The sequence below is a fragment of the Mustela nivalis genome, assembly GCF_964662115.1.
Source record: "Mustela nivalis genome assembly, chromosome: 11".
Classification (NCBI taxonomy): Eukaryota; Metazoa; Chordata; class Mammalia; order Carnivora; family Mustelidae; genus Mustela; species Mustela nivalis.
In genome coordinates this window covers 7,311,921-7,384,009 of record NC_139030.1, presented here as the reverse complement: position 1 = coordinate 7,384,009, position 72,089 = coordinate 7,311,921, and the positions used below count along the sequence as shown (strand labels likewise).

Sequence of the window (72,089 nt, the reverse complement as noted above, 5' to 3'; positions counted from 1 at the left end):
ATATTTTTCATTCTTTAAAATTTTGGGAGGTAGTTTCTTCTAAGAGACGAAAATACTCCCAAAATTAAGTGGATGACCCTGTTCAAGTCACCAGCCTAATACATAAATATTTTCTTTTTTATATTTTTTCTTTACTTGTTTTCTTTTTTGAATTTTTTTTTTGTGGCTTTTTATCCCCTTTCCTGCCCCTCCCCCAACGATTTGGGGTCTCTTCTGATTTGTTTAAGGCACATTTTTCTGGGGTCTTTGCCACCCTTTTAGTATTTTATTTCCTCCTTCATATATTCTTATCTGGACAAAATGACAAGGTGGAAAAACTCACCACAAAAATAAAGAATAAGAGGCAGTACCGAAGACTAGGGACCTAATCAATATAGACATTGGTAATATGTCAGATCTAGAGTTCAGACTGACAATTCCCAAGGTTCTAGCTGGGCTCGAAAAAGGCTTGGAAGATATTAGAGAAACCCTTTCTGGAGAGATAAAAATCCCTTTTTGGAGAAATAAAAGAACTAAAATCTAACCAACTTGAAATCAAAAAAGCTATTAATGAGGTGCAATAAAAAATGGAGGCTTTTATTGCTAGGATAAATGAGGCAGAAGAAAGAATTAGTGATATAGAATACCAAATGACAGAGAAGAAAGAAGCTGAGCAAAAGAGGGACAAACAAATACTGGACCATGAGGGGGGAATTCAAGAGATAAGTGACACCATAAGATGAAACAACATTAAAATAATTGGGATTCCAGAAGAAGAATAAAGAGAGGGGAGCAGAAGGTATATTGGAGAGAATTATTGGAGAGAATTTCCCTAATATGGCAAAGGGAACAAGCATCAAAATCCAGGAGGTGCAGAGAATGCCCCTCAAAATCAATAAGAATAGGTCCACACCCTGTAACCTAATAGTAAAATTTACAAGTCTTAGCAACAAAGAGAAAATCCTGAAAGCAGGCTGGGAAAAGAAGCCTGTAACATACAATGGTAAAAATATTAGATTGGCTGCAGACTTATCCACAGAGACCTGGCAGGCCAGGAAGAACTGTCATGATATATTTGGAGCAATAACCAGAAAAACATGCAGCCAAGAATACTATATCCAGCTAGGCTATCATTGAAAATAGAAGGAGAGATAAAACACTTCCAGGACAAACAAAAACTGAAAGAATTTGCAAACACTAAACCGGCTCTACAGTAAATATTGAAAGGGGTCCTCTAAGCAAAGAGAGACCCTAAAAGTAGTATATCAGAAAGGAACAGAGACAATAAACAGTAACAGTCACCTTACTGGCAATACAATGGCACTAAATTCATATCTCTCAATAGTTACCCTGAATAAAAATGGGCTAAATGCCCCAATAAAAAGACAAAGGATATCAAAATGGAAAAAGAAATGATATGCTGTCTACAAGAAACACATTTTATACCCAAAGACACTTCCAGATTTAAAGTGAGGGGGTAGAAAACAATTTACCATGCTAATGGACATCAGAAGAAAGCTGGGTGGCAATCCTTATATCAGATAATTAGATTTTAAGCCCAAGACTGTAATAAAAGTTGAGGAAAGACATTATATCATACTTAAAGGGTCTGTCCAAGAAGAAGACCTAACAGTTTTAAATATCTATGCCCCTAACATCGGAGCAGCCAACTATATAAACCAATTAATAACAAAATAAAAAATCACACTGACCATAATACAATAATAGTAGGGAACTTTAACACTCCCCTCACTGAAATGGACAGATAATACAAGCTAAAGATCAAATAGGAAATAAAGGCTTTTAATGACACACTGGGCCAGATGGACATCACAGGTATATTCAGAACATTCCATTCCAAAGCAAGAGAACACATGTTCTTCTCTAGTGCACATGGAAAATTCCCCAGAATAGATCATATCCTGGGTCACAAATCATGTCTTAACCCAGTACCAGAACATTGGGATCATTCCCTACATATTTTCAGACCACAATGTTCTGAAGCTAGAACTCAATCACACGAGGAAAGTTAGAAAGAACTCAAATATATGGACGCTAAAGAGCATTCTGATAAAGAATGAATGGGTCAACCAGGAAATTAAAGAAGAATTAAAACAATTCATGGAAACAATTGAAAATGAAAACACAACTCTTCAAAATCTGTGGGACACAGCAATGGCAGTCCAGAGAGGAATGTATATAGTGATACAAGCCTTTCTCAAGAAACAAGAAAGTTTCAAGTATACAACCTAACCCTAAACCTAAAGGAGTTGGAGAAAGAACAGCAAAGAAAGCCTAAACTCAGCAAGAGAAGAGAAATAATAAAGATCAGAGAAGAAACCAATGAAATAGAAACCAAAAGAACAGTAGAACAAATCAACAAAACTAGGAACTGGTTCTCTGAAAGAATTAATAAGATTGATAAAACCCTGGCCAGATATATCAAAAAGAAAAGAGAAAGGACCCAAATTAATAAAATTATGAATGAAAGAGGAGAGATCACAACCAACACTAAAGAAATACAAACAATAATAAGAACATATTATGAACAATAATATGCCAGCAAATTTGTCAATCCAGAAGAAATGATGCATTCCTAGAGGCATATAAATAACCTAAACAGAACCAGGAAGAAATAGAAAACCTGAACAGACCCATAGCCAGTAAGGAGATTGAAGCAGTCATCAAACACCTCCCAACAAACAAGAGCCCAGGGCCAGACGGCTTCCCAGGGGAATTCTACCAAACATATAAAGAAGAATTAATACCTATTCTTCTGAAGCTGTTCCAAAAAATAGAAATGGAAGGAAAACCTCAAATTCACTTTATGAGGCCAGCATTACCTTGATCCCCAAACCAGACAAAGGCCCCATCAAAAAGGAGAATTATAGACCAATATCCCTGATAAACATGGGTTCAAAATTCTCACCAATATACTAGCAAATAGGATCCAACAATACATTAAAAGGATTATTCACCACAACCAAGTGGGATTTATTCCTGGGCTGCAAGGCTGGTTCAACATCCACTAATCAATCAAAATGATTCAATATATTAACAAAATAAAGGGCAAGTACCATATGATACTCTCAACAGATGCAGAAAAAGCATTTGACAAAGTACAGCATCCTTTCTTGATCAAATCTTTTCAAAGTGTAGGGATAGAGGGCTCATACGTCAATATCCTCAAAGCCATCTATGAAAAACCCACAGCGAATAACATTCTCAATGGGGAAAACTTAGAACTTTTCTCCTAAGTTTAGGAACATGTCAGGGCTGTCCACTCTCACCACTGCTATTCAACATAGTACTAGAAGTCCTAGCCTCAGCAATCAGACATCAAAAAGAAATAAAAGACATCCAAATTGGCAAAGAAGTCAAACTCTCACTCTTTGCAGATGATATGATACTTTATGTGGAAAACCCAAAAGATTCCACTCCAAAACTGCTAGAACTTGTACAGGAATTCAGTAAAGTGTCAGGATATAAAATTAATGCACAAAAATCAGTTTCATTTCTACACACCAATAACAAGACAGAAAAAAAGAGAAATTAAAGAGTAAATCCCACTTACAATTGCACCCCAAAACCATAAGATACCTAAGAATAAACCTAACCAAAGAGACAAAGAATTTGTACTCAGAAAACTATAAAGTACTCATGAAAGAAATTGAGGAAGACACAAAGAAAGGAAAAATGTTCCATGTTCATGGATTAGAAGAACAAATATTGTGCAAATGTCTATGCTACTTAAAGCAATTTATACATTTAATGCATTCCCTATCAAAATACCATCAATTGTTTTTCAAAGAAATGGGACAAATAATTCTAAAATTTCTATGGGACCAGAGAAGATCCTGAATAGCCAGAGGAATGTTGAAAAAGAAAGCCAAAGTTGGTGACATGACAATTCCAGACTTTAAGCTCTATTACAGATATGTAATCATCACAACATATGGTACTGGAACAAACACAGACACATAGATCAATGGAACAAAATAGAGAGCCCAGAAATGGACTCTCATCTCTCAACTAATCTTCAACAAAACAGGAAAGAATGTCCAATGTAAAAAAATTCTCTTCAGCAAATGGTGTTGGGAAAATTGGACGGCCACATAAAGAAAAATGAAACCAGACCATTTCCTTACACCACACACAAAAATGGACTCAAAATGAATGAAAGACCTCAATGTGAGACAATAATCCATCAAAATCCTTTAGAAGAACACAGGAAACAAACGTCACAGTCAATAAAACCAAAAGACAACTGACAGAATGGAAGAAGATATTCACAAGTGACATATTAGATAAAGGGCTAGTATCCAAAATCTATAAAGAACTTATCAATCTCAACACCCAAAGAACAAATAATCCAATCACTAAATTAGTAGAAGATATGAACAGACTTTCTGCAAAGACATCCAGATGGGCAATAGGCACAGGAAAAAGTACTCAACATCACTCAGTATCAGGGAAATATAAATCAAAACCACAATGAGATACCACCTCACAACAGTCAGAATGGCTAAAATTAACAAGTCAGGAAACAACAGGTGTTGGTGAGGTTGTGGAGAAAGGGGAATCCTCCTACACTGTTGGTGGGAAAGCAAGTTGGTGTAGCCACTCTGGAAAACAGCATGGAGGTTCCTCAAAAAGTTGAAAATAGGGCTACCTTATGACCCAGCAATCACACTACTGTATGTTTACCCTAAAGATAAAAATATAGTGATCCAAAAGGGCACATGCACCCAAATGTTTATAGCAACAATGTCCACAGTAGCCAAACAATGGAAAGTACCTAGATGTCCATCAACAGATGAATAGATAAGGAAGAAGTGGTATACATATACAATGGAATACTATGCAGCCATCAAAAGAAATGAAATCTTGTCATTTGCAATGCTATGAATGGAACGAGAGGGTATTATGCCGATCAACATAAGTCAATCAGAGAAAAGTAATTATCATATGATTTCTCTGATATGAGGAAGTTGAGAGGCAGGGCAAGGGGCTTGGGGAGTAGGGAAGGAATAAAAATGAAACAGGATGGGATCAGGAGGGAGACAAACCATAAGAATCTCTTAATCTCAGAAAACAGACTGAGGGTTGCTGGGCAGTGGGTGGGTAGGGAGAGGGTGGTTGGGTTATGGACATTGGGGAGGTTATGTGCCATGGTGAGTGCTATGAAATGTGTAAGCCTGACAATTCACAAACCTGTATCCCTGGAGCAAATAATACATTCTATGTTAAATAAAATAATTAAAAAAAATAAAACATCAAAAAAAAAAGAATAGTATGTAGCCATTAGTAATACTGTTTACTGAGAATTTTTAGATTCATGCAAAAAATTCATGATATTAATTAGAAAAAAAGAGTGTTAAATTTTATCAGCAATATGATCTTGATTCTGATTTTTACTTTACTGAAGTTGTTAAATTGGAAGTAACTTGTACATCTATTTTTGTAACAAAATCACAGAAACTTTATCATCATAGGAGATTTGGCATTAGAAAGTTATACTGAGCTTGGGGAACCAGGTGATGCATCATTTCTGTGCCTCTCCAATTTTTCTATGCATTACTATAGAAGGAGTCACCTGAAGCAGTCTGAGAACACTTGAAACACTATATTAATATTTTTATTGTAATACATATGTAAAATATTCCGTTCATTCAATAATGTATTTATGCTTATTTTAATTTAAAAAAGTCAAATTACTTACCTCCAGGAAAACAATTACAACAGAAAAGATCACAACATAAATTTTCCAATTATTTATTGTGCATACAAGTTTTTTGCCACCCAACTTTCATAAAATCTATGAGATTCACCAACATGGAATTTTCATTCAAATAGGTGGTACATGCATAACACCAACTTCTTAAAATAAAAAATTAAAAAATTAAAAAGTCTTTACTTGGCATTTAGTTCAAATGAAAGCATTATTCTGGAAAGATTACTCATGTTTATCCTGTACCTTTGGGTGTCCTTTACCATTTTGGGACATACCCCTGGTGTAGGGACACATACCCCATTTTGAGGAACCTGATCATCATTAAAGTCCACATGTTGAAGGTGACTAATAGGAGAGTGAACATATTCTTCATTTTAATTTCATATATATATATATTTTTCCCCCAAAAGTAGAGAAGACAGCTTGTCATCTGGTACACAGTAACTGTAACAATATTTTAGATTAGGGTAAGGACATAAAATAACACAACTCACCAAAATTTCTCCTTAAAAATTAAAGAACTGGACTTCCTGTGCCCTGGGATGTTTAACAGGAAGTGGATTATATTTCTGAGAGAGGTGCTCAGCACTGGAAAGTATGTGGCTAAGATGACTTCTAAGTCTCCTTCTGAACCTGAAATTATGTATAAGATGCCCCATAGTCATTGAATGATGGTTGACATTACCAGCACATGTGTGCACCACCATATTTTTTGTCACATCCACAGTTTCAGCTCCACTACATTTTTCACCTTCAAATAATTCCTCTTTCTCAGATGATGCACCTCTTAATACTGTGTTCAATTTCCCAGTATGCCACCCTACACTCCCCCATACTCTTTTCACTGACAATTAATTTGGACACTTCCTGGTAGGAACACTGTTCATTCTGCTCCTGATATTCACACACAGTGGCTCTCCCTTGTACCAGAGTTAAGCTGTACTTGTCTGGTTTCCATCATCCACAGCACCTTGACATGCCCTTTCCAGTGCTTTTCTTCCCCCCACCTGCAACTCATTAAGATAATTGACTTTTTTTTTTTTATTTTTATTTCAGCTATAGCATATATTGTACTCCTTTAAAGAATGTGATGACCTGAATGGTTTTTAATGATATTAAGGTGATTGTAATGACAAGTGCTTTTACTAGAAGATTATGTGGGGTGAATGGTGGGGAGTAGAAATTTCTACTTCAGTGAACAAGATAAAATAGATTTGCCTTGAAGGAGTGACTTAGGAAATACACTCCCAGGTTCCTTCTGTGAGTAAAAGGTTGGGACACAGAAGTGAGAGAGAAGTTCCTGGGATACAATTCCTGGGGAATGAGACAACTCAACAGCAAAATTTCCAGTAATTAGGAAGCAAGTAAAGGAACCGATAAGGCATTCTGAAGTCATCAGAACCAGTTTGTGCCTTAGCTCTACACCTCATTTGCTGTGTGTAACACTGAACAAGTTTATGGACTGAAATTCTGGGTTTGGTAGGGACAAATGGTTAGGGAGTGGGGAAAGCAAGAATGCAGGAGATGATTCTATAGTCTTATGAAAAACTCTGTGGGTTAAAATGCAACTTTGATTTCATTGATGGCAAAAAAAAAGGTCACTTTTTTTGGTCCCAGAGAATGTGTAAAACAATAACAACAAAATAAAGCAGGAAGTGACAAATTAAAATTCAGTGCAAATTAAAATTCAGTGCAACAACCTAGGGCTTGAATAAGATAATGACAGTGGTAGTAGCCAAGAGACAGATATAACAACTAGTAATGGAGATCAAGTAGATTAGTTCAATTAGATTAGCTGTTTTGGACAAAGTTTACTCTTTGTTTTCTGGTTTAGCAACTGGAAGTATCAAGAAGATGAAAGAAGACGAGACTTTATGGGAAAAAAATAAGAAATTCTCTTGAGGTCATTTTAACTCAAAGAACTTGTGCATATCATGTAGGTGGAAATGATTTGCTGATGATCTTATTAAATTAACAGACTCAGTGTCTTTCTGCTACCATGATCCTGAGTTATCTAACCATAAAGTCAGTAGAAGACTATAATTAACTACCAGAACATCTGAATACCTGGGAATCAAGAACACTCTTTGATGCTGTGAATTATGGCTCCATTCCTTTATTCATATTCATACTTGAGGTCCTATAGCTATCCTATAGCTATGCTTTCTTGAATATAAGCTCCTCTTCAATTAAGGAGATAATTTTATTGATCTTATCTTATAAATATTGCATTCCTTACATTTGGCAAAAATGATTACCATCACTTTGGTGGCATCACTTGGGCACAACTCATATCACATATCTCACCTAGTTTCCTAAGCAAAGAATGGAAGAATCTACCAGTTTTTTTCCCCTCAAAAAGAAAATTTCACTTTGTTCAAAATGTTTTTTATAGACTCTGAAAACATTCTAGTTACAACGGTGCTTGGCTCCTTCACCCAGGAGAGCCAACATGTCACCATATTCCTGTTTTGTGGATAAGAGGTGTAGATGAAAATTTCCTGATCAAGCCTACTGGCCTTTTGATTGAACCAACTCAAGTCAGATATAGACCCATTGACTGGTCAACTGTGACTTGAATGGGGAAGATGACATTGAACAAGCATGATGACCAGGCACTCCAACAATCTAACTAAAAGATAAAAGAGAAGAAAAGTAAGTTAGCATTATAAGATTGTACCCTCACTATTTCCAAAAGACCATTAACATTTTTAACCTCAGGAAATTATTTAATGTAATAAACATTTATAAGACACCTACCATGTAGTAGGAATTCCATGCAACATCTACTCTGTGTTAAATCTCTTAGGAAATCTTAGTGATACAAATATCAACAAAAGCCAACACTAAGCAAAAGCTTTTAGGTAGGGATAAAGGAGAATGAGGAAGGCCAGAAATAACTACCATAACCTTTTTCCAGTCTACATTTCTTCATTTCTTTCAAGGCCTGAATTTTTTGTTGTTGTTGTTAAGCTACTTTCTGGAGAGTACGAGAGAAACTTCAAACTTTAAACTGTAGAAATCTACAGTTTAAGGAAAGACAACACAGGTTAGAAGAATAAAATAATGGACCTATCCACTGTACTTTGAGAAATAAATGCACAGATGATCAGGAATATCTGAGACAGAAAGTGCCCCTGGGAATGAGGAGGAGGAGGAGGAGGAGGAGAACATACATTGTTGGACAGTCATGACTGCACTTTGTTCTTTATTTCACCTCTCTCCCTGACTTCCATATTATACTTTGTGGTGTTTCCTATTAGAGCTGCATCTATATTTCTCTTGGGATGAATTGTTTATAGTAACTTTGCTTTTAAAATAGCGTGACACTGTGCTTTTGGTACTGTTTGAGTTACTATTTGAGTTTTATTAGCCCATTCTGAAAGTTAACCCTGATTTATATAACCCTTCTATGGGAAAATGTGTTCAGAGTGCCAAATGTAGACCCTGTCTTAATTTGAGGAAGCATTGGAAACCTTCTGCAAAATCTATCCATGTCTAGCAATCACGGGATGATTTCCAGCCTTCATTGACAAAGGCACCAATTTCTTCTCATTTCTTTCAGGTTTTGTTAGTGTTCTGGAAACTACATTTCTGGGGCACCTGGGTTGCTCAGTTGGTTGGGCATTTCCCTTTGACTCAGGTCCTGAGCCCAGGGTCCTGGGATTGAGCCCCAAATTGGGCTCCAGCCCCACAATGGTCTCCCTAATGATCAGGGAATCTGCTTCTCTCTCTCCTGCCACTTACCCTGTTTGTGCTCTCTCATTCTCTCTCTCTCTCTCTCTCTCAAATAAACAAATATAGTCTTAAAAATAAAAAAAAAGATAAACTACCTTTCCATGTGGATGTATACTTAAATAAATAAATAAATAAATAAATAAAAGATTAAAAGTGATGTTGCCCAGATATATTCTAAGAAAAAGGAAAATCCCATTCTGTATTCTATGGAGACAAATGGAAAGTGTTTAAAGCAGGTTGCCTGATGTCTAATTCACAGAGTCATTAAGTTTTGGGCACCAAGGCTGCAGGTGATACAATTTTTTTTTTCAATTTACAGTTAATTAAACTTTCTCATTTTTAAACCACTGCAATAATTATTGTCTGGACCCTGAATCTGTCACTCCCCATACGGTGAACTACAGGAATCTGTGCACAAGTCTCCTTTCAATTGGCTGTAACCTTCTGGAAGGCAGAGCTGAAACTTGGACCATGTTTCCTTACCTGTGGAGCCCAGTTCAGTGTCTGGCACACATGTTCAGGAAGTGAATGCAGCATGAATGAATGCTTTTGCCAGAAGCTACTACATTTCTGGGATATTTCATTTAGTCTTCCAGCTATTTCAGGAGTAATTTCCAAATTCCACAACTTTCACCAAAATTGCATGCCTGATACAACTAACCAGTTGGTGAAAATTGCTATTACTGTGAATCAACAAACAGATGGGACGCTCTTGTAGTTGGGAAGGCATGAATAAACTAGCTCCATATCAGAAAAGACTTCCCTTTACTTTTTTTTTTTTTAATGGCCAAGAACTGTGCCATACAGAAATAAATCTTTGAAAGACCAATAGGAAAATAGACTTCCAAGGAAGAGTGAGGGAGATATTTTGGGGAGATGTATAAAAGATACTTATGAAGCTGGGGAAGGGTCAACATCATTTTATTTCTTTAAGAATTAAATGAAGCTGAGATAAAGCTAAAGGCATCATCATTGGCTTTAGTTACTTGATAAGCAGAGTGATTACAGCAGAAGAATTCAGAAATGGGGAGTAGAGATAGCATACTTATTTTCAAGTGGAGCCACTCCCTTATGAGGACAAAAATCAGAGCAGCAAAAAGAGGAACAGGAGACCTTCCACCTTTGTGCCAGCCTCTGCAATACCATGAATTATATGTTGTGTTGATTAAACATGTTAGTTTAATCTGTGACACTAACAAGATGGTTTCTTCAAATATGACCACCAATTGGATCATAAAACTTGCATACCCATATATAGTACACACTAAACCATGCAGAATCAGTTTTTACCAATGCTTTAACACAACTGGGCATAAATGTTTGTAAGGATGTGTGATTTTACTCACTCCATACTAGATATTCTCAATCAGTAAAGAAACCTGCTTCCTCAAGGGAGATTAACATTCCAGAGGTAGTGTGGCAGTGAGGTGGTATCAAATAATATAGTCAATATTTTCCTATGACTTCATATTTAGAAAACAAATATTTATTGTTTCATACTACAAATTGTAGAATTTGGAGGAAAAAAAGGGATGAAAGAGTTGTAAAGCACTTGAAGTCCTGTGTGGCTCAGTTGGTTAAGTGATCTACTTAGGATTTTGGTTTATGATCTCAGGGTCATGCATGGAACCCTGTGTTGGGTTCCATGAGCAATGGGGAGTCTGCTTGAGTTTATCTCCCTCTGGCTATGCCCCCTCAAATAAATAAAATTTTCAAAAAAATTTAATTGAGAAGCACTGAAATAGGCTCTGAGTTTCTTGCAAGCAGAAGGTATGTCTCCTACTTATTTTTATCTTTTGTCCTTATTTTCCTTCTCATGGTTTCTGCACAGTAAACTTTCTGTAGTTGCGGTTTATTAAACCTGGGCTCTCCCTTGCTTCATTCCCAGGCTCTCGGCAAGATACTGAGGACACAAAGGTAACAAATGCAGACTCTGGCCTCTTGATATTCACACTGTAGTGAAGAAGACAGTTAAACATACAGGCTGTTGAAACAAAGTAACAAAATTTCACATCACAGGGTGCTGTGGGGGACATAAGAAAACTCAACCCATGATTCAGTTAAACAGAAACATAAAAGGCTGAAAAATGCCTTTATAGGTATTCAGTAGGACAATTATTTAAGCAAACTTTTATTGGTAAAGACTACCTATCCTCAGAGATTATCTCACAAAGAGATTAATTTTATATGGCTTCTTTTTCTTCCACTGGAAACAGCACTTTGCTCCCAATCCACATATTGAGTGTCTATGAAATTTATTGTTGGAAATTTGGCAGAATAATTTATAACTAAGATGTTTTCAAGTGTTTAATTGGAAATATCTCCCCTCTGCCTTCATTACATAGAATATGGGGTATTATTCAGAACCCTTTCAAAGAAAAAGATTTCTAAATGAAATTACTTCAATGCTGTATTTGTGTGTGTGAGTGTGTGTTCCTGGTGGCTTTTTTCCACATGAATAAATATCTCAATTGAGATGTAGAAAACCATTTAGGTCTCTGTTTCTCTTTGCTTTGCAACTGGGTACAGACTTCTCAGCATGAGGGCTGAGAACCAGTGTGTTGTGCATGTGATGGGATACCTCCTCACAATAAGGAGGGAAAGGCACTTTCACTTTCACTTCCAGTCCCCAGCAGAGCTGCCAATGGTCCCAATAGTCAGAGAAACTGCTTTATGTTGAAAAACAATAGTGTTTCATCAGAAAATGATTTCCAAGGATGAGTCATTTTCTTTTCCTTTCTTTGATTTGTTAAGCTCAAGTAAGTAAGTAAGTAAGTAAGTAAGTAAGTAAATAAGACAGTAGGGAATGCTGACTCTCTGTCCTGTACTCAGACTGCTTCACTGTTATGAACCAAGAGGCTGTGTGCAAATTACTTAACTTTTCTGAAATGTCATCCTCACCTCTTTGAGATGTTAGTTAGCCATAATATACCTCAGCCTAAGGTGCAATGATCTACGGTCTTTGAGCAAGTAGTGTCAGCCCTCTGTATAGACCAATAGCTATAAAATGAAGATAATGATAGTTCTTATTTGAAAGGAAATGGCAATTGAATGTGTTACTATGTCCAAAGAGCTCAGAGCAGTACCTAGTATATCACAAGCATTAGATAAGTGTTTTGTTTTGTTTTTTTAATGTTTACACTATTATATTTATTACATGTCTTGAATTACAAGCATGGGCCATATAGTTTACATTGGTTGTCTTCATTTAATTCTATTTTCACAGTGACTTTATGAAGTACTCACATTCATCTCACAAATGTCAAAACTAAGACTGAAGCTCAGCGGAAACCAGTTACATAGCATCATTTCATAAGTGGCTGAGATTGGATTTACCGGGAGTTGACTGACATCTGATTAAGGTTTTGTTATGTTTTGAATACCAACTGGAATAATTCCAGAAAATTCCATTTCCAGTAGTAAAAAATAAATAAAACTCTTATGCATTGCAGAGAAATCATTCCTTTACTTTAAATAGGATTGATCATGTACTTCGTTCACTTGAACATGATATTGCCAACAGAAACCATATTTACGAGTCAGCACTTTGACCAGTCCTAAAACTGATACCAAGCCAACAGGAACATTTCTTACCCAGAATAATTCACATTCTTTGAAGATCCGGGTCCATCTCATATGTGTAAAAGTGATCTTTATTTGTGTAGAAACACGTGTGTGTACATGTGACAAAATGTGTGTGGTTTCCATGTGGTGCCATTTATAAACAGGACCTTGAAGCTAAGCCATGATGGTTCCATTTAGTGAGTAATGAATAATAAATGAAGAGGGATACTTGAAAGGAAAAAAAATGTGTGAATTTATATAGCACCAATTACATTTAAAAAAGTAAGTCTCAATTTAAGTAAACTCATCCTACAGAATTTAATACATATCAAATCAACAAAGTAATAATAAAAAAGATAAACCCTATCATATATTGATCTCCTACTATCAGTCACCTTCCATATATCTCACAGATCCCCTAGAACAATCATATGGGACAGATAATTCATTTTGAAGACACCAAATTAGAAAATCACAGTGAGTGATTAAATAAAGCCACAGAACAAGTAATAAAAGTAACAAAGTAACAAAGATTACAATTTTTGAGCTCTTAGCATGTGTCAGGTAGTATTCTAAGTGGGTGGGTTTTAGGTATTATTCATGATCAATTTATTAAATAGATATTTATAGCATGCCTACTATGTACCAGCAACTTTGCTAACCTATAGGGACATAGCAGGATGCAAAACATGAAGCCCTTGTAGATCTCATGCACTTGTTGTGGGACTGTAAACAAATGACTACATTTATGACACAACGTTATAGTTATAAATGCTATGTAGAGTAGTAAGTGGGATAGAGAGGGCTGGAAAGTTTGGGCTCAAAATAGGATGGAAAAGATCCCTGGGAAAGTGAGGAGAATATGCATTCATTTTTTAAATTTATTTTTTATTTTCAGCATAACAGTATTCATTATTTTTTGCACCACACCCTTCATTTTAGTAGTTCATTCATTTATGCCGAGATGACTCACTGTTGGGTTGCACTTACATAAATCTAGTTGATGCCCATCACTACAGCAGAGACCTAAATGAGGAACTGGGGTCCAGAGTAGGAGAGGTAGTGCATAATGTCTTCAGAGACACTCCATGGGCTTACACAGAACCAGACTGCGAAGATGCTTTTCATTATTCACTGCAACAGCTTAGTTGTTAGTTGTTGGGAACACATGTTTTAGGGATAGTCTTCCTTTGTTTGAATATTGTATTTAGGGGACTCCCCTTACATAAGCTACTTAAACTTAAAAGTTTCCTTAAATTGTGTGTTGAAGAACACGATAGATTATGTCTCATAAGGTTCTTGTGCGGAGAAGTGATTCCCTGATCATACTGCTTACCACTCTTCCTCACAGACATCTCCATGCACACTTAGCTGTCCCTATGAGTTCATCCAATTCTGTCAGCTATACTTCCATTCTTCTGCTTTGACCTTCAGGTAGTCTTTACCTTTCACTCTTTTTTTTTTTCTTTCCCCAAATCCTTCTCAAAGTCCTTTAATTAATCCCTTAAGGTGTTCTTATTTATTTGTTTGTTTACCTTTCACTCTTACTCCAAATTTCATTATGGTTTTTTGTCACCCTTTTTATGTAGTTATTCAAGTACCATATTCTTGTCTAGGCACTTAAGTACCTTACTTGAGCAAGTGCCTTTCAAAATGATTCTGTCCTTCCGAAGATTCTCCTTCACCATCCCTTATCATCTCCAGGCTGATTAGCAGGGTCATGCCTCAGCACAGTGCAAATTGGGACATACAGTCCAATATCCAGAAGGATGTAACTCAAAGACAAAACAAAACAAAAACAAACCATCAAGACCTACATAATGAAATTATAGCAGGAATTTGGGAAGATGGGTTTAAATGGATCCTGAGGGGTTGGAGCAAGAGATATAATGAATAAATGGACTATAAATGGAGACTCTTATGTTGACATAAGAGTCGTGAACTCTGCCTGTGTGTTAGCAGGCTGGCAAGGTCAGTTAAAAGTAGCCTCAAAGAGTTTCAAAACTATCCCTAAAACAGCCTCAAAGTGTTGGGCTCCGTGAAGCTCTTAGATCATGATGGTTAGCAGTAAATGCCATGGAGATGGTAGGACTGCAGGAACAGAGTATTGTGGTAAGGGCCAGAAGGTTTTGGGAAAGTTGGGATGTTTAATAAATTTCATATGTGAAACCAGAGAAACTACCACTTGACTATTTATTCTACACAGGCCAACAGAACACACCTTCAACTAAGATAAAGAGATATGTATTGGAGAGGAGACCTGAGCTGGCTCTCCTCTGTAGGCTGGAGCTGACATCCGGAGTTGCCACCACGGAGGTGGGCTCCGCTGTAACAATGTAGATGTAGATAGTACCAGTAAGAGAACTCTATAATGGCAGAGGCCAGGTAAAGACATGTAATCATCAAAGACAAGATGGAATTACCAAAATATACAGAGATGGTAAAGTGACAATGAAAATATCTTATCCCCTGGGACCTGAGATGATGACCAATAAATTATGGTATGCAAGGAGACAAGAGGTCAACATCCCATTGAGAGGAAGTTGCTTCCCAGAAGCCACCTGATAGCCCTCATGGAAAACTGTGGCCCTCAGTGGAAGACAGGCCCAGGAATTATCCACTAAAGTGGAGACCAGAAGGAAGAATTTGCAATACCACTATAAGTGTTTATACTAAATACTACCAAAGTTCTCTCTGAAAGAAACACGTGGTAATGTATCTGACTAAAATTGTACTAAAGAAAAAGGGATGCCAAAATTTTCTTTTTTTCTTTTTTTTTTTTTTTAATAATTGTTGCTATAGGTTCTGACATATATCATTGGTATCAGAGACCCAAATTGCCATCAGGATCCTCCAGCTAGTAATAGCCCTATTGAGGCCACTTATAAGTGGAATTCTAGGCCAAGTCAACTCCCAATGGATTCAGTCTTTCTTTATACACCCTCTGTTATCATTTTCCTATTCTCCATGTGTATAACTGGGGAAATATATTTAGTAGCTGGCAGAACCTCATTTTAGTTTCAGGATAATATAGAATAAGAGCCATGATTATAGTAAAGATCAAGTCCCTGAAATGGCCCTTTGTGACACCCTCTTCCCTCAGCAGTGGTAGTTAATCAGAAGTAATAATATATTCCAAAGGAATTGTGGAGATTAAAGCCACCATTAAAGATTTAAAGCTTTAAGGGATGTTACAGTAGGGCTGTCCATTACATTCACATTCAATTAGTTTGTATGACTTCTGCAAACAAAGACCACTCTTGGAAAATGACAGTGGTCTACCATAAATTTAGCCAAATGATAGCCACAATTGCAGCTGCATGTATGTGATATTTCTGCCCAAACATATTAACACAGCCTCCAGTACTTAGTGCGTGGCTATTAATCTAGTGAACAGACTCTCTTCAAAACACATCAGTAAGAAGGAGCTGAAGAAGCTTCCCCATCCTCTTTATTGAGATATAATTGATGAATGACACTGTGTAAGTTTCAGATGTACAATATGAGAGTCTGATACATGTATATATTGCTGAAAATTTGGCACAATAAGGACAATTAACACATACTTCACCTCACATGATTACCATATCTTTGTTGTTGTTATGGTGATAACATTAAAGCTCTGCTCTTATAGGAACTTTTGAGTATAAAATACAGCTTTGTTACCTATAGTGACCATGCTGTACCTTAAATCCCTGGAGTTTAAATTCAACTTGTAACTGCAAGTTTATATTCCTTGACCAATATCTCCCCATCTTTACACCCCTCAACTTTTGGCAACCACTATCTTACATTCTGCTTCTTTGAGTTCAGTGGTTTTATATCCTACATGCAAATTAGAATATGAAGTATTTTTCTTTGTCTGACTTATTTCATTTAGTGTAATGCCTTCAAGATCCAGTAATTTGTCACAAATGGCAGGATTCCCATCCATTTGTTGCTGAATAATATTCCATTGTATATATATAGAAGATTTTATTTATCCATTCATCCATTGATAGACACTGAGATAGTTTCTATGTCTTGATTATTGTGACTAATGGGGCTACAAACATGGAAGTATAAATATTTATTTGTGATTTTTATTTCATATTATTTAAGTATATATCTACAAGCTCAAGTGCCAGGTTGTATGGTAGTTCTATTTCAATTCTTGAGGACCTACATATTGTTTCTCATCGTGACCATACTAATTGACAATCCCACAAAGAGAGCACTATGGATCACTTTTCTTCACATCTTCACCAATATTTGTTGGTTTTTGTCTTTGATGATACTTATTTTAACAGTATGAGGTGGTATTTTACTGTGGTTTTGACTTGGTTTTACCTGATGATTAGTGATATTGAGCATTTTTCCCACAAATCTATTGTCCATTTATATGTCTTTTATGAGAAAATGTCTATTTAATTCCTCTGTCCATTTTTAAATTGTGTATTTTGCTACTGAGTTGTATAAGTTCCTTAAAGATTTTAGATATTAACCCATCATCAGATATAGTGTGTGAGTATTTTGTTCATTCAATAGGTTGCCTTCTTTTTTGTTGATTATTATTATTTTTAAAGATTTTATTTATTTATTTGACAGAGATCACAAGTACACAGAGAGGCAGGCAGAGAGAGGGGAAGGGAAGAAGGCTCCCCACTGAGCAGAGAGCCTGATGAGGGGCTCGATCCCAGGACCCTGGGATCATGACCTGAGTCGAAGGAAGAGGCTTTAACCCACTGAGCCACCCAGGAGCCCCTGTTGATTATTTATTCTATCGTACAAAAGCTTTTTTAGTTTGATTTAGCCCCACATGCTTACTTTTGGTTTCATTGTTTTTGTTTTGGTGTCATATTAAAAAAAAAAAAAATCATTGCCAAGACAAAGGTCAAGGATAATTTTCCCTATGCTTTCTTCTAGGATTTTTATGATTTCATGTCTTATATTTAGTTTGTTATTCCATTTCAATTTAAATCTTCTAAATGGTACAGGAAAAGAAGTAATTCCTCATAAATTTTCAAATTTTTTTTCCTATTTCTATAAAAATGTCATTGGAGTTTTGGTAGAGATTATACTGACTGTATAGATAATTTTGGATACCAAGGACATTTTAACAATATTAACTATCCTAATCCGTGACCACATAATATGTTTCCATTTGTTTCTGTCTCCATTAATTTCCTTCATAAGTATCTTGTCGTTTTAAGCATATATATCTTTCACTCCTCTGTTAAACTTATTTTAGGTATTTTATTGTTTTGATGCCCACTGTAGGGATAACTATTTTATTTCTTTTTCAGAGATTTCCTGTCATATAGAAATGGAACTAATTTTTGAATATTGATTTTGTATCCAACAACTTTATGGATTTTGTTTATTAGCTCAGCTTTTGGAGGAGTCTTTTTTTTTAAGACTTTATTTATTTGAGAGAGAGAAAGACAGAGCATGAGTGATTTGGATGGGAAGAAGAGGGAGATATTGACTCCGTGCTGAGCCTGCAGTGCTGGATCCCAGGATCCTGAGATCATGATTCTATAACCCTGAAATCATGAGGTCATAAGATCCTTAACTGAATGACCTGCCCAGACACCAGTGGGGGAGTCTTTAGTCATACTTTAAATATATAAGATCATGTCATCAGCCAAAGAAGATAATTTTACTACTTCTTCTTAGATTTATATGTTCTTTTCTTTCTTTTTCTTGCCTAATTGCTCTACTTAGGAATTTCAGTATTATGTTAAATAGGAGTAGTAAGAGTGGGCGGACTTGTCTTGTTTCCAAACTTTGAAAGCTTTCAGCTTTCACATTGAACGTGATGTTAAGTGAAGGTCATATATGACCTTCATTTTATTAAGGTATATTTCTTCTATACTCAATTTGTTGTGAGTTATTATCATGAGTTTTATAAAATCATATTTCTGCTACTATTGACATGTTTATTTAATTTTGCCTGCCAGTCTCTTAAAGTGGTGTATCACATTTATTGATTTGCTTATGTTGAAGCATCTTTGAATCAAAATGGTAAAGTTCACTTGATTGTTGTATAAGATCCTTTCAAAGTGCTGTTGAACTCTGTTAGTATTTTGTTGAGAATTTTTTCATGTATGTTTATCAATGGTATTGGGTTTTAGTTTTCCTTGTTGTTGTTGTTGTTATTTTTGTTGTATACTTAACTGGCTTTAGAATTAGGATTATGCTGACCTCATAAAATATATTTGGGAGTTCCCCCTCCTATTCAATTTTTTGAAAAGTTTTGTAAAGAATTGACATTAATTCTTCCTTAAATGCTTGTAGGATTCCCACATGGAAACATCTGGTCCTGGGTTTTCCTTGTTGGGAGTTTTTTGATTACTGACTCAATTTTATTTGTTACTGGTTTGTTTAATTTTTATTTCTTCTATTTCTTCATGATTCAAACTTAGTAGTTGTGTGTTTCCAAGAATTTAATCATTTCTTATAGCTTCTTTAATTTGTTGTTATGGAATTGTTCATAGTTGTCTTTTATGGTCCTTTGTATTTGTGTGGTTATCATCTGTAATATATTTTATTTATAATATTATTTATTTGAGTTATCTGTATCTCTCTGTTTCTCTGTCTTTTTGGGGGGGCATTAAGTAAATATTAACAGATCTGTAGGAAGAAATAGATAATAATAAAATAATAGCAGAAATCAACATCTTACTTGCAAGGAATGTTTTACTTGAACTATATTTTAGACCAATGCACCCAGTTGACAGCTACAGAATATTCCATCTGACAGCAATAGAACACACATTCTTAACTACATATAGAATGTCATCCAAGATAGATCAGAGGTTAAAACATCTTAAAATATTTAAAAACACACACACAAAAATTAAATTAAATTTAAAAAATCAGAATAATACCAAATGTCTATTGGTATGAATGGTATGAAATGGTATGAAATAATAAATTATTAACAGGATGGAAACTAAAAATTCACAAGTATGTGGAAATTAAACAACAAAATTCCAAACAACCAATGGGTCAAAGATGAAATCAAAAGAGTAATAAAAAAAACTGGAAACAAACAGAAATAGAAACATAGCATTCTAAAATTTACAGGATGCAACACAAATCATGCAGAAAAAAATTTATAGTGATAAATGCCTATGAAGAAGAAGTAGAAGGAGGAGGAGGATGAGGAGGAGGAAGGGGAGAAGGGGGAGGAGGAAGAGGAGGAAGGAGAAGAAGAAGAACAACAACAGCAGCAGCAGCAGCAGCAGCATTAACAACAACAACAACAAAAGAGTTTAAATAAACAACCTAATGGTTCACGTCAAGGACCAGTGAAAGATGAAAAAACTAATTCCAAAGTGAGTAGAAGGAAGGAGATAACAAATAGAGCAGAAAGAAATGAAATAAAGAAAATAAATAACCAGATAAAAGCAAGAAGTGGAGACTTACTTTTTTTAAAATTTTTTATTTTTTATAAACATATAATATATTTTTCCCCAGGGGTACATATCTGTGAATTGCCAGGTTTACACACTTCACAGCACTCACCAAAGCACATACCCTCCCCAATGTCCATAACCCCACCCCCTTCTTCCAACACCCCTCCCCCCAGCAACCCTCAGTTTGTTTTGTGAGATTAAGAGTCACTTATGGTTTGTCTCCCTTCCAATCCCATCTTCTTTCATTTATTCTTCTCCTACCCCCTTAACCCCCCATGTTGCATCACCACTTCCTCATATCAGGGAGATCATATGATAGTCATCTTTCTCCAATTGATGTATTTCACTAAGCATGATACCCTCTAGTTCCATCCACGTCATTGCAAATGGCAAGATTTCATTTCTTTTGATGGCTGCATAGTATTCCATTGTGTATATATACCACTTCTTTATCCATTCATCTGTTGATGGACATCTAGGTTCCTTCCATAGTTTGGCTATTGTGGACATTGCTGCTATAAACATTTGGGAGCATGTGCCCCTTTGGATCACTACGTTTGTATCTTTAGGGTAAAGACCCAGTAGTGCAATTGCTGGGTCATAGGGTAGTTCTATTTTCAACATTTTGAGGAACCTCCATGCTGTTTTCCAGAGTGTTGCACCAGCTTGCATTCCCACCAACAGTGTAGGAGGGTTCCCCTTTCTCCGCATGAACAGACATTTCTGCAAAGAAGACATCCAGATGGCCAACAGACACATGAAAAAATGCTCCCTATCACTCGGCATCAGGGAAATACAAATCAAAACCACAATGAGATTTTACCTCACACCAGTCAGAATGGCTAAAATTAACAAGTCAGGACTTACTTTTTTGAAAAGATAAGTACAATTTACAAAAAGAAGCTCTAACTTATGTAGGGAGGACATCACTATTCTTTCTACTCTCTTTCACAATAGAGTCTTAAGGGATTTTGATCATTTCAATGATCTCTAGAACATCTTGCTAATGCACTATGCTGATGACTTAATGTTAATCAGATCTAGTGATAGCAATTATTATTATTACAACATAGTTGTAGTAGTAGTAGTATTCTGACTGCATATGTACTTGTGTTGAGAAACAAACTGAGGAGAAGCACTCCATGCTTGACTGGTGAAATGGAGTTAATCAGAGTTAATACAATTAATCAAGTGTAAGAACTCAAAAGCCATTTATCATGTGAAATAGTTTAAGGAATAGTTTGAAGAACAGTCTTAACACCTGAAAACAAAGTAGAAGTCAGGAAGCAAGAATAGAAGCACAGATCCCTGAAGCATTCTGGCTAAGCCAAGTTAGGAGCCTACTGAGCTCTACATCAGTGACTGCCTCCTTAATGGGAAGAGGCCAGAGCTCCATTAGTGAAAGTGTGGAGGGATTAATGTCTGGAAGCATCAAACATCATCCTTAGCTACCAAGTGCTTTTTAATTTCTGTGACTTCTTGATGAATGATGTTATTCAGGGATAAGCAGTTCCCGCAGTTCCCCATATATATGATGCTATTTCCTCTTCCTCCTGTCAAGGTAGTCTTCAGTAATCAGCCCTGACACCCTTTCTAAGAGTTTAGATGTGGCATCAGAATCATTCTTACCACAATGATCTGGGCAGCCACAGCAAATGAAGGAACATAAAATTGTGTACCAAGTAGGAGAATCATCACAATCTTGTAGTTAGGAATATAACAGATACTCTGACAGTATTTCTGGTTTATATTGAAGCACCTATAGGAAAAATACAATGTCTAGCCTAGCACTGTGATTGTTGTTTTTAATTTATAAATGTTATTAAATATCAGATAAAAAGGGACTTACAGAAATACAGTTTTAAAGGGTATCTATCAGTCACAAGTTCTGGATTTGTAGGAAGATGCTATTAGAATTTTAGGCAAAAAATGATGAGGAGGATGTTATTAGAAAATCTGTGCCAGACATTGTGCTAAATGCCTTAATATGCCAATCATCAAAAAACTCTAAATGGAAACGATTTTCCTAAGAATTGGAAATCACTATGCTTAATCAAAAAGTAAAAAAAGTAAAATAGAGTTCAAATGACTTGTTGAAGGTGAATATTCAGATAAAGGAAGACCATGAATTCATTCACAAAGCAAGATACATTATCTTTAGAGAACAAAATTAATAGGAAGAGGTGGAAGTTTATAACATGGGATTTATTAATTATTTTTTCAATTATGTTTTCAATTCAGTTTTCTTTTACAATATGAATAAATGTATTCAATAAACAATTATGAATGATCCTATCTAGCCATGAAGATATGGACATGATTATCCTGACTCTCCCTTTTGGAAATAAGTCTATCTGGAGAAAATACAGGAATAAAACTATTACAATACAGTAACTAATATAGTTTGAACAATTTTATACTATTGGTTACTTTAGAAATCAAGAGATATTGAGGGGTCATTCTATGATGGAGTGAGGTTAGAGAATGATGCTTTAATGGAATGGTGAAGAAAACAAAATGGAAAAGGAATTAGAAGTGCTGTGTAGAAAAAAACATATGGTATCCTGGAAACAAGAGGACTTTGGTAGTGGGCCATGTGGGCTTTAATCCCCTCCTCCACTTACTGGCTATATAACTACTGACATATTGCCAAATGTCTTCTTGCTTCACATTTCTAACAATAAAATGGACATAATAATAACTAAGAGAAGTAACCTTTTTTTTTCTTTTTAAAAAGCTTTTTATATTCTGGGAATGTTGTTTAAGGCTTCAAATCATTATCTGATATAATCTTCTCAATTTTCATACAATTAAAGAAACAAGCTCAAAAAACTTTGGCAAGTTGCCCAGATCACAGAAATGTTAATCAGTAGAGTCAAGATTTGAACCCACAACCATCTGACTTCCAAGTTCATGCTATTCCCTCTATACCACTCCACTTCTAACTGCAAAGTTTTCTTTGGGAATTTCAAAATATAATACATGAAAAATGAATACGGCCACCTGGATGGCTCAGTTGGTTAAGTGTAAGCCTTTGGCTCAAATCATGATCCCAGGGTCCTGGGATGGAGTCCTGAACCGGGCTTCCTGCTCAGTGCGGATCCTGCTACTCCCTTTCCCTCTGCCTGCCACTCTGCCTACTTGTGCTCCCTATCTCTGTCAAATAAACAAATAAAATCTTTCAAAAAATGGGTAAACAAACCAGCTATCAACTTAGCTGGGCGACTGGCATAAAACGTATTAAACAAATGCTGATCATTAAACTGGCATTGTTACCAGTCTCCTCCATATTAAACTCAGGAATTTGCCTTGCATACACAGTGGTAGAATTACTAATTGGCATGGCAGCAACATAGGAACAGGAATCTGTATGTTCTTTGTAAGCAGGGAATGTATATTATCCATTTTGTGTCCCCACCCTTAGAAGAGTCAAATGACAAAGAAAATAATGGAAAAAATGAATAACCACATTTACACATACTACCTCAGATTCATATGCACCATCATGGCATAAAGAAAGACTATTTCCAGATTTGCCTCAAAACCTTTTGCCTGGTGACAAATGACTTTCATTGTTGAGTCTCAGGTATACCAGATATCTGCCTTCAGAGAACCAGAGCTGGCACTTCAAACCAAACATCTGGGACTAATAAGTACTGTGTTTCCTTTTAGCAGGAAAACTAAATAGGTAAAAGTAACTCATGTTTGACTAAATTATCACTTTATTGTGACCCGAGTGACTGAGAAGCTTAATAACAACAAATATTGGAGGGTAAGCCAAGTAAATTTCACAAGAAACATGTGACTTTAAATCGTGCCTTCTCAGTGACATTTTAAGCCTCTGAATTTGTGCTTTTTAAACCATTGGGAATTTATCTTTAAAAGACACCTTTGATTTCAAGGTTGGAAGCTGGCAGATAGCTAAAACTTTCTTACCCTATACCATAATTAACTAATATTATTAAAAATGCCAATCTTATTACTGCGTTTTTGAACAGAACATTTGAACTGCTTTTTTTGGCGTTTCTAGATCATTTGGAATTTGGATAAAAGTCCTCTTTACCCAGAGAAATTGTAGTGTTTGCCTCTGGCCCCATTTGTAGCCTGAAACAACAAGGGTTTCTTAAGAGAATAGAATAATATATACACCATTGACTCTGGAAATAGGAGACCTGAATCCCAACTATGGCTTTATGAATACAGAGAGAGAGAGTCTTTCATTTCTCTCTGGGACAACGTAGGAATTACTTTGTGGGGAAGGAATTCTCCTGAATGAACTCATGTCTTTCCAAAAATCAGGAGTGTGTTCAGTAGGAAAACAAAACTTTATCATAATGATCTAATTTTTTATATCCATCCAGGTGAAGAATAGCAAAAGCTTATGGCATGTGTCAAACACCCCAGGCATTTATGGTGTCATGGCATATGCGATAAGCAAGATATGTGACTGTGGGCTACAAGAGCCATTGAGAAATCACCTAGACTCTGAAAGGCATTCATGCTTCTGTAATCTACTTACTGCCTCTGTCATTTTTATCAGATTCTCCATGTTTGGGCCAAATCACATCTTAAATATCACAAGCTACTGACAACTATTACTATTCTCTAAATCTTTCCAATCAAAGTATTCTAATTTTCAATAAAAAAAATTTGTAATAGCAGTTTTTTTTCCTCTTTGGAAACACGGAAAGAGTTTTATAAATTAGAAGATGCAGATCCAGATGTGAGCACTACCCAGTTGCAGCTGTCTGATTTTAGGCAAGCCAACACTTAAGCGTCAGCTGATTGAAAGCATCCCCCTTTTTCTTCTCTTCTCTCCTCACCTCCTTTTCTTCTTCACTTCTTCATTTTCCACCTTTTCCTTTTCTTTCTCCACCTGGGTCCAAAATCAAATGTGAGGATCTTTATACATACTTTATCTGACTAGAAAACAAGGATCAAATTAAATGTTGATAAAATGGAATGGGGAAGTATCTCAGACTCGTTGGGCTTCTAAAACAAGATTCTATAGATTGGCTGGCTTAAACAACAGAAATTTATTTTTGGTAAGAATCCTCTTCCTGGCTTGCAGATGATCATCTTCTTATTGTGTCGTCATATGGAAGAAACAGAGAGGGACAGAAAGATTCTACGTTTCTTCTTCTAAGGGCACGAATTCCATCACGAAGACTCCACTCTCAAGGTATCCCAAATTCTCCACCTCCAAATAGTACCACATTAAGGATTAAAGATTCTACATATGACTTCTTGGGGGACAAAGTTATTCAGTCCATAACAGGAAATGGGAATCTCCTCCATGAAAACAGCAAAAACACTAGAAAAAAAATATATCAAAATCAAGTCATTGAGGACATTAATCAATTAATTAATTAAAGGCTTGCAACAATATGAGGATTATTTATTCACACACACACACAAAAAAGCTGAATCTTGGTAAGAACAGAAGCTTTGTTTCTTGTTACTTGCTCCAGTCCCACCTTCTTTTCTTCAGTTCTGCAGCCTCCTTGTAAACCAGTAGCCTAGTAGACTCTGGAGGAATAGGAGTTTGGGAGACTAGATTTAGTTTGGTTCTGTTCATTTATGAAACACTTCCTTTAAGCACTTCTAAGACCTGGCAAGGAGCCAATGATTTTAGTAGTTGAAATCATATATCTAATGTCCTAGCGAGACATAGGCTGAGCAGGGGAGTATTTCTATGTTAAAAAAAAAATACATATTAAGAATGCCTCTCTGCTCTAAGGAGTTAAAAAATGTTCTCAGATAATTCAGATGTGGATATGTCCACATTTTGAAAATAGAAATGGTAAAAAGTTTTCTCAAGAGGTGAAGGCCCCCAGTAATGCTGGCATCTTGGCTGTGCAGATGTATAAGCAAAGTCATAGAACAGAGATATGGAGAGAGAATGCTTACAGACTAATACATAGTCCAATTGGGCTCATGATCTCCTCATGGATTTTTCTTTTTAAATTTTATACATTTTGGGTTTCACCACATTTTGGTGCTAAAAGCCAATTCCACCTGGTACCCCAACCTCCCACTCCCCGCCCCTTCAAAACCCTCAGATTGTGTTTCAGAGTCCATAGTCTCTCATGGTTCACCTCCCCTTCCAATTTCCCTCAACTCCCTTCTCCTCTATATCTCCCCATGTCCTCCATGCTATTTGTTATGCTCCACAAATAAGTGAAACCATACAATAATTGACTCTCTCTGCTTGACTTATTTCACTCAGCATAATCTCTTCCAGTCCCGTCCATGTTGCTACAAAAGTTGGGTATTTGTCCTTTCTGATGGAGGCATAATAGTCCATAGTGTATATGGACCACATCTTCCTTATCCATTCATCCATTAAGTCTGTTGGTTCTTTCCACAGGAGCACTGGGTGTGGTGCAAAAATAATGAATACTGTTATGCTGAAAATAAAAAATAAATTAAAAAAAAGCCAATTCCACTAACTATATCACAATTATCACTTCTCTATGCACTTTTGAGCAATTTCTAAGTTGAATATGGGTATTTGCCATACTTCTGGAAATGTAAATTCAATTATTCTTACGTTTATTCTCTTTGCTATGCTATGGAGATTTTAGATTTTTTTCCTACAATAATCCTTCATTTTATGCAATGTAGCAGAACCTATTGTCTGCTCTTGGAACTTAGTTTTCTTTTCTTTTCTTTTTTTTTTTTTTAAGATTTTATTTGACAGAGAGAGACAAAGTGAGAATGGAAATATAAGCAGGGGGAGTGGGACAGGAAGAAGCAGGCTCCTTGGAGAGCAGGGATCTTGATGCAGGGCTAGATCCCAACACTCTGTGAAGACTACCTGAGCTGAAGGCAGATCAACTGAGCTTATCAACTGAGCCACCCAAGAGTCACATATCTTAGTTTCCTTTGATGACTTTATCTGGTGTAAGAATTTAACTCAGTCCTCCCTCAGAAATTCTGACCCATCCAATGGGGAATAGGTTCTGCAGGTAACTCAGTTGTTGATCCCCCATAACTCATGGGACCTCTCAATCTGCTACTCAATGCCAACTGCTTTTGACTTCCCCAGTATGTAATCTTTTTAAGTCATAGTCTTCCATTCATCCTTGAATCTTTATTTTTTTCTGAGTCTGCACTCTGGACACCCCTCCAGACTCAAAACCTGATCCCATATTTTTTTCTACTCTTATGTACACACCGATAGGTTCAGCTATTAGCTGGGTGTCACCTTTCACCCACTGTTGTTCTTGTCCTTTACTTTATGCATGTTTACATAGGGACTAGTTATCTACTGTTCTAAACCAATAAAAAACATAGTCAAAAGCACTTTGTTTACCTAATTTTGTCTTTTACCTCATTTTACTGAAACAAAATCAGATACAAAAATTCTCTTGTAGAAGACATACTATTTATCCCCAATAGCTGTCTCATTCCAAAGTACCCTTTGCTTTTACACCTTTTATGAATAAATACACAATATGCCCATATAGTTCCCAACATTATTGATAATATCAGTTTTTCCCCCTCTGTCGTTGGTTTGCTGATGGTACTTGATCGATTGACTTTGCCATGGTCCTTACGGCTACTATTGCTAATCACAGTCATTGTGCATTGTTGTTGTTGGTGGTAACATTTTACTTTTAATTGGGCCAGGTCATACTTCACAGAGGCAGAAACTCTTGCTAATAGTGTTGTCTTTCTTCAAAAGAAGTTGACTAGCAAGTATTATATTCTGTTTATGAGAATCACGGTTTAAATGAAAATGGCTAAAAACTGTGGTTCAAAGTACAGAGGGAGGCAGTGTGAAAAGGTATCTCTTGTGAGTTCCCTCTGATTTCCCACCTCTGTTGCCTTTGTTCAGACCTTTTTGCCAAAGAACATTACCCAAGTTATCTACATGGTCTCCCCATGTCTTATCTAATCCATTCTGATCTATCTTCCCAGTTATGGCAAAATAGTACTTAAAGTATTTCTTCTGTTTTTATTTTCTTTCAGGAAAAGTAACTGATGAATTTTTGGATTCTATTCCATGTGGGAGAGCATACTTTGTATTATTCTCATACTTTTTAATCTACAGAAGCTTATTTTATGGCCTAAGACATGACTTAACCTCATAAATGTTCCTTGTTCAATTGAAAAGTATGTTTTTTCTATTATGTTGGGTGGGATATTGTATAGATATCTGTTAGGACTAGGAGGTTTATAATCTTTTTTAAGTTTTCTACTCTTATTAATCTTAAATCTAGTTGTTCTAGCCAATTTAAGGGTCAGGTATCAAATGATCTAATTATTATTGTTGAATTATCTATTTCTGCCTTCATTTATGTTAGTTTTACTTTGTGCGTTTTGGTGTTCTGTCTTAGGTGCATATATGTGTTTATAAATAGCATTTCTTCCTAATGCATTTGACCTTTCTTTGTCATTATAAGAGGTCTCTTTTTATCATATTTTTAACCAAAATCTGTTTTAAATTTTATTTTTATTTATTTTTATATTTTTTAAAGATTTATTTGACAGAGAGAGTGAGAGTGAGCACAAGTAGGGGGAAGCAGCCGAGGCAGAGGGAGAAACAGGCTCCCCAGTAAGCAAGGAGCCAGATGTCAGATTTGGGGCTTGATCCCAGGACCCTGGGATCATGACTTCAGCCAAATGTAGACAATTAATTGAATGAGCCACTCAGACCCCCTATTAACAAACCTTCAAAAATTGTCTTAAAAATTTCTTTCTTCATTTGTTGTCATCCTGAAGACCATTTCTGAAGGCTCTGTTTTTTATTTGCTTGATTTTTGTTTTTGTTTTTAATGATTTTAAATAATTTCTCTTGGAATCACCAGAGTTCCCCATCTTCTCATGCCTAAAGCTATCTCCTGATGAATTTCAATACCTTTAATACTTGTATAATTCTTCTCTATCCCCAACCTCTCTACATACATATACATGCAAGTATAAATGCTCATATACAGAGTAACTGTTTTTCTATATCTGAACTAGATTTCCATCTATATCCTTTATTCTATTAGAGAGCAGAGAACACAATCTAGTCAGTTTTAATGAACTCAGTTACTTCAGAGTTTGTCAGTTATTTTAACTCAAAAGTTCCATTCAAAATGCTAGTTTATTTTCCTTCTTTCCTTCACCCTGGGATTACATTAACTTCCTAGCAGCCTATATTTTCAGGTATGGAAGACAAGTAAGAAAAAGACATGTCCACAGACATCTTGTGGAATACTCTGGGGTATTCAGTTTTGTCTGATCTCAAGTATAGCAAATCTCCTTGTCCTGACTTCTGTATCCCAGTGTTCTGATGTTGTCATAGGAGTGTTCAACACTCTCCTTCAGAAATAATTAGAATTCTCTAATAGACCAGGAAACACAGCCCTCCCCATATCCTTTTTGGGGACAATAGGAGACACGGAACACTACTTTGGGCACTTTCTTCCCCAGCAGATATCTTGATTTTTCTGTTTCCAAACCATAGTGGGGAGAAAAACCTCCTGAACATTGATATGTCTCAGAGTTATAGCCCAAAGCTGAGTATAAGGGACTACTGGTCTCAGATCTCCAAACTGTCCCTTGGAGCTCACCTAGGGAGATGTCCCCAAATCTCCCTAAGTTCCTACAGAACTCTTCCTCAGAGATCCCACCAATTTTCCTATTTTACTTTCTCTTTAATTTTTCTTTAATCTGTGGCCAAATGATTCTGTATCTTTTCTGAAGTATGAACATCACATGTGGAGGAATTTCTTTCTTAAAATCTTTCAAGTGTTAGGAATGCGTGTGTGTATGTATGTATGTAAAAGTTGAGTGTTTGAGGTCTCTGTCCCCTGATTCCTTAGTGATGATTCTACTTGGTTTAGCAGCCTGGATGTGAGACCAAAAGGTAAAAAGGGAGTATTATTTCAAGAGTGAGTATGCCTATTGGTTAACTTTTGAAAAGCCATTTTGATATGTGTACATGTTATTTCTTCTTCCTGGATTGCATCCCCTAACCTACTGGAAAAGTCCTAATGATCCTATAGGATTCCAAACCTTGTAAAACTTTCATTGCCTATCACAGAAAATCAGATTACTTCTTCATGTCCCCTCATGTGTGTTTATATACATTGTTATATTTATTCTTTTATAATATTTCATATCATTTTGCTTTCTTTTTACCTGTCTGCCTTCCATTTTAGACTCTGCATACTCTGAGTGCTAGTTTTGAGGTTTCATTACTGTATAATACATGTTTTATGAGTGAGTCAGAGTGAAGACATGAAGGAAAGACACACTAAGAAAATAGAATTCAAGAGGGAGATGTTGGAGATAGGTGTGAACTAGGGATAAGGGCATAGCTTGTAGTAAGATTCTCCCATAGTGAAAAACATTCTAGAATGCCCGATTTCTGATAGAAAAAAGTGCTTTCAGAGAAGATTAGTACTATTCTTGGTAAAAATTCAGGTTAGTAAACAAGAGTAGATTTAAGTGTGTTTGGAAGTCAGGAGACAAGATTCTAGTTCTCCTCTTGCCAATATGCTTCATACACAGACTTCAGGTTCTCAACCATTAAGGAGAGGAATAAGAAGGCTTTGTTTTGTGATTAAAGTTTCTATTAGCTTAAGATATTCAGTGACACAACTTTTAGACTTTCAGTAATCAAAAGTGCACATTGAGGTATGATTCTCCAGCATATCACCTTGTATCCTACTGAATTCCTGACGAAAGGGAGACAATTTCCTTTTTTGTCCTTTTTTCCATTTTTGTCCTTCCCACCCATTTACTGAGGATTTCAAAGCAAGTGGTTCACATTGAAGGGTTGATTCTACAGATCCTTTGCAGTAGTCAAAATTTATTTCTTTCTACTCAACTTTATTTTTATCCTTAGAAGAAGACTTTCTTTGCGCATACAAAGAATATAAGAAATCAAGAGGGATTATAGATGATTGTCACAGACCAAGTTAAACAGTCTGGGTGATTTTCATGATAGCTGTTTATGCACATCTCTTGTCAACACAGTGCCTAGTGATATCATTTTGATAGCGTGAATGTTCATGATGAACACATTTATGAACACTTACATTACAGAAATCAACAAACCTATGAATCTGTTGTTTTCTCCACCCTTAATTTTACCATACACCTGAATTACTTTATATCACTCTTTGGGACAAAGAGAATTTTGGTATCTATGATAAAGAAATGGAAGTATTTCTTAGTTGTAATTCCATGATACTTTCTATCTTGAGATATTAAGAAGTATTCTGGCTAGGGCTTAGGACCCAACTTCTTACTCTTGTTCTGCTCTATCTGTCACACAATATAAGCCTTTTTTATTTTTCCTTTGGACTCTGTATTCACCAGTTTTATTTTTTTTAAGATTTTATTTATTTATTTGACAGACAGAGATCACAAGTAGGCAGAGAGGCAGGCAGAGAGAGAGGAGGGGAAGCAGGCTTCCTGCTGAGCAGAGAGCCCAATGCAGGGTTTGATCCCAGGACTCTGAGATCATGACCTGAGCTGGAGGCAGAGGCTTAACCCACTGAGCTACACAGGGACCCCCATATCACCAGTTTTAAAATGAAACGATTGTACTAAATGGTGTCCTGGAAGCTTCTAGTTCTATTGATCATGACTTTAGGCTTAGAAGAAATATATTCTGGAGTCCACTGGTGTGATAATGCATATAAAATTATTTAATAGAAAAGTGGTTGGTTAATGTTTCTTAAGAGACCAGATATTGGCCTATGTTGATATAAGCATACTCCTTTTTTTTTTTTTTTTTTTTTTTTTTTAGCATACTCCTTTTAAGGAGATATCTACATAGGCAAAAAGGAGTTCCGCCCACGCTTGGATTTTTAATCCCTTGAATATATATTTCACATTCAACATTTCACCAGCCTCTTATATGTTTATCACGCCTTTGAAAGCATTTTGATAGTCACACCCCTTTTACTATTCTTTGTATGCCACCTCTGCAGATAGCCTGAATCAATTCTGATCTACATTGCAATTAAGAGAATAATTCATCAGTTATTCTCAAATGATCATTACCTCAATTTATTTATTTTATTTATTTTTTAATTAAATTTATTTATTTTCAGCATAACAGTATTCATTATTTTTTCACCACACCCAGTGCTCCATGCAATCCATTCCCTCTATAATACCTTAATTTTTATTGACATTTGTCATTTGTATTTTCTCCATGTTTGCATTTGTGTAAAGACTTTGCAGAAATTCACTATTTATTTATTTATTTATTTACTACTGATGCTGAGCAATTTCTTCCTTGGTTTGTATGGACAGGAAGACTGGCCCTACATAGAGTTACAGAGTAGGTGAAATTGGTCTTCTTCATTTTCTCCCTCTCTTTCTTTTATTTCTGTCAATAATGGTAATGAAAATAATAGAAAACAACAGCCATCATTTTTTTGAACTCTTATTATGTGCAAGGCACTGTCTCCTGGCGTTATGATATTACCCCCTTTCTTACTCCAGCAGGCAGCATGTTCTATTCCCACCTTGATCTCCACCATTCTAGCCCATTGTACTTACCTCACTCTGGCAATGACCAGATTCCTGCCCTTGCTACTGATTTCAGGCCTTCCTTGTTTCACAGCTTCCTAGTCCCTCAAACTACCCCCATCTTGTCTCAGCCCTTCTATGCCAGAATCTCAAGCTGCCTTTCACTTAAAAAAATCACCTGACATAATAATGGGGATAAATGCTGTGAAAGACAGTTTAAATTATTATAAGAGGATTTTCTATACACTCAGAAAGATTGAATAAAACCAAATACAAAAACAATGTTATGAAATAGTAGATATTTCCAATGGGGTATCACATAGCTAGAAGGGAGCCCAACCATCACATCCTTGCTAGATTTTGGACTTTCCAGAAGCATACACTGATTGATTTTGAAGTGTAAAGTGTTCATAGGGATCAATACATGAGAAAGGAAAAGTCAAATTGTAGTGCAGACACACAGAACTTTAGCCAAACTTGTAGGAGTTCTGGAGAGAATATTGACTAATGGAGTTGTTTCACATTGTGTCAAAGAGTAGGGCCTTGGTATCCCTACGTTGCTCAGTTATCACACATGGGCTATCCTAGGTAAAGCATGTCCTCAGGTGAGGCGACTCTCTGCAGCTAAAGCATACCCCAGAATGGTGGACAGTTGGCTGTCTCCTGATAGCACCTCTATAGCTGAGCAGAAACCCTTCCCTGAACAGGGATCAGGTAGCATATCTCCATGTTCATCACACGTCATCCACATCTTTTATTGATAATTTCCTTGGTTAGATTACAGAAAAATAAAAATTGTATACATTATGATTCTATCTATCTTCAGAAGAGTGAGAAATATAAAAGTTTACAAATATCCAAAATGCTGCCATTTTATATCTCTGAGGTTTTAGAATTTCTGCTCCCTCTTTCTAGAATTTCTGAAATGCTCCCACCCATCTCTTTCAAGACCAATAGAAAACTGGGTATCCCATGGTATCTGTTTGAGGGTTGTTGATTCCTTTCACTGTATAACTCTGAAAGTGAGCTTCCTCCTACTTTGGCTTTTCTGAGACATTTAGTTGTTTGTTTATCAGTGTTATCACTAGGCTGTGAGCCCCAAAGGCTGAGGCCATGCCTAAAATGTAGGTATTCCACAGGTAACTACAGGATGAAATAAGTATCAATTAATAGAACTATAATACAACACAAACCTGAAGTCACTAAAGAAAGTAAAGAAATATCAAATAATTTGTTTATCAATTATCAGTAATATTTTCACATTTTGCAATTTTCTGCAGATGTATAGAATTGATATCATCTCCTGAGTCCTAAGGCATTATGGATTTCTACAAAGCACAACAGTTGGTGTCTTCAGGGGGTGCCAGGTGGTGCTAGGACAGCCATCACACCCTGAAGAAAGTCACACCAAGAGATCCAAGGCACCAAATTTGATCCAAATTATCCTGATATATGAGCTACTGGCATTCAGCAAATCATGTGGAGTGAAGCACATGGTTTCTCCTCCAGCAAAGACCTTTTTTTTCTCTTCTTCTTTTTTTTTTTTTTTTTTTTACTGTTGCCAATAAAATAAATTGGGGTGCTGGTGGGGGTTGCATGCAGAGATACGTTGACAGAGGCTTTGAAAAATATTGTTGACAGAAGTCTGATGGAAAGCAATAATAGCACCTTACATTTGGTAGAAAAATTGAACTGTTCAAACACAGTATTTGAGTCCCTGTAATATCATGAGCTTATGTAAAGTCACATAGGAGAACATGTGTTAGACAAGAGAGGGAGCTGGAAGCGTGGAGTACTTTAGTCCATGTCATTGTCTTTTATATTACTTTGCCTACTTTTAGCACGTAGAAGATCTCCCTTCTAATTATTGTGAAGAAAGGTCTTTGATAGCCAAGTACGCCTTATACTGGAATTTTTTTTCTTTCTCTTTTCTTTTTTTGCTTTCATTTTAATGCCTGTTTCTTTTTCTTTTTCATTTTTAAGATTTTATTTATTTGACAGAAAGACAGAGATGGCAAGATGGGATCCTGACCTGATCCAAAGGCAGAGACTTAAAACCTGAGCTACCCAAACACCACAAGGCCTGTTTCTTCTTAAAGCCTGTTTCTTTTTAAGGCCAAATCGCTAAGGTGAAACTCATCCCGTCTTGTCCATTTTTGGACAAGACTTTGCTCCTGTAATTATCCTCTCCTTTTAAATATGATCTTTTTTCTTTAGGATATTATAATAAGCTTCTAAACAGGTTGTAAGATCTTCTACTTTAAAGCAAAATTTATTTCTTGACCACACTTATCTATATTTTTAAATTATGCTTTATTTTAAAACCCCTCAAAGCCACAAAAGATAACCCCTTCTTCCTCATCTCTTATCTTCTCTAAGTCACTCCAATTAGACTATGTCTCTACCTTTCCCACAGAACTCCTTCTGCTTTTGTCATGATCACTAAAGGCTTACAGTTTTCCAAGTTCAGCGGCCAATCCTTAGTTTTTATGTTATTTGAGCTTTCAGCAACAATTAACCCAATTGATTCTTTCATCCTTCTGTAAATATAGTGTCTGGTGCATAACATACCACTTCCTTCTGTTTTCCTTTTAATTCCATCAATGACTCTTTTTTGTTTGTTTGTTTGTTTCTTTCTTTCTTTCTTTTGCTTAGTCCACTCTGTCTTTATGACTTCTAAATGTTGACACATTATGGGGCTAAGATTAATCGTACTGTCTTCTTATTCATCTTATGCTATGGTACATCACCTCCAGTCCTATGGCTTTAAAGTGCTACTTGTAGGCTGAAGAGGCTCAGTTATTTCCAGTAACAACCAGAAAGGCATTTACGTAGTGAAGGACTAACATTGCATAGCACCTAAGTGAAATCCTAACAATATGAAAAGCTGTAACTGTTTGCCCATGATCAGACAATGACAACCATATCACAATTATCACCTGATTATCAGTGACTAAAGAGAACATGAATTATGTACATTTCTATTTTACAAGGATGTTGAAGTGTGAAAGAAGAATGAGCATTGGAATCAATGAAATATGGCCTATTTCCTGTGCCTATTCTACTTCCTCACTTGCATGGCTGCTAAAATATGATTTAGATTTGCCATGCCCAAAACAGAATTTTTTTTTAAATTGTATTTATTCATCTGAGAGAGAGAGAATGAGAGAGAGTATGTGTGAGAGAAGAGGGAGGGTCAGAAGGAGAAACAGACTCCCTGCTGAGCAGGCAGTGCAATGTGGGACTGGAGCCTGGGACTAGGAAAAGACATCCCCAAAAGCTAATGGTTGAGCTTCCTGATGGAATCTGCAGAATGGTTAGAAGAATACCCATTCATTCATTTGATGCACTGGGAGAACCATGGCTGTTGTGCTTTCAGGCCCGGTACACTGCTCCCCACCTTTTCCACCCAAGTCATGCAGCTCACGTCATATTTTGGAAGGGACAAGAAAGAAGTGAGCCTTTTTGGCAACGCAAGGGGAAAGCTACATGCTCACTCACACACTGTATGCAATTATAGGCTGAGAGAGTATTCTGGCTCTGAGCTGAGCTATCTTGGAGGGAGAATGCCACTGGTACAATGTTTTTTTGTTTTTTGAAGACTTATTTATCTTAGGGGGGGATGAAGAGCAGAAGGTGAAGAGTCTCAAGCAGCCTCCATGCTCTTTGAAGAGACTGACAGGGGGGCTCATTCTCACAACCCTGAGTTCATGACCTGAGTGAAACTAAGAGTCTGATCTTTAACCAACTGTACCACCCAGGCTTCCCCTTTCTTATACTCTTGAATGCATCTAGTTTTGGATTCTTCTGGAACTTCTGGAACTTCTCTATTGGGCTCACTGACTTCTATGAAGACATTCTGGTCCTTGTCAAAAGTAGTGATATTTCTGAATACATCAGAAACTCCTATTCTGCCATGCCATGTCACTTTTCCAAGATGTCCATATTTCTAACTTCTAAATTAGTGCCTGGTACACAATTACTGGGTATATATTTATTTAATGAATAAATAAATACTGCTCTAGTATAAAATGAACTTGGGCCTAATTTTGGCAGGTTGCTTCCCATTTTATGAATTTTTAAACTTTTTCTCTACAACTGCAAAAAATGGAAAGAAATACCTAATTCACAGAGTTTAGGTAAGAATTAAAAATGGTTATTGATGCTAAGTACACATATGTAGTACAGAATAGCACATATTATTTTTTTTATCTTTATTTAACTGTAAGTGATGACCTTCTTGTTATTGCCCTGATAGGCAAGATGAAGAACATCATGCAAAAATAGCCAAGCCTCCTCTGGTTCATTTTATAATGTTTGGTTTGGCCTGCTTCTGCAGCTGGTTGACCTAGGCCTCCACATTGTAGGTGTCCTCCATTTTCACCCCATTCACTCACTATCACTGTTTCTCTGCTAAAGCAGGCTTCAAGAACCAGTTGAACCTCCTCCAACAGTGGCACAGGTCTGAGCCCCACTGTATGTTGCAAGTGGGAACGGTGGCACCTCCACCTGGGATTCCCTGCCTCCTGTGCTTGATGAGAAGGTGTACCAAGCAACAATAAAGTCACAAAGCCCAGGCTTGGGCTCAGTAACTAGTGTATTCTACTGCCTCCAGATACTTATTTACTTATGAATTATTCATTGTGGCCTGTAAACACACCTCTACCTCCAAGTTTATTTATCTTTAATCTCCTTATTTATAATATGGAAGATGTAAACTCATTCTCTTTACTGTAATACAAGTTGAAAATATGACCAAATAAAATAAAGGGAGACATTTGGATACTAGTTTATGAAGTAAAAGGTCTTTCCCCACCACAACACATACAGGAAAGGTAAATGAAGACTGGAGAGAATTATCTTTCATTCTTTTGGCAAACTTGTCTTTTGGCTGTCCTTTCTTCAAACAATCAAGGAAAAACAGAACTTTGCCTTGTTATTGTTTTTTTTTCTCTCTCTCTTTCTTTTTAACTAGCTGATCAGAAAGGACAAATTTCAAGTAGTATGATAGAAATTGTTTCCTACTAAAGCTAGAAAAATAGGCAGTCAGAGTGTATAATTGAGGACATTGTCATATCTTATTGTTTCCCCATTGCTTAGCCTTTAAAAATAAAGAAAGAGACTAAGGAAATAGCAGGAATTAAGGCACATGGATTAAGATTAAGAAATGGGTGGCTTTTGAGGTGCCTGGGTGGCTCAGTGGTTTAAACCTCTGCCTTCAGCTCAGGTCATGAACTCAGGGTCCTGGGATTGAGCCCTGCATCAGGCTCTCTGCTCAGCAGGGTGCCTGCTTCCTCCTCTCTCTCTCTCTCCCTGCCTCTCTGCCTACTTGTGATCTGTGTCAAATAAATAAATAAAATCTTTAAAAAAAAAAAAAATGTGTGGCTTTTCCTGAAATTGAGCCAGACAAGTTTCCAGGCTTCAAATTCAAATTCAAATTCAAATTTCCCCATTAACATCTTTGGTTGACTAAACTCTATTATTAAAAATGGATCCCTTTGGAATTTGATACATTTTGGGGGTTTAATATTGCAATTAAAATATGCCTCTTTTATCTCTATAACAAATAATTCCATATTTATTTGATCACACCCTAATACCACAGGAGTAACCTTTATTGCTTGGAGTGGGAGAAGTGAATATTAAAACTTCTGTTTATATTTATTTTTTAGCTTTTCTTGTATTTTTACTTATATTTTATGAATTTTAAATAATTTTATATTTTAAAATGCATAAATGTGCTGCTAAACAAGTAACTTCAATAGCAATTATATTTTATGATTAGTAATTATATATAGATGGTACATAGTAAAAATATTTTTTATCAGAAGAATACAATCTGAACTTTCTGTAGGATAGAATGGGATACTCAAGAGATTATTTCCTCTTTCTGCAACATCATCACTCATATTTTATTCTACTTTATACTTAAATAATACAAAACTCTTGAGTTCTTGAACACTTGAAGTGGTCTCCTATCACTCTGCATTTGTTCGCTTATATCCTTTTCCTGGAACCTCATTTTCTTCACCTGCCAAATTCTTATGTCAGAACTGTATCAGGTCTCAGATTTTCTATGTAATGTTTCCTCTCTTTTTAAACATTTTTATTGAAATATAATATAATTTAAGCATCATAAAATCTACACGTAAAGTGCATAATTAAATAGTTTTAATACAGTCACAGAGTTGTTCCCCCATTGCTAATATATAATCCAAGAACATTTTCATCACTCTGAAAAGAAATCCTGTACCTATTAGAAGTCACTCCTCACTTTTGATTTGAAAACATATATAGCTGCAGTAATCAAAACAATGTGTTACTAAGGCTAATGAAAGTATACATAGTTCAAGGAAATACAATTGAAATTCAGAAATAAACCCTTGTGTATATACTCAACTGATTTTCAATAAGGGTGTCAAGAAAATTAAATGGGAAAAGAACAGTACTTTCAACAAACAATGTAGGTGTTAACTGAATATCCATGTACAAAAGAATGAAGCTGGATCTCAACATCATATCTTACATAGGAACCAATTAAACAGATTATAGACATAAATATAATAACTAAAATTGTACATATTTTAGAAGACAACATGAGTGAATAGTAATGATATTGGATTGGGTAATAATTTCTTAGATATGACACCAAAAGCACAAACAACAAAAAGAAAAAAAAAACATTTGGACTTACTCAAAATTAAAGTTTTATTTTGTAGTATCATCAAGAAAGTGAAAAGATAACCACCAGAATAGAAGAAAATATTTGAAATTCATGTATGTGAAAGGAACTAGTGTCTAGGATACAAAAAGAACTATTTAATAAAAAAAAATAAGGATAAATAATTAAAGTGTAGAAATGATTTGATTATTTTTGTAATTTTGATAATTTGTAAAGAAGATGTAGAAATGGTTATAAACATGTGAAAAGTCATTAACCATTAAGGAAATGCAAGTTGTAACTGAGGTACCACTTTATATCCACTAATATGCTTATAATCAAGAACACAAATAATGAATATTAATGAATATGTGGAGAACCTGGGACCTTTATACATTACTGATGGGAATATAAATGGTAGGAAAAAATTATATATATATATAAAAATGGTATAAATATATGTGTGTGTGTGTCTGTGTATAAATATATATAAATGTTATATTGTTATATATGGTATATAAATATATGTATTTTTATATATAAATAAATAAAAATATAAATAAATTTATAAAATATAAATATATAAATATATTTATATATAATCAGGCTTTCCCCTGAGCAGGGAGCCCAATACAGGCCTCAATCCCAGCACCCTGGGATTATGACCTGAGCTGAATGCAGCTGCTTAATCAACTGAGCACCCAGGTACGCCTAATGATTCCATTTCTAAGCATACACCCAAGATAAATTAAAACGTGCCCTTCTCTCGCCATCTGTACCCCAATGTTTATAGCAGCAATGGCCACGTTTGCCAAACTGTAGAAAGAACCAAGATGCCCTTCAATGGACGAATGGATAAGGAAGATGTGGTCCATATACAGTATGGAGTATTATGCCTCCATCAGAAAGGATGAATACCCCACTTTTGTAGCAACATGGACGGGACTGGAAGAGATTATGCTGAGTGAAATAAGTCAAGCAGAGAGAATCAATTATCATATGGTTTCACTTATTTGTGGAGCATAATAAATAACATGGAGGACATCGGGAGATGGAGAGGAGAAGGGAGTTGAGGGAAATTGGAAGGGGAGATGAACCATGAGAGACTATGGACTCTGAAAAACAGAGGGGCAGGGGTGTGGTGCCCTTCTCTATCTTTTAAATGCATATTTTAAAAAATCAACTCATATAGTATGTTCTATATCTTAACCTGTGTCTAGCATGATAGTTCATAGACTTCTTGAGGGTAAAAACTGTTTCTTATGCATTTCTGCATAAGTAACATGTGAATAGAAATAGAAAGTCATATTAAGCAAGCAAACTTATACTTTAAGGTATAAAGTTACAAAGCAGGTATCTGGTACAAGGTAGGCATCAAAAATACCTTCAACTAGGAGGGTACCATAAAGTCCTGCCCATTAAAATTTTAATGAGGATCAGTTGGTGGTCATTTGAGACTTCCATTGCTGAATATTGGGTTGAACAGACAGTTTTAGGATTAGCAAAGAAAGAAGTCAGAAAATATAAATGTTTTTAGCTTCTCGATTTTCTTGTATACCAGTTAAAATTCACATAGTAAATTTTATATAAAAGTGTTATCATGCACTTGTTCCAACTTCCATGTATGATTGTTTGAAATTAATGATTTTTTTTTGAAATAAGTATCCTCAAATATCTCTGGATCTATGAAAAAAATCCAATTTCCAGTTTTCTCTTCATAACCCTGGCACCTACAGCACAAAAATATATGATTTTACAAAAAGGCATATGTTTGTAATCTAAAAGAATTGGTTGAATTAGAAGCAGATAGAAGGATGAAAGATAATGGAAGAGAAATTTTCAGGAAAAGAAGAGAAGCAAGTAGAGGGATGCTATAAATCATACTTTCAACACCATGATATTTTGAGCTGAGTTTCTCATGAGATGATGCACCATGAAAGAAGTGTCCATCCAGAAGTCAGGTCAACTCTGATCACAACCAACAAGTGATATGAAGAGGCATGATGTCTTCAGAAGGTCATAGAATGGCCATGCAAAAAAGCAACATATTCTTTCCTTTTTTTTTTTTTTAATTTTCACATATGCAACAATTGGGTCATGACCTAAGTACTGATCATCTTCTCATCTAAATATTTGACTTTGATATGGGGGTGGAAGATTCTCCTTGTTCTTTTGAGTGCAGTGGTGCCTGAAGGACAGTGCTCAAGGACTGACTACGATACCTCTGATAACATGAGTACAATTCAACAGATATGCTTGTGCTTTATAAGACTATTGGTCAGTCACTCTTTCACTGTAAATGTCAACTTCATCTCCATAGGAGGAAGGTAACAACCTTTGTCACTATGATCCCATGATGCAGTTACCGAACATAACTTTAGCCATATTCAGGCTTGGTTGAATGTCAGTGACTTACTGAATATCAGTTATAAGTTCTCTCTCCTATCTCTACAAAATGTATTATTCTCTGAGTTAAGAGTATGTATAACCAAAGAGTAGCTGGTGACCACTGCCATATAAAAAGAGCTTTGAATTCACTTGAAAAACAAAGTTGTGGTAAGGAAATGATCTTCAGGCTCCTACTTTGAGCAGGTCTAGTAATATCCTACTTAATTTATCTTTAAAAACTTCTCATTGTTTTTCTCCATATCATTGGACAATTTCAAGATCCTCATCGGTATCCAGAAGAAATTCTCAAGTGTTTTTCAATGTAGCTTTTCAAGATAAGGAGAGAAGGAAGCTCTGCTTTTGTGACCTTTCAGTATCCAGTACTCTTCCTGAATTAGCTAGGTAATTAGCTAGTTTTTTTTCTGGCTTCTCTTTTACCATGGCTTTTCCAAAGAGCCATATATTCCATACTCTGAAGCCCAGTAGTACCATCAGAGAAAATTAAGTATAAAAGTCAAACAAAACTTTAATGAAAAGAACATGCTTCAGGTGACTCTGTTTTCCATATTCTGAGTCTGATTTTTCTCTCATAATTCAAGGTCCTCTGGTCAAAATATAAGCTTTTTGGAGTGCCGCCATTCTTTTAAAAAAATTCGAATCAGCCTAGGGAATTCTTTTTTTTTTTTTTTTCTTTTTACTAATAAACTAGAAAAATGATCTTCAGCCATGAATGTATAGTATCTATCCTTACATTTCTTAGTGCTTCTACACAAATACATTGGCTCCTAACATCTAGTTAGGAACCATTTCCTGCTGTGAAATAATACTGAAGTATTCTCAATACTCCCTATTAACTTTGACTCTCTCAATGACATTCCTTCTTTATCTGCTATCATTTTGTTCTTGCTTCTCCTTTTTCTTTGACTTGAAGCCATTATAAGAACATTTGGTTAATAGTTACTTAGAGTGATTAATTTAGGTCATTATGTTCATTCTTCAAGGGGCTGGGGTTTGTGGTTGCCTCTGAAAAACAGAGTCTCAGAGCCCTTGGGTGGCTCAGTTAGTTAAGCGTCTGCCTTTGCTTCAGATCATGATCCCAGGGTCCTGGGATGGAGTCCACATAGGGACTCACTGACTAGGGATCCTGCTTCTCCTTCTGCCACTCCCCATTGCTCATGCAAGCATGAGTGTGCACTCTCTCTCTCTCTCTCTCTCTCCCCCTTGCAAAAATAAATAAAATCTTTAAAAAATTCCCCCAAAACAAAATCCTCCCAAAACAAAAACAGAATCTCGGACTTTATTAAAATAATGGTGGAAATCCTGAGGACCATATTTTTAGTTATTTCTGCTTAATCATAGTAGTGGCCTACACCCTTCTCACAAGATTTCTCACAATGATATCTTCAAATACCTAACATGTTAGAGCTCTTCTACATTTAGCTGACAAAATTAAATCAACAAAAATTTCAGGAAAGAAAGGTAGAAATACTAGATTTATCTGAGACATTATGCTTGATTTCCAGTAAGCACATATAATTTGAGAAATTCTAAATCTGTGGTACATGGAATATAATTTATTCTTTTTTTTTAGATTTTATTTATTTATTTGATAGACGAGATCACATGCAGGCAGAGAGGCAGGCAGAGAGAGAGGAAGGGAAGCAGGCTCCCTGCTGAGCAGAGAGCCCTATGCGGGGCTTGATCCCATGACCCCCGGGACCATGACATGATCCTAAGGCAGAGGCTTTAACCCAATCAGCCACCCAGGTGCCCTGGAATACAATTTATTCTTAAGCTTCTGTCAAAGAGTACTTGAAATTTTCTATTCGTTCTTCTGTGGAGTGTATATGTGGGTTTTTAGACTGAATCTTGGTTGAATTTGCTCCTCTGTCAGAATCCTAATTTAGCCAAGTGTAGGCTAGCATGAACACTGGCCAGCTACAAAACCAAACAAGTAAAACAATAGCAAAACATTTTTGAACTAACTTGCTTTCTTATATTTTGACTGATTACAATCATTGTTCTTGGAAGTTTGATATCAAAATCTGGCTAAGGCAAATTCACCTACTTGGGTTGAAAGCAGTATGGTCCTAACTCTTGGAATTATGCTCATGGGAAGAAATTCCTTATGAGAAGTATCTCCTTTGCATTTATCTCCAATTGCCTATACTTGGCAGTGAGCTTGCCTGGTGATAGTCAACTCCAAAACACCACACATTGTCAAAATGATGTATGGACTTTCTGGGTCAGTATAGCAGCATCTGCAGCAAACACCTGATATGCCCCCACTTACTATGGCTGTCACACAGACACCTCTTTCTTTTCACTTGACTCTTTGCTTTGTATAGACTTGTGCTGTTTGTTTTAGATAAGCCCTGTATCAATAAGGGCCCAAACACTTTGAAAGAAGAAAACAAAACAAAATAGCAGTGGGTTTATTAAAAATGAAAGATGACCTCTTAAAGAAGAGGTAATCCACTTAAGAAGCATAAACATTCAGTATAGATATGGGGATCAATTGAAGCAATGAATAAAGTTATTAGGTCTGATAATGCTTATGGAAAACATAATAATAGCTACCATTTATTAAATCACTATTGTGCGTTTAACTTGGTACCAGTAGCTTTACACGTAATATAAATCACCCCTGTTATTGGTACTGTGTACTGTGTATGAAGAGCCTCCTATGCATGTGCTCGTGACCTAGATGCCACTTGCCCCCTCTGTTTGTGGAAGAATAGTCTTAACTCATATCATGCTGTACATGCTATCACTTATTCTATCGCCCTTACATATATGGTGTTCTGTCTGATGGAATGCACTGAATACAAAAATATTCTTCACTCTTTGTTTAATAGTATCTTCACTCTTTGTTTAATATACTGGTATTATGTTAAATTTTTATGCACATTGTTGATGAGAATATCAGCCGCTATATAATAAATGCCTTCTGTTTGCTAAACAAGCTACCAGTTTCATTCAAATAGGTACAATGAATGTGTTAAAAGTTTTTACAGGTAAGGAAACTGAGGTTGAGAGACATTAAATATATCCTCCAAGGTTACACAGCTGGTAAATCCAGGGGCTTTGAACTGAATCTGGATTAGTCTGATTCTGTAGCATGGGCTTGTTCCAATCTGTCCCAGTTTGTGTGTGTGTGTGTGTGTGTGTGTGTGTGTGTATGAACACAAGTTACACATTTTATGCTAACATACATTTCTTAAGTAAAGGCTCTTGACAAAAGACTCATAACTTACAGCTGAACTATTTTTTTAAATACTGGTTTTCTCTCTCTCTCTCTCTTTTTTTAAGATTTTATTTATTTATTTGACAGCCAGAGATCACAAGTAGGCAGAGAGGCAGGCAGAGAGAGGGGAGGGAAGCAGGCTCCCTGCTGAGCAGATAGCCAGATGTGGGGCTCGATCCCAGGACCCTGAGATCATGACCTGAGCTAAAGGCAGAGGCTTAACCCACTGAGCCACCCAGAGCCCCTATAGCTGACCTTTTTAACAGCCTTTTCAGAACTAAAATTATACATTATTTATAGCAAAAAAAAAGTCCTTAAAAACTAATTCTGATTTATCAAACTATGATTAAGGTGATAGATTTGATTTGCACTTTAAAAGTATATTTTAAAAATTCTCATTCAAGGGAAGACTATTTTTCTTACCTATTTCATGTATGGGAAATGTAAATCAGCAGCCAGGAAGATAGCAATCATGTCTACTTATAAGTTAAAAAAAATACCCACAATGAAACAAAGAAGCCGAACTAAGTTTATTTAAAGCATGGCAAGTACACAGGAACCACCATTATCTACAGTCAGAAATAAAACAAAGCAAAACGAAAGACCACACACAGTTGTGGCTGCTTTAAGCACTGATGCTCTAATCACTACCCTTCTGTTTTATGGACTCAGCTCTAACCAATAACTCCATTATTTATGGTTAACATGTCTGCAATAATTATGGTGGAGGCATTTAGCTCAGCCATGCATATTATTACATTCCCAGTATTTCTAGGTCAGAAAAAAAATCTTAATGAAAAGATATAAGAAATTGAACTACCACATTGCTTTAATCATGGCCAACATCAGATACAGTTACGAGTGTTTTTTTACTATCTGTCAATCCTTCATCTCATATTAACTATGGCCCCCTGGCTAATTCCTTGATACCCATGAATATCATCTGATTGCCTTATTTTAGTCAATGCTTTGCCCCAAATCTTATGCCCTGACTCTTGTTATTATTATTCTGATTAAATTTTAAAAGTCTTTCTAAAAAAATGAGTCATTCTACCCCATTGGGACAACTTTCTTCAGCTGCCTTTAGAATGCCTGGTCCATGTCAATTAGGTATGGGTCTGTTCTGCATGGTAGATAAATACTTCAGGTTTTTCTGAGTCTTTCCCAACAGAACCAAATAGTATTTCCCCATTATCATCCATCTCATTTGCTCTGTAACTCTCGTTTACCAGGTATGCAGAAGCATCTTTCCTGAGCTGACATTCTCTGGGTGACCAGTGAGTCATACCCTCATCTCAGCGCTATCTAACTTCTTAAATTTTCTTCTACACTTCCTGGTGATTCAGCTCTCACAGAAAAGAAATGTAAAAAATTACTCACAAGGGATCAAGACAAAATGGCAGTGAGGTGGAAGGGATGCTTTTAGGCAAAACTATTTCAATTTACCCTCAAATCACAAATCTACTCCTAGGGTAAGCTTTGAATGAAGAGCAATCCAAATTATTACAGACATACCTTAGATTTAAAATTTCTTCATAAATCATATTTTAGGTATTAGGAAGAAGAGGAAGTTATAGTGCATAAATATAGAGCTCCATAGTAATAAATTGTACTTATCAACTTAGTACAAAGTTTATTTAATTCTCTTTTTAATAATTTAAAGTAAATGTTAGAATTGTCTTGATTTTATAGAGGTGGGAGTTAGTATTAGAAAAATTTTGTGATTGCTGTAAGTTCACATAACAAGTAGGTGAATGAGCATGGATTCATGGCCAGGTTAACTTGTCTTCAAAGATGGCATTTCTGTCTCATTATGCATTTCTTAGGAAAATGACTTTAGGAAAAATGTAAGTTAACAAAGTTGGGGTCTTTGTTTGTTTGTTTTTGTTTGTTTGTTTTTTAAATTACAGATGTACATTCTCCTGGCCCTCTTTCCTTCTCTATACAGAATTATTCTTAATTAGGTTCCTCATTCACCCATTAATAATCTAATAATAGCTACCTGTACCTTCAATTGATTTTCAATCATCATATGACCTCCACTAAGAGACTAAGAAATTACAGGGTTTTTGTTTTGTCTGCTTGTTTGTTTGTTTGTTTGTTTCTTAAATATTACTGAGGTACCAGTGATCTCCCAATTAGAAAAAAAGATTTGAGAGGAAAAAGGACTGAATATTCCACATAGGCAACCATATTAGACAGTAGAGGTTCTAGAAAAGCTGTTGTTGTATTTGGCAGTAGAACAAATTCAGTGTTCATCAGCTGATGGTAATGGTACTACTCTGCTTCTGATAACTAAGGAACAGTTTAGAGTAGTGACAGATTAAATCATGGATAAAATTTTTTAATAAGACCAAGATAAACTGGATAATCAGGGTAGTTAGAGGTCAAGACAGTGGTGGGTATGCAATTGAGGATGTATCAGGAGAAGAAGTGAGAAAACAACAACAAAAAAGATGGTATTTAGCCTGTGACAAAGACTTTGGTTGACACTATTGCTGTCTTCAAATACTTACTGGCTTGTATTAAGAAGAAATTGTTGGGCTTCTTTCTATTTTGTCGCCACAGAATGAAAAACTAAGATCTACAAGTGGAAATTATTAGGAGCTAGATTTGAGCTTAATGGAAGAAAGGACTTTCAAATAATTTACGTTGTCCTGAAATGGAATGAACTGCCTGATGAGGCAGTGAATTCCCGAGCACTGGAAGTGTGCAATAAGAGGATACATGACCACTTATCTGGAATTTATGCATCTAGTTAGAGGGTTAATACAGATGACCTAATCTCATTTTCCATTCTGGGAGCTCATGATTCGATACTTGGCTGTGTCTGTTCCAAGAATGTTTTAATGTGATTACTATAGCCTCAGCCAACACAATTTGGTGGATCTATGACCAACTCAACAGCCTCTTGATTTTTTTTGTTTTAGTATTTTTGTTATTTGTTATGTACCTTTCTGAAGTCTATTACAGTTTGAGTCAATAAATTGGCTCTCTTATGTTGATCAGTGGCTCTAGTTCCAGCTTAGCTCCTTCTTCCAACAGAGAGAGAAAGAGAGTAATCAGCCATAATGTGTATTGAGGTGAAGGCCAATCACTTAAGAATCTTTTTTTCCCTATACATAGTCCTTTTTTTTTTTTTTTTGTCCTGTTTCCTCATTTACTATTCAAAATATATCATGAAAATTTTTGTATAGACCAAACAGGTGAAAGATAATTAGAATCACATAGAAGGCAATTCTGAAATGGGTCTATAGCATTTTAAGGTTTTGAGCTGTGGGAAGTGACTATGGATGCATGCAATAAATCCTAATTTATTTAGTTGCAAATACAGAACTAAACAGAAATAAGACACTACAGAGCAAGAACAGATGGCATATTTTAGTAGGCATTTTACTAACCCCTCATGTCCACAAGAGGCACAACACTACCACATTTTCCATACTGGTGGGGCCCTGAAAAAAAAAAAAAAAGAAAAAAAGCCAAAACAGCTGAATTTTTGCTAAGCCATTGTCCTTTTTACTTTGGTTGATCTCCTATTTCCAGAAAAATGTACCCTATGATCTATGTATTTCCATTTATGTAGGCATCTATGATAAACATTAATACATTAACTTGACATTATAATTGCTATTAATTAAAACAAAGGATAAGTAAGTATAGTATTAAGAGATCCTTTGATGCTTGAAATATTAAAACCACATATATGATTTACTCTAAGTCAAGGCATAACTATTTTTTTTAACTTATTTTTATTTGTCCTGAATTTCAGTATTTTACTTGTTTCTATGTGCATTTTATTATTTTTTGGCTTAAATATTGTTTTGTTATCTCTTGGGTGTATTATGGATTTCCAACTTGCTTTGGGCCCCATCACTGTATTGCCTTGACATGCAACTCTGTCCAATCTTCTATTGCTTGTTCATTTAATTTATCTGCTGTTTATCTTCTGTTCCACATCATTAATAATGACAAATAAAATGCAACCAACTCTCATCCCCACAGCACCTCACAGGGAAGCCTTCTGGCTGAATAAGCTTCTATTTATCATTTTACCTTAGATCTAGACTGTTGGCCATTCTTCAATCCATTAGACAGTGCTTCAAATATAAACCAGCCTGCATTCATGATTTCTAATTATTTAATAGAACCCAGAAATTTTGGATCTTTTTGTTAATTGTTAATGTTAATCATAAGAAATCAGGGATGAAGTAGTTTGATTAGCAGCAATTTGTATTTTCTTCATCATAAATACATTATATTCTTGGAGCAAATAAATTTGATTTCATCCATATCTCTTAATTAGTCCAATGGTGGATATTAAATATTATGGTTGGTGAGGATGAGATATTGTTTCTACAATTTGAAAAAAAGTACCCCACTAGACTTCTTGTGCCATTTTTTATTGATTTTTGAATTAGAGACATTTTTGATGCAAATAGCAGAGACGTGAGGCGTGTATCAGTCACAGCTTTTCAAGATACTTAGCTTCCTGTCCCTGTCTGCCTCATAGGGAAGATTCATCTGTAATTTATTAATGTAGTTGGTCAAAGAATCTTAATTATTTATAATTGAGGGTCCAACACTCACAAGGAGGAAGGGTTGGTTTGCATAATATAGCCTTGTTGAGATATCTCCCTGAAAGACTATGTTTCATTTTCTCTTCAGTTTGATAAATCAAAATAATAGCATTACTTGACCGATTTTCTTCTTTTAAAAAATTTTGACAATTTTCCAATCATCTTAGAAAATTACCTTTTTTCCTCAAATATTAACCCCACTTATTTCCAGATTTTATACTTTTAGAGAATTTGTTTTCAGTACTTTTCAATTCTACTTGAATTTTTAAAATATAATATTTCATCAAAACAAAATTATTGAGTAATCTTTAAAAATACAAAAAGAAAATTATCTTTCAAATTGCTTGTCTTCATTCTCAGACAAAACTATTATTGACTGGGGAATGGTCTTTTTTGTTATTGCCTTGATTATATTATCAAAATTATAATCATAACATTATGTAACTCATGATACAGAATTTTGTAAAAGCTTCAAGATGACCAGAATATGTAAAAATTTTAATAAATTCAGTGTCATTAGTTCATAACTTAAGCATTTAACTGGGTGTTAAAGGGGGACCTTGTTTGAATTTTATGAAATAATGGAATAAATTTCATGATAGTTAAAAGATGTTGACAATATACATAAACCATATTGTGTGTGTGTGTGTGTATATATAAAAACTGGCCAGAAAATCAGATCATGACATCTATGAATTTCTCAATGATTTGTGATTTTATGATTCTCAATGATTCAGTAGTTCTATGGACTGGTCCTAATAGTTGTGTCTGATTTGAAAAAAAAAAAAAAAAAAAATTTGTGTCTGATTTGTTTATTCTTATAGGATATAAGAAGAATGAACCTTTGCACTGTATTTCTCAGAAAATATATCCTATTTTCTACAGAGAAATAAGTAAATTGTCCAATTCCATCTAAGTCTATCAATAACTTCCATATGATTTGGAACCCTGGAGTACAAAGAGGATTATTCTGGACAGCTAAAGTTTCCAAACAAACAAAACTTTAAAAAGCAATGATTTTAGTTAGTTTCTCACAAATTCCTATGCTTATATTTCTCTGAAATATTATATGATAGTGAAAAGTGCTCAGTAATAACATAACTTATACCCTAAACATAGCAAATTTAAAGGTCAAAGTTGAAAAGGGATCATGTATGTCGGAAGTGACAACAAAAACCCCACAATCTACAAAAGTATATGTTTAAATAAGCAGTTTTATTTTATGGAACATACAAAAGACTACTTGGGAAAATGCATTTTATATGTTAATGAAAAATGAGGTCAGTTAGGTTAATCAAGTTTACTTATTAGCATTGATAGTAAGGCTGAGATGTGGAGATTGTTTTAATAGGAAATAAGGAAACCTAGATGATTTTTGGTGAGAGACCTGGGGAAAAAAAAAAAGAGTTTAGAATAATAAATCAGCCTGGGAGAATCTAGGTGTGAGTGTGTATGAGTAGCCATACGGGTGGCTAATTTTCAGGGTGAGGTTGATGATTTCCACTGATACTTGGGTGAAACAGACATAAACCAGGACCTCATCAAATATATAAAGGCTAGAATGCCAGACAAAAAAGGAGTAGGGTGAAGTGATATTCATACAAAAAAATTGCCACATTTGGATGAGAGAAAATGGTAGTACAAAGATTATTGTAAATTTTGGCCTAAATGAGTTAAATAATTTTAAGACCTAATCAAGAGTGAAAACATTCAGATGTAGTGTTACTTTAGGTTTTGGCCAAAAGTTCAATCTTACATATGTGGAAATTATTATAATGAGGAGGCACATATATAAGAGGAATTATAATAGAGAATAGTTATAACCAACATTAACTATTTCTATTACAACTACTCTTTTAACATTTTTATTTTCATTAATTTATTCAATCTCTCTATTAGCCCTAAAAGATACATAATACCACGGGTGCCTGGGTGGCTCAGTGGGTTAAGCCGCTGCCTTCGGCTCAGGTCATGATCTCAGGGTCCTGGGATCGAGTCCCGCATCAGGCTCTCTGCTCAGCAGGAAGCCTGCTTCCTCCTCTCTCTGCCTGTGTCTCTGCCTACTTGTGATCTCTCTCTGTCAAATAAATAAATAAAATCTTAAAAAAAAATAAAAATAAAAATAAATAATAAAGTTTAAAAAAAAAAAAAGATACATAATACCACTATCCCGATTAATAGATGACAACACTAAAGTACTTAGAGTTAGAATAATCTCCATGACACAGCTTGTTAATGACAAACTTGAGATTTAAACCAGAAAGTCCAACTCATGAGCCTGTACATTTTATCACTAAATTACAGATGCAAGGCTGGTAGGATTTTAACAGGGAAATATATCTAGAGAGACATTAAGGGTCAGAGCTCAGGGCAAGTGAGGGTCCTATGGCCCAAATTTAGGGACACATGTGCATGATCCTGAAAGAAAGTATCTTTAAAATTGAGTCCTTGGAAGACTTGCTCTCAAAGAATTGTGGTCCTGAGACAAAGACCTCAAAATTTAGTGATACAAAGAATTTATTGATTGTATTGAATTTGTGGGTCAGAAGAATTGACACAAGCCATGGTGGGTTTAAATCATCTTTGTTCCATGATGTTTGCAGCCTCCTCTGGGAAGAAGCAAAATCTGAAGGAATTTAGAAGCTATAATCTGGAATCATCTGAAGCCTATTCACTCATATCTGGTAATGGAGCCTGGCAGTCAACTGGGACATTAGCTGGGCTTCTAGTCTGGAACACTAGACACAGTGTTCCAGAATTGAATTGTGGGCTCTTACAGCATGGTGGCAGGGCTTGAAGGGAAAGTATGCCAACACAAAGAGCCAGGAAAAAAAAAACTACATTCCTTTTATGACCCAGCTTTGGAGATCACATAGCATCATTTTTGTCACATTCTATTTGTCAGAGTACTCATAGTCCTGCCCAAAGGGAGGGAAATAGACTATCACTTGATGAGGAGGAAATGTTCTCAAAGAGTATGGAGGAATAGAAATGAGATTTTTGGAAAATGCAGAACCTGTATAATAATCTATAAAGTATGTCATGAAACATGCTCAAAAGAATGGCAAAGTTGGTTCATTTGGCCTTGGATTTTAATTAATTTATTTAATGATAATCATGGATAGAGGGCTCTTGCTTTAGATAATTCATGGACAACTAATATACATTGGTCACTCATTTGAGAATTCTGGTGGCTAGAGAATAGCAGTTGGAAAGAAGAGCAAGATTGAGTATTGCTCAAAAGTGATCAGGAAGTCCTCAAATATTCAGTTAAAAGCAAACTTTGTGATACAAATGTTAGACAGAAAGAAGAGGTAAAGTTTTCTGGAGGAAGGAAAAAATGTTTTTTGTGTTCCTACAATAGACTGTGATAGGTGTTTCAGGTGTAATCTCATTGAATCCCTGGAACATGGTAACTACATTATTTTCTTTTTTTTCCAGGTCTTTATTTATATTACAGTTAACAGTGTAGTAGTAGTTTCAGATATGCAATATAGTGATTCAACATTTCCATACATCACCCAGTGCTCATCACAAGTGCCCCCCTTAATATCCATCACCAAAACCCATCTTCCTGCCCACCTCCCCTCTCACACATATTTTAAAACTTCTTCTATATATAGAAAATGGAAACTGTTCAGTTCTGATTATTTTATTAATTTATAGATTAAGCAATAGAGTTGGATTTATGGTGGGCATGACTCTAAAGTTTGTATTCTTCAACTGATGTGTGAGGTTCCTAAAGAGAACTACAATCAGATTGGGTCACTGTGACAATGGCTTTCCTAAAATTATTTTGCAATAAGGTTTTCAGTCCAGTATCTCTGATTAATTATGCTTCTGGTTCAGACTATATTTCCTTTTATTTTTCCACTGTGATTAGTTAGAGTATAAATTGAAAGTAAATAATAGACCAGTAAGCTATTCTCATAAATATTTAGAATTGGGTGAGAAGGTAGTATGCATGTATTTATAAGAGTAAACACTTAGAGTAAGGGAAGGAAAGAAGAACTGTTGAGAAGCAAACAAACAAATAAACAAAAACAAAACAAAACAAAACAATATATAAAACAAAAAAATAACTAATGATTTCCTTCAATTTCTAGACATTGTGCTCAGAAGTTGGTTCCACAGAAATGCTGCTATACCCTTCTCAGGTTTCTGATGTCTGAGGTATAAAAAGGAAAGGTGTATTGTCCAAAGTGACTCATCTAGGAAAAGTTGAACCACAGTTAAATTCACAATATTCAAACTCCAAAGCTCTTTCCATGCTGCCTTCTTTGAGAAATAAAATGGTGACTTTACATTAAGACAGATGTCTAAATAAAATTTTTAAATTTTTGCCAAGTTGGTACTTATGTCTTACATCTCAAATTACAGAAATCAATTTATAACAATTGGCCATGGGTGTCAAACATTTCTACACCTCTTTCAAGCAACAACACTTGTAACTTTTCTGTGCAACTGCCCCTTTTCAAGGCTGTGCAACTGCCCCTTTTCAAGGATGTTTGTATAGTGATCAGCCTAGGAAGATGGAGACTTGCCTCCCTCTGGAGAAGAGGGAAAGGAAGGATTGTTTACTTTCCAGTATAATAAGGATCATATCTCCCACCAGGGTAAATGTTGGGCACTTTGCTTGGAGCCTAGTAAAAAAGATTCAGATTCCCTAAACTCAGGGTTCCGTAGCTATATAGCATGAATTCACCGCATGGATAGCACCTGGGTCTCTCTACTTTTCTTCTGTGGAATTAAGGTGGGAGCAACAAGGAAAATCAAAAAGGGATACAAAGCTAATGCTATATGCTTATGCCATGAACAAACACCTTTGTTTCTGACCCAGAGACTTGTGTCTTCTCTCAGGGCAGTGAAACTGTGGCAAGCAACTTTGTTAGCTTCTGAGTATAGAAAATCTTGGACTCTTCACAAATATTTTACAACAGATCTAACGTATGTTTTCCATGTAGAAATAAATATTTCACTAATTATTTTTCCCTTTTATCAGTATCTAATTTTTAAGAGAAATTTGAAGGTTATTTTGAATTTCTCAAGTAAGGCAGGAAATGGGTCCACAAGATAAGAAAGAATAAACATGAGGTAGGAAAAAAAAAAAAAAGCCATAGGTGAGTATGAGGAAATATTTTACAACTAAATCTAACTTCTATGCATCGATATCTATACAAACATCTATCCATATTTATGAAAATGGCAAGATTTCATTTGTTTTGATGGCTGGTAATATACCATTGCATGTATATATCATGTAAGGCACATAACTAGAGGTGCCTCCACAGGGTGCGGCCCAGAATAAAGATGGCGCCGGCTTGCCATCTCTTCCGGCCAACAAGGCGCCAATTTCACAGTTTCGGTTCCTGAAACCTATGGCACTTCCTCCTCTCGCCCGACACGCCTTACCCAGCAACTGCTACTTGGCATAATCTTATTGGCTCTTCCCCCTCTGTCCTCACTTCCCTTCTGCTGCTCTATATAAGGTGTGCCCCCGCACAATAAAGTGAGATCCTGCTTCGACAGATCCCCCGAGCCCAGTGTCGTCCGTTGGTGCGTCCGGGTTCGCGACACTCGCCATCCCGCTCAGCCCCAAGGAGAGGCCTCTGGCTGGGCCCGGGCGCCTCCTCCCCTCGGCAGGGAGCCCAACAACATCACATCTTTATCCACTCATTTTTAGATGGACATCTAGACTTTTTCCATACTTTGGCTATTGTGGACACTGCTGTTATAAACATTGGGTTGCAAGTGCCCCTTCGAAACTCTCTGTTTGTACTTCTTTGATAAACATCTAGTAGCACAATTGCTGGGTCATAAGGTTGTTCTACTTATGACTTTTTGAGGAAACTCCATACTGTTTTCCAGAATGGCTGCACCAGTTTGCATTTTCACAAACAACATAAGGAGGTTTCTCAGCAAACTTGCCAACATCTGTTTCCTGACTTGTTAATTTTAGCCATTCTGACTGGTGTAAGGTTGTATCTCATTGTGGTTTTGATTTGCATCAAAAAACTGTTATTTGATTCCCTAATGTGGAGTGATGTTGAACATTTTTTCATATGTCTGTTAGCCATTTGTATGCCTTTTGAGAAATGTCTATTCATATTTTCTGCCCATTTCTTAACCAAATTTTTTTGTTTGTTTGTTTGTTTGGGTGTTGAATCTACTCATCCATTGTCCTTGCAAATAATATACAGAGTTTGTGTCAGATAGTGAAGGAAAGAGTGATTGATGTTAGGGAATAACTTCACCCAATTGATCAAATTTAAAATTTCCAGGGGATTTTTTTTTCTTTTGTTCTTGTGTTTAGAAAATGAATACTCAGTAACTCTTTAACTTAAAACTAATGACTGAATTCCATAATGTGCAAATATCACTGGAAGAAGATGGATATCTAAGAAAACCCCTCTCATTGACAAGTATGGGTTCTCAAATTAGTTTGCACAAGAGAGGAAACAGAAGCCTCCTCACATCAGTGTTTAAACATAATGATTTCTAAGAGTTAAACAGTTTGGAAAAGAAAATGTTTAATTTACACAATCTCTTCAGGTCAGAGTAAAAACAGTTCTGTGAGTACTGGAAAAAAATGCATTATGATTTCATTATGTATTTATATTTCTATCAGAAAATCAGTTGGAGTACAATTTCATGAAATAGGTATTTATTTAAAGAAAAGAGGCATGTCACTAGAACATATTCTTGATTCATAGAGAAGAGAAAACCTAGGGTGTACTGGCCTGTGTGAATATTCTTAAATGGTTATAGCAGTTAATAATTAAAATTCATGTGTGCCACACATCCGGAATATGACTAATCAGAAAATCACCTAGTGAGGACACTAAATAGATGTAGAGCAACTGCCTCTGTCTATGGATCAGGGTCCCATCACTTCACCATGTCCAGAAAAAAGGACTTTTCACCATCTCTATTCAATGTGCTGCCCATGAGCCAGCAACCTATCTTCTCACTACTACAAATGTTGTAAATGTAGAAACTCAGGCTCCCCTCAGACCCACTGAATTAGAATGTTAACAAGATCACATACACAATAAATTTTGAGAAACCACTGGATAAATAGAATACCTTGATTCTGTCTCTCTCCTCTCTTTCTCAGTTGTCCACTCTAAGGAGAAATCTTTCAAAACTGCAAATCCTATCACAGATCTTCAAATGACAGCACATTAGTAGATAAAACCTAGATTCTGTGGTATTCTGTATAAGATCATCTAGATTTTGCTTCTCTCTTTCTCCAACTCCATGCCCCTTCTACCTGTTAAATTTCTCCAAAACCTAAGTGATAACATCTTCTTAGCGTCCCCAGACCAAACACACATGTGCCCCATCATTTCAACATACTCAATTAGTTAGGGTTTGGTAAATGTGACTTGCCATTGTGTACCTACTTGTCTTCACACAAGATAATCCTGCTCTGTGAAGTGACCTTTTCTTTTTTGTCTCTCTATTGGACCTTAGCTCAACTCAATAATCTCTTTCATCTCTCCCACTCTTAGAAACCCTTTCGATCCTCGTAAGTTCTGAGGTCCATTTCCATGCAGCCACTCATAGCCCACCTCCTCTCAGGCACAGTTGGTCCAATTATTTAATTTAATCCCATCTGCCTTCTCTTAATTCCTTCTGCTACTTTCACTCATAAACCCAAACAAGCAATTTTTCAACCGGTTGTAGATTATTATTATTATTATTTATTATTATTATTATTTACCTCTTTCACATTCTACAGCTGTTCCCTGGTTGTGTGCTTTGTTTTTTTAGTTGGTATCATCTTCTCATCATCTCTAGTCCAAACCAGATTAATTCCAACCTCATTACATTGATCAGTTTGTTCCCCATAGCTGAAAGAGCACCTTTCTTCTTTTGGGGAAGTTAAATATTACTTGTTCTAAAAGATACAATAAAAATTCCACCTTTTCCCTAAAACACGTTTTTAAAAATATATTAGTCTTATGAAAATAGTACATTAATAAAATATGGCAGAGTATTGATTGCAAAACAACTCTGATGTAATAATATACTCTCACATTTTTTCTGTACTTTTGTGTGCAGGTACTATATAGGTACACACACACACACACACACACACACACTTTTTCTTTTCCTGCTTTTAGATTGAAAGTCATTTGAGGTTAGGGTTTGAGGAATCTGCACTTAGGATTATACTTCCCTGCATCCTCTTAACTGATCTTCCATATTTTCTCTTGAATACAACAGTTCCTTTTGTTTATCTCAATCCCCTTGCCTTGGATCTATCCTTGCATCTTTCCTGTATTATTAAAATCAACTTCTTTTTAAAATTTATTAATTTAATTTATTTTTTTATTTCAAGATTTTATTTAAATTCAAATTAGTTAACATATAGAGTACTGGTGGTTTCAGGAGTAGAATGTAGTAATTCACCACTTACATACCCAGTGCTCATCACAACATGTGCCCTACTTAATGCCCATAACCAATTTAGCCAAGTCCTCTGTGGCCTCCCCTCCAGGAACCTTCAGTTTCTTCTCTATAGTTAAGAGTCTCTTATGGTTTGCCTCCCTCTCTGTTTTTATCTTATAAAATCAACTTCTAATTTTTCATGTTGCTTTCAACCTTCAAACTCCTCTTCAAGTGTGTACTTGTTATTTTCTTGCCCTAAAATTTTCTGTGTGGCTTATTATTTCCAGAATTTAAAATCAACTAGTTAGCAAGAAACATGAAGCCCAGCATAATGTGACTCATGTTGTAGGTCTTTTTTTTTCTTTTCTATGTGTGTAAGGACCCTCTCAACTGCAATGACCTTGAGTTCTCAAATTAAGTCAAACCATTTTCCCAGTTTTTTTCTGGAGATCATATGTTCTTTTGTTTTGTTTTTGGTTGTTTTGAAACAACCATACTCTCTTTATCTGTCTCCTGAGATTTCTTTTATATTCTTCCTTCAAGATGTAGCTAAATCTCTTGGAAATATTTTTTTGTGCCCTGCAGGCCATTATGTACCTTTTTCCCCCCCATTCTCTGATGTACATCTCATGATGTATTACTGATTTTTTTTACACTTGCCACAATGGTGCAATAATTAATTGCTAGGCTGAGGCCTTGACTGCTAGAAACATGTGTTTCTTTTCTTTTCTTTTCTTTTTCTTTTTTTAAATTACTTTATTTGGTGGGGGGTGGGGCACAAGGAGAGGGAGAAAGGATCTTAAGCAGACTTCACATTCAGTCCAGAGCCCCATGGCTCAATCTCACAACCTAGATATCACAACCTGAGCTGAAATCAAGAATCCCTCACAAAGCAAATGTGTTACCCAGGATCCCTGTGTTTCATTTTAATACTACAAAAGATAGAACAAAATGTTTGCTGAAAAAGTGAATGAATGATATTCCTTTCTTACATTCTTAGAACTTACCCTCAGGTAAGGTATGTGTGTGTGTGTGTGTGTGTGTGTGTGTGTGTGTGTGTATAGTATATATTCTCTTCTTTTCTGTAAATATCACCCCTTTGTGTATATGCATCTTATTTCTTTATTTTTTCATTTATTTGTTGCTGTTACATTTGTTTTTCTTAAATATGTGTGGAATCTCAAGATATTCATTTGTACTTATAGATTAAAAGCAATACCCAGCTAAGAAACTGCCACGAACTTCCTCTGTACCTGAAAAGAACATAGCTGAAGGCACCATGCTTCCTGATATCAAACTTTATTACAAAGTTACTATAATTAAAACAATATGGTATTGACATACACACACACATATATCAATGGAAAAGAATAGAGAACCCAGAAATAAACCCATTTATATATATTAAGTTATCTATTACAATGGAGTCAAAAATACAGAATGAAGAAAGGATAATCTTTTCCACAAATGGTTATGGGATAACTAGATATTTACAAGCACAGTAATAAAACTAGACTCTTATTTTACACCATACACAAAAATAAATTTGAAATGGATTAAAGATCTCAACATGAAACCTGAAACTACAAAACTCTTGGAAGAAAACACAGGAGGTAAACTACTTAGTATCAGTCTTGACAATGATATTTTTCAGTATGACACCAAAAGCAATGTTACAAAAGTAAAAATCAGCAAGTGAAACTATATCAAACTAAAAAAAGCAGACGCTTTTACAGAACTACCATATGACCCAGATGCTTTTTTTAGTTTGATATAGTTCCAGAAATTATAAACTGAAACTATAAACAGAAACTATAAACAGTTTCAGAAACTGAAAAAAGTTTCTCTTCAACTAAATGGATGAAATGGGAGAAAATACTTGAAACTATATAACTGATAAAGGGTTAATATTCAAAGTATATAATGAACTACAACTCATCAGAAGAAAAATCCCACAATCTAATAAATGGGCAGAGAAACTGAATATAACTTTTTCCAAAGAAAACAGAAATAACCAACTAGTACACGAAAAGTTGCTCACATCATTAATCACATGGGAAATGCAAACTCAAACCATAATTAGATATCACTTCACACCTGTTAGGATGTCTCTTATCAAAAAGACAGAAGATAACAAATATTGGCAAGAATATTCAGTAAATGGTACCGTTATACATTCTTGATGGGAATGTGAAATGGTACAGTTACTATGGAAAACAGTATGAAAATTCCTTAAGAAGTTAAGTTACAGAACTACCATATGACCCAGAAAGCTCACATCTAGGTGTATATCTAAAGGAAATGAAAGCTGGATATAAAAAATATATTTGCATTTCCAGGTTTAACTCACTGCCCATCAATGGCTGGATGGATAAAGATAATGTGGTATAAACATAACAATGGAATATTATTCAACCATGAGGAAAAAGAAAATCTTGCCTTTTGCAACAACATGTTTGGAACTTGAGGGCATTATACTAAGTGAAATGAACCAAGCAGAGAAAGACAAATACTGTATGAGCTCATTTATTTGTTCACTCTTAAAAAAAGAAAAAAAAAAAGAGAAAAAAAAAAAAGAAAAAGAAATACAAACCCATAGAAACAAAGTTGAAAAATAAATGATAACGTGACAAGGACCAGGAGGTGGGGAAAATAAGAAGTTGGGAAAGAGGTACAAACTTTTAGCTATAAGGTGAATATGTTCTGAGGACCCAATGTAAAAGATGGTGACTCTAGTTGATAACACTGTATTGTATAAGTGAAATGTGTTAAGGAAGTTGAATATAAAATGTTCTCACATATACACAAAAGATAAATATGTGAGGTGATTAATGTATTAATTAACTAAATGTGGGGAAATCTATCATAGTGCATGGATTTATCAAATCACCATGACTTATACTTTAAATATCTTGCTATTTTAAATGTCAATTATTGTCAGTAACGTTGAAATTTAAAATTTAATAAAATAAGAGAAATAAGATGACATTATATAATTTCGGGGATTCTTTTCAGCTCATTCTCTTATAATGTAAATTAAAAAAAATGTTTTCATAAATTAGAAATCTTTTGCAACTCATGACACTTGTACCAGTTAATTCAAAGAGTAATTGTCCCTGCCAAGATGGATTGTAATAATTTCACCTTGAATATCAAAGTCCTACAAGAAGTTAAATGTCTTGGAATCAAAAGACCCAAAGACATTCAGTGTCACTGCAGCAAACATCAAATGCAACCCCAGGAAAATATTTGATCATGAGTCATAAAGATCTGTTCTGAGCCATGAATTATATTTAGAGGGAGACGGTAAACACAATTTGCTTTCAAGTTTTATATCTTCAGGATACTCATTTTCTCAGGTGTTAATATGAAGAGATGTAAATAGCCCAGGAACTACTTTTGAAACACAAGCTATAAAATTAATGATCTCTGCCAAAGATTTTCACATTTCTCATCACGATAAACAAATTGGACATAAAACAACCTGGCTGGATGTGCCCTTTTTGGTAGAGGAGTATGTGTGTGTAGTGGAAGTATCGCGTAGTAGGTAGTGTTACAAACTTTTTAAGAAAGAGGGAAAGGAGAGGAAAATAAATAGGGCTTTAAATTATATTGGTTTAAAAATGATAGGTGCTCATTCGAAAATCTAAAAGGCAACTAGCCAGGACAATCAAACTCATGGCTTCATGAGTGGATGTTAGTTTCAAAAACATACCATTGGTGAGATAATAAGAAACCAAATATAAGAGATATGAGGCTGGGAACTGACAGCTTAGAGTTGACTGCTCACTGAGGTGGGGCCTCTGCCAAGGTAGACCCATTTGTAATTTATTTCTCTGATTTTGCAATCAGGCAATTGTTCACAATGACAGAAAGTGGCAGGACTGCATAGAGTTTACTAGAGGCAAATGTTAGGGGCCAAGAAGAGAGAACAAAGAAAACAGATCCTAAGCACATTAGGGACATCTGGGTGACCCATTCGATTACCACCCTGCTCTTGATTTTTGACTCAGGTCATGATCTCAGGATTGTGAGATCCAGGTCTGAGTCCATCTCCCTACTCAGTGGGCAGTCTGCTTCTTTCCCTCTCCATCTGCCACTTCCTCCCCTGTTTTAAATAAATCTTAAAAAAAATATAATATAAATTTCTTTTTTTATTTTCTGAAAAAAATAAAAGACATAGAAAAAAAATAAGGTGATCTCAAGGTTGGTTATGAGATTGAGCTCTAGTCAGGCTCCATGCTCACCACAGAGTCTGTTTCTCTCTCTCTCTCTCTCCCTCTGAAATAAACAAATAAATAAATAATAAAGCTTAAAAAAAATCACTCAAATTTCTTAACTTTTTTTCCTTTGTATTAGAAAGGAGTTCACCCAAAGATAGTATATATACACAGGTACTTCTAAAAATATATACAGATACACAGTGATAGATAAGATTTCTATTTTCCCATGGAATTCAATTTGGATGTGTTTATTTTTGTACAGATACTTATCATTTATTGTAGGAAAGCCATCTATAACACAGGGAAGGCCTATTGGAAGTATAAGTGGCCTGAATCTACGTAACTATAGGTGCATTTGAATTTTTCTGTGCGGATAAATATGATGGAAAATAATCTCTAAAAATGAATGAATGAATGAATGGCAGAAAATTTTCTCAGTAAGGAACCATTTATGAAAGAATAATAATTTATTTGATATTAAATCTAAAAGCTTATCTATACCTCCAGAGAATAACAAATCCAACCTCTGTTTAGTTCTTAATGTGCAAAACTTGGTTCCAAGGATCTTATATAAATTTACTTCTCAGAAATAAGTACTATTATTTTGTAGGTGGTACAACTGTGAAAGTAAGAGGTTACATAAACTTACCAAAGTCCCTTAGTTACCCAGAGGTAGAGCCAAGATTTGAACCAAAACAGTCTGGTTTCTGGTCCTCAGCTCTGGAAGGATGTGCACAGTGAATGCTCAAGGAATGGTGATTATATGGAGAAGAATGCAGAGCAAATTGGAGCTAAACATGTAAATGATGCTTCCTCCCCTACTGTTCCTCTCCATATCCTCCATGCTTAAAATGTTAAATAACTGTCATGTGATCCTAAGGCATGAACATGGTAAAAAAAAAAAAAAAAAAGATGTATGGATAAATGGATAAATAGGGCTTCTCTCTTTGGCAGAGATTTAATCTTGAAAAAGAGACTTAAGGTGGATTTTATCCAATACATGAGCTTCTCATAGAGATGAAATTCAGAATATTCCATTAAATTTAATTATGGGAAGAAAACAATAGGTATCAAGCAACCACCTGGTTTCAGATGGGAGCATTAACCTTGTGAAAGTAATTTTTATTGCTATCTTAATTTAACAGACAAGGTCATTTCATTCCTGAAAGTTTAAGTAACTTGAAAAAGAGTGAGATTTCCATCAGAAAACATATAGTCCTTGAATTCTACTGTCTTTCATTAGGGAAAATACTGAATAGAACCAATCTGTGGCACAGAGTCTACATTTACCACCAAGTAACTAATATTTGTGCTGATGTGGTTCAGTACTGGGAGAATTTTCTGCCATTCATTCATTCATGCATTTGACAATGCATGGATGGGGTAGTTTGAGTCATGATCAAGGTATAAGAGTGTCATTCTTGCCAGGCTGTCTAATAGTACACAGATGAATCTCCCTCCATGTAGGCTGAGTGAGCTCTGGGTGTGTGTGGGGGGAGATGGTTTGGGAGTGATAGGGAGGAGGGTGAGAACAGCTGGTTTCTTCTGCATCTTACCCTGTGCTGCTTCTCTCTCCCTTCTGGATTGGGTGCCACAGGGAAGATAAGAACATGGAAGATCTCATCTGATTGCAGTGGTTGTTTGGGGAACCTCTGCCTCAGTCAAATTCTTCAACCTTTACCTCTGCTCTGAAATTCATGGCAGCTGGAGCCTTTGGACTGTCCATCCAGCGAAGATTTGATTTCTGGCAGGGCTTGATCAATGGAAGACAATGAAATAAGATTTAGACCAAGAGGATGGGGGTAAACCTTCATGTTTTTTTCCCTTCTTTTTGGTTCAGGAGATAGTTCTTCTGTGGCCCCATCTCCTGTTTAACAAGCCCACTGAGGTTTCAGCCTCTGCTTGGTGGTAAGGATCTTGGGCTGAAAATCCTTACCTCTTGTCATTGTCCTTGGCAGTATCAATGGCTTCCAGCTATTTTTAACCTCTGAGCTCTTTACTGTGGCCTACATAGCCTCTCAGACCTCCAATTCCTTTTTGGCCTCTGTTTCTTGTTTGGTTCCTGGCAATACAACTGGAACAGATATTATCTTGCCGTGCAGACTGGTTTATGAATGAGGATGTTTTGCTTCACAGCTGGAGGGTGTGGCTTCGCTACCTCTTTTCTGAGGGCTACCATTGTAACCCCTAAGTGCCCATACCTAAAAGACTGCCCTCTTAAGACAAACAGTTTCTGCAGAAGTTAACTATCAAGAAAAACTCTTCTCAAAATGGAAGTTCTCTGAACTCCTGGGTGGCTCAGTTGTTTAAGTGACTGCCTTCGGCTCAGGTCATGATCTCAGGGTCCTGGGATCAAGCCCCGCATTGGGTTCTCTGCTCAGTGGGGAGCCTGCTTCTCCCTCTCCCTCTGCTTCTCTGCCTTCTTGTGCTCTCTCACTCTGTCAAATAAATAAATAAAATCTTAAAAAAAATGAACGTTCTCTTCAAGATGACCCAGTCAAGCTTCCATCTGTGGAATCCAAAACCAGCCCATTCTGAACATTTACCTTTGTCCAATACAGTTAGAAGTGTTGCTTGCTCCCTGTCAACTCCCTTCAGAATCTTGAGTCATCCTCTCAAAAAAACTTTCCCAGGGATCAAAATGGGATTACTTCACAGTCCACATTTCAAGGAGCAAAAGTGAAGCTCGGTGAGGGTTTTCTTGAAACTCTACACATATGTATTGAGGTGAAGAGAAATGACCTCTCCTGTTCCTCCTGTCTCTCCTGTTCCTCCTCAGGGAGATGAGAAGCTACAATCTACCAATATACCAACAATTTTTGGAAAAAAGCTAACATAGGGGGAAAATAAATATCTACCACTCTTCTGGAAAACCAAACCTAACCAGCCAAAATAAAAAGTCAAAGAGAAATGAAAGATTGGGAAAACCTTCACAATAAAGTACAGCTAAGTAGTAACATGTTTAATAAATAGCCATATAAATGTCACTTCATCAGTGGTCTAGCACATTACTTTGGCATGTGGGCATATTTGGAAACTCTTGTTTTCCTCTTAGCCTTTTAGTTCTCATCAAAAACAAGGGACTAAGAGTCCCATTCTGTATCCATGCTTCATATTTTTAAGCAATACATGTACATATTATACAATCAATACAAACTAGATACATAGTGAAAATTATCCTTCTTTGCACCTGCCTTCACCTTCCCCTCTCATCAAGGTAACACTTCCTATTGTTTTCTTGTGCCCATCCAGGGATATTCTATGCATTGAATATAAATTTATTTTTGTGTTTTTTTAACCAATGCAACATATTATACAAGTTGTTTCATCTTTTATTTTTAGTTTGCATTGTATAGCTTAGAGATTTTTATTCTTATTTTTTTAAGAGGGAGAGAGAGAGTCTGTTAGAGAGTGGGAGGGGAGGAACAGAGGTTGAGGGATAGAGAGAATCTTAAGCCGACTCCACACCCAGTGTAGAGCCCAATGCAGGGCGTGATCCCAGGACCCTGAGATCACCACCTTAGCTGAAATTAAAAAGGAGACTTAACAGACTAAGCCACCCTGGCACCTCTATCTTAAGGTTTTTCCACATTGGTACAGAGATGCCTCATTTTTTTCCCACAGCAGTATGAACTTCAATATATGTATTTATCATACAATCTTTAACAAGTACTCTACTGATGCACATTCTGATGGTTTTCAGTTTTTTGTAATGCACACACATACTCAACATGCAGCTTGTACTTTTTTCAATTGCATAAATTTGCAGAAAACATTCACAGATATAGGTTGTGCCAAAGTTTATGTGCATTTTAAAGGTTAATAACGATTGCTATATTGTCCCAAGAGTTACTGTTTTATACCTCACCCAGGAAAGTAAGATAATTTGTTTCTTTATCAAACCATGGCTTGTAGTATGAACTTGTTCAGAACTTTCTACTCTTAAGTGATGAATTACAGTATAATTTTAATATGAACAATTCTTATTTTTAGTGAAATTTTGCATCTTTACAGCTACCTAAAGCAATTGAATTTCATTCTCTGAACTATTGGTCCACATCTTTTGTCATTTTCATAAGGTACTCATTAAATTGCTCTAATAACTCTTATGGCTGTTTACTTATTAAAAATGTTATCTACTTATCTGCACTATGAATTAGAAAAGTGTTCCTCAACTTTTAATTTTTCTTTTGACTTTGTGTTTTTTAAATACATGGAATCCTTTTTAAACTTCAAATTATGGGGCACTTGGGTGGCTCAGGCTTTTAAGCCTCTGCCTTTAGCTCAGATCATGATCTTGAGGTCTTGGAATCAAGCCCACATCCAGTTCTGAGCTCCGCGGAGAGTCTGCTTCTCCCTCTGCCCCTTCCAACTGTTCATGCTCTCTTTCTTACACTCAATAAAATAAATAAATAAAATTTTTAAACTTCAAATTTATTAAACTTCAACATGATTTCTTAAAATTTTTGTCATATTTTGAAAGGACCTCTTCATGCTAAGTCATAAAATATGCTTTTACCTAAAGTATTTTATGATTTTATTTTTCATATTTAAATGTTTGTTCCATCCAGAATTTATTTTGCTATATAAATTTTTTTTAAATATTTTATTTATTTATTTGACAGAGAGAAATCACAAGTAGATGGAGAGGCAGGCAGAGAGAGAGAGGGGGAAGCAGGCTCTCTGCTGAGCAGAGAGCCCGATGCGGGACTCGATCCCAGGACTCTGAGATCATGACCCGAGCCGAAGGCAGCGGCTTAACCCACTGAGCCACCCAGGCGCCCTGCTATATAAATTTATCTTCTGGATTTCTACTCAATGTGTCAAAATCATTTATTTAATAAAGTACTTTAAGGGATGTCTGGGGGGCTCAGTTGGTTAAGCATCTGCCTTCAGCTCAGTTCATGACCTCAGGGTCCTGGGATTGAGTCCTACATTGGGTTTTTTTGAGTTTGCTCATTGGGGAGCCTGCTTCTCCCTCTTTCTCCTACTCCCCATGCTTGTAATGTCTCTCTCTCTGACAAATAAATAAATAAAATCTTTAAATGAAGTAAATAAATAACTATGTATTTCCAGGTCACTAACATTTCATTACCATTTTCATACACTAAATTTATACATTTATTTATATTTCTGGACTTTCCATTTTGTTACTGTGATGTTTTATTTATTTCTAACTTAGCTTCCTACTTTTCATTGTTGTAGCTATGTAATTGGTTTTTAGTATTGGCGTGGGCTAATTTCTGTTCAGAACCCCTCTATTCAGAATATTTCTGGCTATTAATAAGCTGAGATTCTATATTAATTAAGAATATTGATTAAGAATAGTTTATTTCTTTAAAAATCCACTAGCAAATTTCACTAGGAATTCATTACCTTTGTGGATGAATTTAGAGAGACTTTTAGACTATGATATTATTTTATTACGTAAGAAAACAATATGTCTTATTGTTTTTTTTTTTTTTTTTTTTTTTTTTTGTTTTTTTTTTTTAACCTTTTATTTTTTATAAACATATATTTTTATCCCCAGGGGTACAGGTCTGTGAATCACCAGGTTTACACACTTCACAGCACTCACCAAAGCACATACCCTCCCCAATGTCCATAATCCCACCCCCTTCTCCCAAACCCCCTCCCCCCAGCAACCCTCAGTTTGTTTTGTGAGATTAAGAGTCACTTATGGTTTGTCTCCCTCCCAATCCCATCTTGTTTCATTTATTCTTCTCCTACCCACTTAAGCATCCATGTTGCATCACCACTTCCTCATATCAGGGAGATCATATGATAGTTGTCTTTCTCTGCTTGACTTATTTCGCTAAGCATGATACGCTCTAGTTCCATCCATGTTGTCGCAAATGGCAAGACTTCATTTCTTTTGATGGCTGCATAGTATTCCATTGTGTATATATACCACATCTTCTTGATCCATTCATCTGTTGATGGACATCTAGGTTCTTTCCATAGTTTGGCTATTGTGGACATTGCTGCTATAAACATTCGGGTGCATGTGCCCCTTTGAATCACTACATTTGTATCTTTAGGGTAAATACCCAATAGTGCAATTGCTGGGTCATAGGGCAGTTCTATTTTCAACATTCTGAGGAACCTCCATGCTGTTTTCCAGAGTGGCTGCACCAGCTTGCATTCCCACCAACAGTGTAGGAGGGTTCCCCTTTCTCCACATCCTCGCCAGCATCTGTCATTTCCTGACTTGTTGATTTTAGCCATTCTGACTGGTGTGAGGTGATATCTCATTGTGGTTTTGATTTGTATTTCCCTGATGCCGAGTGATAGGGAGCACTTTTTCATGTGTCTGTTGGCCATCTGGATGTCTTCTTTGCAGAAATGTCTGTTCATGTCCTCTGCCCATTTCTTGATTGGGTTATTTGTTCTTTGGGTGTTGAGTTTGCTAAGTTCTTTATAGATTCTGGACACTAGTCCTTTATCTGATATGTCGTTTGCAAATATCTTCTCCCATTCTGTCAGTTGTCTTTTGATTTTGTTAACTGTTTCTTTTGCTGTGCAAAAGCTTTTGATCTTGATGAAATCCCAATAGTTCATTTTTTCCCTTGCTTCCCTTGCCTTTTGCGTTGTTCCTAGGAAGATGTTGCTGCGGCAGAGGTCGAAGAGGTTGCTGCCTGTGTTCTCCTCAAGGATTTTGATGGATTCCTTTCGCACATTGAGGTCCTTCATCCATTTTGAGTCTATTTTTGTGTGTGGTGTAAGGAAATGGTTCAATTTCATTTTTCTACATGTGGCTGTCCAATTTTCCCAGCACCATTTATTGAAGAGGCTGTCTTTTTTCCATTGGACATTCTTTCCTGCTTTGTCGAAGATGAGTTGACCATAGATTTGAGGGTCTATTTCTGGGCTCTCTATTCTGTTCCATTGATCTATGTGTCTGTTTTTGTGCCAGTACCATGCTGTCTTGATGATGACAGCTTTGTAATAGAGCTTGAAGTCCGGAATTGTGATGCCACCAACGTTGGCTTTTTTTTTCAATATCCCTTTGGCTATTCGAGGTCTTTTCTGGTTCCATATAAATTTTAGCATTATTTGTTCCATTTCTTTGAAAAAGATGGATGGTACTTTGATAGGAATTGCATTAAATGTGTAGATTGCTTTAGGTAGCATAGACATTTTCACAATATTTATTCTTCCAATCCAGGAGCATGGAACATTTTTCCATTTCTTTGTGTCTTCCTCAATTTCTTTCATGAGTACTTTATAGTTTTCTGAGTATAGATTCTGTGTCTCTTTGGTTAGGTTTATTCCTAGGTATCTTATGGTTTTGGATGCAATTGTAAATGGGATTGACTCCTTAATATCTCTTTCTTCTGTCTTGCTGTTGGTGTAGAGAAATGCAACTGATTTCTGTGCATTGATTTTATATCCTGACACTTTACTGAATTTCTGTATAAGTTCTAGCAGTTTTGGAGTGGAGTCTTTTGGGTTTTCCACATATAGTATCATATCATCTGCGAAGAGTGATAATTTGACTTCTTCTTTGCCGATTTGGATGCCTTTAATTTCCTTTTGTTGTCTGATTGCTGAGGCTAGGACCTCTAGTACTATGTTGAATAGCAGTGGTGATAATGGACATCCCTGCCGTGTTCCTGACCTTAGTGGAAAAGCTTTCAGTTTTTCTCCATTGAGAATGATATTTGCGGTGGGTTTTTCATAGATGGCTTTGATGATATTGAGGTATGTGCCCTCTATTCCTACACTTTGAAGAGTTTTGATCAGGAAGGGATGCTGTACTTTGTCAAATGCTTTTTCAGCATCTATTGAAAGTATCATATGGTTCTTGTTCTTTCTTTTATTGATGTGTTGTATCACATTGACTGATTTGCGGATGTTGAACCAACCTTGCAGCCCTGGAATAAATCCCACTTGGTCGTGGTGAATAATCTTTTTAATGTACTGTTGAATCCTATTGGCTAGTATTTTGTTGAGTATTTTCGCATCTGTGTTCATCAAGGATATCGGTCTATAGCTCTCTTTTTTGGTGGGATCCTTGTCTGGTTTTGGGATCAAGGTGATGCTGGCCTCATAAAATGAGTTTGGAAGTTTTCCTTCCATTTCTATTTTTTGGAACAGTTTCAGGAGAATAGGAATTAGTTCTTCTTTAAATGTTTGGTAGAATTCCCCCGGGAAGCCATCTGGCCCTGGGCTTTTGTTTGTTTGGAGATTTTTAATGACTGTTTCAATCTCCTTACTGGTTATGGGTCTGTTCAGGCTTTCTATTTCTTCCTGGTTCAGTTGTGGTAGTTTATATGTTTCTAGGAATGCATCCATTTCTTCCAGATTGTCAAATTTATTGCCGTAGAGTTGCTCATAGTATGTTCTTATAATAGTTTGTATTTCTTTGGTGTTAGTTGTGATCTCTCCTCTTTCATTCATGATTTTATTTATTTGGGTCCTTTCTCTTTTCTTTTTGATAAGTCGGGCCAGGGGTTTATCAATTTTATTAATTCTTTCAAAGAACCAGCTCCTACTTTCGTTGATTTTTTCTATTGTTTTTTTGGTTTCTATTTCATTGATTTCTGCTCTGATCTTTATGATTTCTCTTCTCCTGCTGGGCTTAGGGTTTCTTTCTTGTTCTTTCTCCAGCTCCTTTAGGTGTAGGGTTAGGTTGTGTACCTGAGACCTTTCTTGTTTCTTGAGAAAGGCTTGTACCGCTATATATTTTCCTCTCAGGACTGCCTTTATTGTGTCCCACAGATTTTGAACTGTTGTATTTTCATTATCATTTGTTTCCATGATTTTTTTCAATTCTTCTTTAATTTCCCGGTTGACCCATTCATTCTTTAGAAGGATACTGTTTAGTCTCCATGTATTTGGGTTCTTTTCAAACTTCCTTTTGTGGTTGAGTTCTAGCTTTAGAGCATTGTGGTCTGAAAATATGCAGGGAATGATCCCAATCTTTTGATACCGGTTGAGTCCTGATTTAGGACCGAGGATGTGATCTATTCTGGAGAATGTTCCATGTGCACTAGAGAAGAATGTGTATTCTGTTGCTTTGGGATGAAATATTCTGAATATATCTGTGATGTCCATCTGGTCCAGTGTGTCGTTTAAGGCCTTTATTTCCTTGCTGATCTTTTGCTTGGATGACCTGTCCATTTCAGTGAGGGGAGTGTTAAAGTCCCCTACTATTATTGTATTGTTGTTGATGTGTTTCTTTGATTTTGTTATTAATTGGTTTATATAGTTGGCTGCTCCCACGTTGGGGGCATAGATATTTAAAATTGTTAAATCTTCTTGTTGGACAGACCCTTTGAGTATGATATAGTGTCCTTCCTCATCTCTTATTATAGTCTTTGGCTTAAAATCTAATTGATCTGATATAAGGATTGCCACTCCTGCTTTCTTCTGATGTCCATTAGCATGGTAAATTCTTTTCCACCCCCTCACTTTAAATCTGGAGGTGTCTTCGGGCTTAAAATGAGTTTCTTGGAGGCAACATATAGATGGGTTTTGTTGTTTTATCCATTCTGATACCCTGTGTCTTTTGACAGGGGCATTTAGCCCATTCACATTCAGGGTAACTATTGAGAGATATGAATTTAGTGCCATTGTATTGCCTGTAAGGTGACTGTTATTGTATATGGTCTCTGTTCCTTTCTGATCTACCACTTGTAGGCTCTCTCTTTGCTTAGAGGACCCCTTTCAATATTTCCTGTAGA

General features: G+C 35.8%; 1 long non-coding RNA gene across 1 annotated transcript; it reads right to left on the bottom strand.

Moving 5' to 3' along the window:
* Window positions 1-25,435: 25,435 nt before the first annotated feature.
* On the bottom strand, window positions 25,436-64,200 carry LOC309844454. Its single transcript, XR_014300704.1, has 2 exons — window positions 63,957-64,200; window positions 25,436-25,732 (listed from the first exon to the last, which is right to left on the bottom strand). It is a non-coding gene; the product is annotated as an uncharacterized lncRNA (long non-coding RNA).
* Window positions 64,201-72,089: the final 7,889 nt, after the last annotated feature.